Below are 72,089 nucleotides of genomic sequence, written 5' to 3' on the forward strand. Positions count from 1 at the left end.
AGAAGCCAGAGGCTTAAAAGTAAGAAGTAAAGACGGCCTGGTTTGAGCTCCTTTTTCTCTGTAGTAAGTAACTTCGATGGATAGAATACAGTGATTTTCCACAATGCTCACTGACCGAAACGACACAAGCAGGTGGAAATTATTCTCCTAATTGTAAAAATTTTCTGCTCGCTGCAGAGGAGGAGAAAACCCATGTTGTCAGCACACACCACGACTGCAAAACCGTGGGCTGGCAGCTCTTATATCCTCAGAATTCATGGCCACCACGGCAGCGTTGTGGAAAGCCTCTCATAAGTGAGCCGTGTTCTCACATAGCTACCAACCACCTGTGACAAGTGCCAGCCGTCAATAGCTGTCTCCACTGTTATAGGGAAGAGCAGGACAGGCACCAGAGGTACTGTGACCAACACTGGACTAGCTGACCAAGAGGACCACGTTAATTCATGACCACGGCATCCTTCGAAACTAGCCAGAGACGAAAAAACAAAAACAAAACAGAAAGCCCCGCAACAATGGAAGGAATTCAGTCAGAATGTCCAGGCTGGCTTAGGCCCACGGAGAAACCAGAGGCCAGCCGAAGCCCCAAAGGACCCGTTCGGGCCCTTAAGAGAAAGGGAATTGCAGAGGATGCTGCCGAGAGGGGGTGCTTTCTGTCCGAGGCAGCACTTCCCGGCTCTTCTTCATCTGCAGGGCTGTGAGAAAATGATCATTGGCACCCTTTCTCTGGTAAGAGACAATCAGAAGATCCTGCTAGAGATGGGAGCATCCTGAGGGTTTGCCTGTTCCCAAGCCCCTCGATTACACCTGAAAAGACTGAGACCCAGAGAAGTTAACTAACTGCTCAAAGTCATACTGCCAGCTTCTGGGAATGGCCAATACCAGAAGACGGATCGGCTGTGCTGCTTTCTGAGCATTAGTCTTTCCAGGCTTCCTGGCTACTCTGATTTTGTTAGAGCAAGGTTTTTTTGTTTTGTTTTGTTTTGTTTTTTCCAGCTGGCATCCTGAGAACGGGAGAAGAAGAGAATACAGGAGGGGCAAAATCATAGAAACCCCCGGACTGAGAACTCTACTCAATCATTCGGCCGGGCCGCGTTTTCACCGTGGGTCATCCTGTCAGGACCCCTCGACGTGGTGGCTTCACAAAGGTATCGTTCATGTTTCCTACACTCTTTCCAAAGTCCAGGGTCTGAGCGGCTCTGTGTGAGCGTGTTTACTTCCCTGTAAACACCGTGAACGCTCCTGTGAATACCTCCGTTCCAGCCAGAAACTGTCCTGGGATCTGCAAAAAGGTAAAGTGCTGGTTCATATGAGGTAGTGTTAAAATGTAGACATTTCCTCCTTTGTGTTGTTGCTAAATCTAAGCAGCATCCTATTCCCGGAGAGGTCGCGTTCCCAGGATGTTCACTCACTGTTAGAAATTAACTTGTTTTATAAATACTTTATTCTTACAAATATTAGTTTGGTGGGCAGCTGTGGAATTGTGCTAAAAGCTTGAGTTACAAGGACTGAGAGTTTAAGGCTCTGACGGCCACTTATTAGCAAATACTATGCACCTAAAATGGCTATGATTAGGATTAAACAGAATAATCCATGTGCACACATTGTAGAAACTATAGGACATTTGTACAAATGTGAGAGCTTATTACTTTGCTCAAAATGTAATAGACATTTGCATTTCTATGTAGAAATCATGAATGTTTATATAAAGTGTTTTCTATATGATAGATAGCGATTATGTCCAGATTGGAGATGTGTATTGATAAGCTTCCTATCTAATTTTTGTGACCCATTTATTTTAACAAGACATTTTACTTTATAGCAGCCTTGAAATTTGCCTCAGAGAGTCCATGGGCAGGGACTACAGCTATCAGACCCACTGTTTATGGTGCAAAAATCAAACTAAACATTTATAAAAATTTCCACCGAAGATTCCAGCTAATGAAAGCGCCATTCGTGGCTGCTAAAACATGCGCACACATAGGTATTGCCCCATTTATCAGACATGAGAGCTAATTACCTCATACACCACTGTACCTCTTCCACCCTCTGCATTTCAATTCCCAATATTAACACATAGGTGGTCAAGCTGACCATTGAATAGCCGCATGAGCATGAATGCATTAAATAATTTAATGTTGGAAGAGTTTATTAAACTGCCACATTCTAATCAGCATGCGTACCTGCCTTCATTAATTTTGCTCTGGTCCATGGTGTGTCTCTACCGCCAACACGGAGAGCACTAATGTTAATAGGGGCTCTTAACAAACAGGACCAGTTAATCAAGGAAAATTTACTCTGAAGCACATGACCACGCATACTGCGATCTCATTACAGTCAGGTTTAACCCTCACCCTGCCACACCCGTTTAGATGTCTTTCTAATTACTTGTCAATGAAACCGCAGAAAAGAAGGTACCATTACTTCATTAGGGAGAGAGGGATATTTGCATCCACACGCGATTTTGTACATGAGAGGGCTTTCTGCTTGCTACAGTCCCAGGCTGGATCAGTTCAGTTTTGTTAGTTTTAAAGATCACAGTGAAGAGAGCCCTGGTTCCGTCTCCTAAATATTTTTAATTCTCTGAAAATAACTGATGACCAGAAGAGCGTTTCTCTGAATGAACATCCATGCTCTAAACCAGTTCAGGTGAAATTCAGTAGCTGGCAACTTACAGTCATTGCTGTGCAAATGGTGTGGATACAATGTAGGCTATTTTGTTTGACTGTTTAACAGAATGATCTGAGATTTTAGCATTAAGTCTGATAAGACTGGAGCCCCATCATTTAAGGGCATTTGTCTACCTCGCTATCAGCGAACTGGAGAAACACCTACCAGGACGGTCTGGTTTGCATATTTAGAAGAAGTATATGAAATGGAAAAGAAAGTGTGACTGGGTGTTTTGGGTTTTTTTTTACTTCAAGTTGTCGCGGTTCCTGTGTTATTTTTGCGTCGCATAAGTGTGTGTGTTTATATGGTGGATCTCTGGTTTTGTGATCTTGCCATTTGCAGTGAAGAGGTACCACTTCTGAATCAGGGTAAGAAGAGAATTCGGACACCTTGGAAAAGCTGGTGCTGTCATCTATGAGACCTCAAGGAGAGAAGTCACAGCGCTCTTGTCAGATTTTGCCTCGTGACCTTCTCTCTCCTTGAAACCGTAACCCCCCCCCCCAACACCCCAATGGGACTAGCGAAATATCCCAGCCGTCTGCCAAGAATTTCAGTGTGATAACTGAAAGGGCCTTTTAAAATACTTTCCTAAAAGACTCTAATTACTCCATTTTAGATGTTTCTTCCTATGGAAGCTGATAAAGACTATTTCCCTATAGTTTCTTTTATTTTAGGTCAAATTATCTTGCTTTAATGATACAGGCAGTTCCTCGGGGGTCGGCTGTGGGATCGGATGAACTGTGTTTTTATAGAGCCTGGGTTTGGCCAGAGGATACCATTTCCTTCTGCTTCAGGGGGCAATAGTTCCGTATCTGTATGCTGCTTTTTCTTCTGACTCCTGGGCATATAAGGGGTTTTCCAGGTTTCCTTTTCAGAGAGCAGCAGTCGTGTCTGGATTTTATGCCTGTGTGTTACACGGTGATCTTACTGTTGGAGCATCACCGCTATCCAATGATGAGTTGATTGGATACCGTTCTGTTTACAAAGAAGTGTTCATAGGCGCCTCCGACTAAAATGCAGCCTTGCAAGAACATTGAAAATGAGATGCGACACAAAATTCAGTGCACACCCCTTGCCCCTATCTGTCCAGTCCTAGAGGTGACGTCAATTTCCTAATGCCTGTCCCAGGAGCCAGGCAGACGCGGCATTACGTACTGTCCCCGCTGGAAGGAAATACAAGAGGGGCATGCTAGGACCCGTGGCGGCCTGTCCCCAGGGCTCTGACCTTAAAACATTGGGTGGGGGGTCAGTATTCGCCCTTCTCTGTTCAAGTTCCCAAGAAGGCATAAAGTAACATCATATTTGAAGGGAGAAAACATTTTGAGTTTAACCAAGAGAAATATTTTCTCACTTGAATGGTGCACTGTTTTCCAAAATGACTGACAAAGCGTATAAATAACTCCTTTTGGAAACTAGACTTTCATGTGTAGAAAACCTTTGCTTCGCTTTGCTTCTGTGTTGTCACTTGATGTTTGGAGGAAGTCGTGTCTGCGTGTGTGGTTGCCTAGGGGAAGCTGGGAGGTTCGAGGAAAAGTGTTCAAGGGGTTGGGAGCTGTGCGTTGTGTGTCTGCTCAGTCCCTCCTCTGAGGGGAGGGACCGTGAGATTAGCTCATCTCTGAGGATTTTGAGCACATTGATTTTAAATCTATGGAGTAACAGTGTAAGAGAGACACTACAGGACCGAAGATTCCCTTCCAAGTTTCAGAGTCTCCCTGAGCAGTGGGGATGGGAAATGATGGCTTCCTGCCTTCCTTCCTTCCTTTTTAAAAAAAATTCCTGTTCAAAAAGGACAGCCAGGTCCAGGTCCTTTCCCTTCGTCCCCTCCTTGCAAAATGTGCAGATTCCACACCGAGGGCTGATGAGGCCACAGTACCCTGTATGACTCATAAATATAATTTAGTTTGGAAATGTCATATGATAATCCCCCATAAAGCCCTATTCATCCAAGGCCTGAGCTGTCAGGCCGTGATGGTGCTTTGATTATTTTACGCATTATTTACGCAGGGAAGAGCCCAACGGCACATTCCCCACACGCTTTAGGAAAGAAAAAGAGCTCAGTGGGGCATGTGTCCTTTTCACAAATGTGGTTAATTCTGAAAATGTTAAGGGATGGATAGGTGAAACTGGTTGGACAATGTAACATACACATGCTCTCTCCACACACACACACACACACACACACACACACACACACACTACCATTGAACATGACAAGAAAATTCTGATGTCATAAGTGCAAGACATGCGGACAAAATGTGAAGCATTCACTCCCAGTGGTAGTTTTGTCTGGATTCACAGAAGGTGTTCAGCAGCTAAGACAGCACGACTACAAGGTAGAGGAACCTTTGCTTTCATAACCAGAAGCCTGGGTGCAGGAGCCAGGGACGGAGGGAGCGTGCGGGGCAGGTCGGGCGGGGAGCTGGACGCAAGGTGCACACAGCCAGGTCTGCCACGCAGAGAGGGCGGATCCCAACAGAGACGCTGCCCGCGCCCCCGCGCATCTGCTCAGCGCCCACGCGGACGGCTGGGCCCTCAGGTCCGCTGCAGGGACGGAGGTTTCCTGCGGGAGGGCCAATCGGAAGCGAGGAAGAGCGCGGGGAAGCGATTTTTGATCTGCGGCATCTCTGGGTGTTTACCGCGGTAGCCCGACATACCTCTGGCAATTCTTTTGAGACCTAGATAAGAAAAAGGAGATTGTGTGAGAAAGACATTAAAAGAGAAAGGGAGACCTTGAAACCCAGAAATGACAAAAAACAAACTAAAAAAAAACAACCCATTTTCCATTTCCTTTAATTATTTTCCCTGCATCTTCTTTTTCTTCCTCAGTAACTTCAACTTATTACGATCTTTATCTGGGGACCAGATAAGTCCTTTCAGGTAGAGCCGAGCCTCGTCCCTGTCCTCCGTTTATACTTTCCCAGGGTCGCATAACATCCAGACCTGGATGGTGTCCAGGCAGCTCTGGTCCCCAGCAGGAGGTGAACGATGATATAAGGCTCACTTTGCAAGGGACAGACTTTCAAAATTTCTACGGCAGGAATTTCCTGGTAGCTCCGTGAGTTAAGGATCCTGCCTTGTCACTGCTGTGCCTCGGGTTTGATCCCTGTCCCAGGAACTTCCACATGCTCCAGGGCAAGGACAAAAAAATAATTTTTTTTTTCTACAGCAAAACTCGTATAAAGATCCAACCAACAACATTTTTCATTGTGTTCATGTTACGACAGTTGAAAGAACCCAGGTCAGGGCATATATTCATCTGAGATGTGAAGTTTTGCTCAAAAAAATTGGCTTCGAAATACCACCCAGAAAATCGCGGGATGGATTTTTGATAGATGTTGTATTAAACACCGACATGATGTGATACTTTACCAACCTGATTACTCGTTAAAGTTAATATTCACTAAAACTGCACTGCATTTGAAACCTAGCGGTAGGTTTCGATGTTTTCACCTGGTGACATTTTCAACCTGTGCCTGATGCTGGCCCAGAGCTCGGAACACATTGTGAATCAAGTTAAAAAATTCTTTCAAAAGCAAATTCGCAAACGCTTTTGAGAAAAGATTGTCCCCCTCTGAGGTTTAGTGTGGGTCCTGGGTGCATTTTTTACCAGTGTTGTTATGGGAGGGGTGAAGGCCTCCAGATGAAGGGGGTCTCAGGTCTACCAGGTCTGAAAAAGAGCCAGCCGCTTTAAGGCTGGCCTTTTAAGGGATTATTTCCAGAATTCCCGGAAGGAGACCAGGCTGCGTGCTCCATCTCCCGCACCCGCAGCGAGGGGGGCCAGGCTACCCGCCCGCCCGCCCGCCCGAGGGGCCCCACGACCTGGACACGACGCCCTGGCCGCAGGCCGGCTCCGTGGCTCAGGGACCCCGGCACTCCCTGGACAGGTGGTTAGTCCTGGACGAGGCTCCCTGGGCCTTTCTAGACTCTTCGCAGGAGCTCCCGCAAGCTCGCTCGGTTTCCCGGACGGCCGTGCCGGGGCTCGCACAGGGCTCGGCGCGTCTCGAAGATGTTTTTCTCTTGGATGGTCCCGGTTTGCGGGCCAGCCGCCTTCAGGCCACGTCCCCCCGTGTCCGCGCCCTGCGCTTTCCCGGGGGAGCTCCGCTCCTGGCAGGAGGTTTTCTGTTTTCCCCTTTCATTTCGGGCTCCATCTTCACCCTAATAATCCGGGATAAATGAAAGAGCTGCCTAATGGTTATTCACATCAGACCGGCAGAGGAAAAGAGGATAATTGGCCTGAGCCACAAAGAAATCTTCGCCTTGATCCTGAGACAGAAGGTTAAGGAAGGCTGGTGGTTTGTTTTTTTTCACCCCTTGCTTGAGGGAGCTCAAGGTTGGCTGTGTTAAGACTGGCCTTCGCTGCGTTGTGTGAGGGGCTGGCCCCCAACTTTTTCCCGACCTGCACCAAATGCATCATCGTAATTCACAGGTGGGCAGGGTAGAAGGGCAGCACACAGAGTTCCCTGGGGGCCTAGAGCTAAGGATCTGGTGTGGTCACTGCTGCCGTGCAGGTGTGATCCCTGGCCCTGGAGCTGGTGCGTGGCTCAGAGGTGGCCACAAAAAAAAAGGGGGGGACACAGCGCTGTCTACGTAGCACCCTTACTCGCTCGCCTTCCCCTCTTCCTTCTCTACCTCGTCTCTCTTCTGTCCATCTTGCCTTCTACTGGCTTTTGGGCAAAGTTCTAATTGAAATCTTTGCATCTCTCTCTCTCAGGCCTACTTTCTTCTAGAAAAGACTCATTCTTACAAAAATCATGATAGTTTGACAAGCTGAGGGCAATTACCTGATCAATATCAGTCAGAATGAGAAGCCCATGATGGATGCCCCTTTGGATTGAAAGAAAAGCAGCAGAGACAGATTAAATTAAGCTCATCTCATTTGGCCCATCACCAGAAGCTCCTGAAGCAAGGTAATTTGACCTTTAAAAACATGGAGAGACCCTCTGCATCACCCCAGTATGAAGAAAGCTCTCAGACAGGGTAATTAGAAAATTTCAGTAATTGCTGGCTTTGCAAGTAAGAATTTTTTTTCCAAGTCTTTCTGGAGCTCAAACTAGAAATTAAGGGTAAGGCGTGAGCCCAGCTCTTCAGTTCGTGTTGAGCCGGGGGTGGTTGAGTCGGGAGGGTATTCCACGAGACAAAGTGGCCATAGGACAGAATGGAAGCACGTCATTGCTGCCCTTCAGACACCGTAATTCCTAGCCTTTTCAACTTGGCCGGTTAATAAACGTTTTAATTATACTTTTAGCTTGATACTTCTTCTAAAGCCAAATAGTAAATCTCTTTAGATTGTGTTGTCATTGGCTGTTAACATAGCTAACAAAGCCATAAAACTCAGGTATTTAGCCATCATTACTTCTCTGTGGCTTGAATCATCAGAATCCACAACTGCTCTCTCAGAGGAATTAATATACACTCAGGTGGAAACATCACTGCAAGGCGACTCCCGTCCAATGACTCTACACGTTTTTAATGATTCTGCAGTTACAGAAACGACCCATGATTTACACAGCGATCGAAGCCATCTTCCTTCCTTTGTGACATGTCCGAAGGTGTTCTCAACTCTTTCCTCTTCATCTGATTCAAAGATCTGTGGCCCTGAAAACCATAGACCAAACACACCAGGATTAAACATTTTAGGGACCCAGCATGAGACGCTCCATCCAGAGAAGTCCAGAGTCAGAGAGACCCTTAAGAAATCATCTTTTGGGGAGTTCCCTGGTGACCTATCAGGTTAAGGATCTGGCTTTGTCACTGCTGGGGCTTGGGTCACTGCCATGGTGTGGGTTTGATCCTCGGCTCAGGAACGTCAGCATGCTGTGGGCGTGGCTTAAAAAAAAAAGTAGTTGTCTTTGTATTCAGTGTCCTCAAACTTTAGATACATATGAATTATCCAGAAAGCCTGGGAAGCGTCCCCAGGGATGGGCGTTTTTCACAGGTGCCCCCAGGTGAGGCTGTGCTCGTGGTCCAGAAACCACAGGTTAAGAAGCAGTAACTTTTGTTCTCCTTTCTGTTAGCCTCCTGGTGGTGTGGAAGGGGCACCAGCTTAAGGCGATGAGACTCTATCCTGTTTTGCACAGGCCCCCATGGAAATGGACTGAGCCTCATTGAGTCAAATAGCACCGTCCAGGCTTTGACATCCTGCCCCTTCCCTGTGAAGAAGCGCCACCTCTTCCTCCAGCCAGTGTCCCTTTGTTTCTCGGGCCAGTCTGTGGAAATGCATTCTACCTGCAAAAGTGTTCCGAAGGAAAATGATGCGTTTTTGTTTGATTTTTTTTTTACCGTTAAATATGCATGCCTCCCTTATTCACATATGAGAGCAGGCTTTCAGCGCCCCCCTAAGTGTAGGGGGGCTTTCTTCCCGGGAAGAAGAGACATTTGTAAATTGGTTCATTTTGTTCAGAGGTAGAGCCAAAGGGCTTTGAGGTCGTCGCCTCTCCTCTCCTCTCCTCCCTCAAGCCCGCCCCCGGCCTCCTCGTTATTCCTCCCACGGGGCAGGCCCCTCCCCCTCTAGGGCCAGCTGTGTTCTCGGTTTGGGGTGCTCTCCTCCTAGGTACCCCGTGACGTCTCTTCTGGAATTCCGTCTCCTCCCAACCTCCGCCTCTGTGCTCTTCATCATCGCAACAGCATCTGGATATGTGTGTGTCCTCTTTTCCGTGGCACCTGTTTCCGTGTGACATGCTATTTAATCTATTTAAACATCTCCTTGTTATTTTCCGTTACTTGCTAAATATATTAGAAACTCCACAAAGGTTGGAATTTTATTTTTAGGCTAATGCAGACCAGGCAGCTCGGGCCGTGTCTGGGACGTAGTAACGACTTCATCAGTTATGCGGGATGAGAGCATAAATGTCCAGTTACTTAGGGTCGTCTTTTCACGAGTATTTGCGTCACCGTCTAAGACAGGCTGGAGGAGGCCACACTCAAGAAAAGTGGAAACCCATGTATTGTTTAGATTCACCTAAATTCGTATATGATTCAGAAAGTGTATTTGAATAGTAGGTATTCTAAGGGGAGCTTGGATTACACTACAAAGACTTTTAGCTGCTCAGCTGGCTATTTCAGACTCTTTCACATGAATATTGATTACGGTTGTAACTGCGGCTGACGACTCGGAGACACTAGCAAACAACAGGGAAATGGTCGGCTGTGTGAGAGCCATAATTAAAGTTCCCCAGGTTGCATTGGAAATATGGTTAGGGGAGTTCCTGTCCTGGCGCAGCAGAAACGAATCCGACCAGGAACCATGAGGTTGCGGGGTTCGATCCCTGGCCTTGCTCAGTGGGTTAAGGATCTGGTGTTGCCGTGAGCTGTGCTGTAGGTCGCAGACATGGCTCAGATCTGGTGTTGCTGTGACTGTGGTGTAGGCCGGCAGCTGCAGCTCCGATTAGATGCCCTAGCTGGGGAACCTCCATATGCCGCGGGTGTGGCCCTAAAAAGACAAAAGACAAAAAAAAAGAAAAAAAAAGGAAATATGGTTAGGGACTTAATGCTACCTTGGCGTTTTGTACACATTCTATTGGAAGTTATTTTGCCAAATTACAGGAATAGCTATTCTGATAAAGAATTTACGATACGGGATGTATGCTGTGCTTCACAAACATGATCTGCCTGTTTTCTTTGAAAGAAACTGCAGTGTTGGGAGTCACTTCTTGAAAACGGCAGAGACTCCAACGCCAATTTTTTTAAACAAAGACAAAGAAGGAAAAAGTTTATATCTTTTATGTTTATTCATGTATCTAGAAAATCAAGAGAAAAATGTATTGAATTGATTCCTCAAACATTGAAAATAACATAAAGTAAAAATATAATTTTAACTATGTGCACATTTAACAATGACATAAGCAGAGTAATTACCTAAATTTATACTTATATACTTATACTCAGTTTCTTTTACTTTTTTCCTTCTTTTTTGTTTTGCTTTTGAGGGCCTCACCTGTGGCATATGGAAGTTCCCAGGCTAATCAGAGGGGTGGAATCAGAGCCACATCTGTGACCTACGCCACAGGTCACAGCAACGCTGGATCCTTAACCCACTGAGTGAGGCCAGAGACTGCACCTTCATCCTCATGGATACGAGTGGGGTTCGTTGCAGCTTCGCCACAACAGGAGCTCCTCCATCAGTTTCTTCACCGTATCTGTCTTAACCCCGTGTTCCAGCTGGGGGATGGCTAATTTTGCCTGTCAGCTTGACTGGGTCACAGGTCCACTTGATTCAGCCTCACTCTGGGTGTGTCTGTCCAGCTGTTCTGGATGGGCTTCCCATTCGACTTGGCAGACTGTGTGAGGCGATTCCCTTCCCCGTAAGCAAGGGCCTCTTCCAGTCTGGAAGGCCTGACCCCACTGCCCTGCCTAGCTATGTGGAAGCTGGGTGTCTGTCTTCTTCTGCCCCTGACCTGAAGCCACGCCCCTGACCCGAGGCCACGCCCATGGGCTAAGCCACGCCCCTAGTGGGGCTGCTCAGCCTCCTTAATTGCTTGACTCGCTCTCTTTCTTGCTCTCCATTGTATGGGTCCTGTTTCCGTGGAGAATCCTGACTCACAAGATTTTTTTTTTTTTCAGAAGATTGTGTTTTTTTAATATGATCTCTTTATTTTTAATTTTTTATCATAAATTCCCTGTAATATTCTTCCAGGTTGCATTTTAAGGTTAATACATTTGAAATCTTTGACATCTTCAATTAATTTTTCTGTCTATTCTACAATATTTCGACATGAGAAAAATGTTTTCTCTGTAAATGTTAAGGTACCAGGTATATTCTGCAAAATAAAGAATGTTCTCAATTTTTTTATATCGAAATACATAAATATTTCAGGCCAAATATTGTCATAGTTATGATGTTTGACAAGAAATTTTATAAGACAAAACCTCAAATAAGTTTTTTCTATAGTTCTTTGAATGTTTTGCCAGCTATAGATACTGTAAAACCATAGACCTCAATTTTACCCAATTACAGTATATAACATAGATTTAACCAAGAATCATAGGAGTTTTATTATAAGATTCTTCCCTCAAACTGAGCAATTCCCGTGCACAATTATAAATTTTAAAATTAAATCTTGTGCAGTATTCGAGTTTTTCTTGTTTCATTTGTTCAGTTTTTTCCTTGCTGTCGTAAGGATACATTTTCTCATCTTATTTGCACATATTATGTTCATAACTGCAGTTTGTTAAAAATTCAAAAGCTGAAGTCTGTTGGCACTCGATTTGTTTAGTAATTTGATTAAATATTTTCAACTACTTTTGCACAAAATACAACCAGAATTTGGGATCGTTTATAAAAATATGCAATATCTTTATGAGATAAGAAGATTGACTTAATTAGCAGTTCTTCAGAAATGCAAACATTTTAGGCTTTCCCATCATGGCTCAGTGGAAACAAATCTGACTAGCATTCATGAGGACTTGGGTTCTATCCCTGGCCTGATTCAGTGGGTTAAGGATCTGGCTTTGCCATGAGCTGTGGTGTAGATTGCAGGTGCAACTCAGATCCTGCGTTGCTGTGGCTGTGGTGTAGGCCGGCTGTTGTAGCTCCGATTCAACCCCTAGCCTGGGAACCTCCATGTGCCATAAGTGGGGCCCTAAAAAAAAAAATTAAAAAAAAGTGCAAATATTTTAAAAACCCATTTGATGCTAGATGGCGAAGAGACAAAGCTTGTATTGCCATATTGTAGGGGGTTTTTGGTTCTTGTTTTGTTTTTTGTATTCAGCATCAGTGTCATCACATTTTGTTGTTTAGCTACTCTTGTGTGTGTAAGGGGGAGTGTGTGTGTATGTAGCTACAGCTTCTATATTCCTTGGAGGACTGTTCCAACTTATATAGACAGGATTTTAAATTATGTGTACGTCAAACTTAAACCTCATAAATCTGCTTCATAGGCTTCTTAATTTAGTGAGAACTAAGTTTTTACCATAATAATGTGTTTTATGAAATTTCTATTGTTATTATCCATCAAAACAATTGTGGCTGCAGTGTTTTACTTTTAAATTGATTTTACAGTGGCATTCAATAAGTTTAAATATTTCATCTTTAATGGAATGATCTTCCAAAGCTTCACTTTGATTTCATGAATTGTATGGGAAATTTTAACCATTATTTGAATGACCTGATTTTCTTTCTGAAGTATCCGATGACACGGCTAGGAAACTGGTATGACTTCTTCTGCTAATGAATTCAATATATTAATAGCTCTTGCTTCACTTTTTATTCACTAAAAATAAAATGTAAATTGAAAATAGACACAACTAACTTAAAACCACAATCCTTTGATCTAAATGAAAAGTCATGGCTCTTAGAGTGATTTGTAAACATACACATGCTGCCACTGCATTGGTTAAATTATATTCTTTTCTTTCTTTCTTTCTTTCTTTTTTTTTTTGGCCAGGTTGTAAAATAACTACTAACTTTGAAATAGATACTGATGCTTCCTCAGCAGATTTATATGTTCTGGTTTCCACATATTGATATAATTTATTGTCTCCAAAGTAAACAGTAACCACTGATAAGCACTATGAGAATATTAAGAATAAAATAAACATGGGAAGTGAAAAAAATCAGTACTTTCACTTTATTTAACATTCTTCTTGAGCTCATAGCTCTTGAAATACTGTATTTCAAAAATTGAAAAGCTTTATCGAAACTTGATAGTTACATGCCAATACCAAACAATAACCAATTCTCTGTACTGGGGATATTCAGCTTATGTATTACATGCTCTGTAGAAAACTGCGCAGTCTCATTTTCTGAATACCTTTTGTGTACATCTAAACCATAGTTCCCTCATTGTTCCCTGACCCCTGACTGGCAGCTTCGTGCCTTTATGCATCCTGCAGGCTGGGCTGGGGCTCCTGTACACCAGTGGCTGGCAGAGTAGTTACATCTTGTGGTTCTTCCAGCACCACCTGAGACCGCAAGTGCGCTGTCCCTAGCTGTGTGCTTGCAGCCTGCCCACAGAGCCCCTTGAAATAGAAGCCTTAGTTACGCTGCCTTTGGAGATAAGTGTGATGGAATATTTTTGGTCATTTTTCGTGTTTCACCACATGTTAACGTGCAGCCTCGGTTCACTACACACGTTACTCACACACTACAGACCAGACCATGCCAAGAACTGCCTTATTGCAAAGTGGAACCCTATCAAACCTATTCCAGCTCTTTTTAGGGACACAAAATAATCCAACCCAGTGAAACTTCAGATCAGCTGACATTCCTTGGGTCCCAGGAGAAACCAGGCTGTCTGGTCACCCTAGACACAGGGAACAGCCAGTACCCATTTAGGACATGCCAGTAGGTAGGGTTCAGCAGGCACGAGGCAGAAGGACGGGGTGGGGGTGGGGGACCACGGGAAGATGGACCTCTGTGAACCAGTTCGCAGAGAGCCTGTAGCCCATGGAGAATATGTCATGTTTTACTCTACAGAATCCAAGAAGGCTCTGGAAGACGTCGATGTGATTCATGTTGAAAAGGTCATCCAGCTGCTGTGCAGAGAACGGACTGCATAGGATATGAATGGAGGCAGGGAAACCAGCTGGGGTACCATCACTATGGTCAGATAGAAGGGGGGTGGGTTTGGGGACGGGGCTAAAATGTACAGATGTGGTGAGAAGTGGTCTCATTTGGGAACTATCGTAAGAATATGTCTGACAAGATGCACTGATGCACTGAGTGTGGGAGCGAGAGAAAGATACTAGTCACGTCAGCCTCTGGACGGATATTGGTGCCATGTGCAAAGAGAAGCATCATGGGAAGAGCGGCCCGACAGGGAACTAGGAGTTCAGGCCTGTTTGTAAAGTTAAGTTGACCTAACTATTAAGCATCAGCGTGTAAAGTTGAGGGGCTTTTTGGACGCGTGCATTGTGGACTGGTGGGGTGAGATGTATACACAGGATTAGGAGTATGGAGGAGGCATTCACAACCACAGGAGGAGACAGGGTGCTCAGAGAGGGTGTAGCTACAACAGACAGTCGCTGACTGGGACCCAGAGCACGCTCGTGGCCATTTGGTCATTAGATATACTGCCCCAAGAGTAACATTTTATGCAAAAAATGCTTTGTCCTAAGTGTTTCGAAATTAGCACATGCTTCTTTGAAAAAGAGCATCCACACACACAGGCACAACAAAACTCTTTTTGTTCCACATACTCTTCTTAAAGGTTACATTGTAGAAAATGAACCAATGATAAGAGGGATTAGGGTACTTGGGTTCTTTTTAAATTACCTTCTAAAATAAGTCACATTCTTTAATGCTCTCAACCATGCTTGGTGCAGTGTTGCAACCTAATAAAATAAGAGATGATTACCTCTCATTTTCTTCATTTATTTATAAGAAAAATACATTGATAATTAACTGTTATAAAACTCACAGTTCTGAATGGCTAATGAGATGAGAAAATGCCTGGAGATGCATTCTCCATTTGACTTGAAAATCTGACTATCACAAAAGCTATCTTTTCTATTTAAAGTCAAAATATGACTTTCCCTGAACAGACCAATCAGTAATTGCTTTGCATGAAAGGGATTCTGGCAATTTGTTAAGCACCTAAGAACAATTTACCAATGATGCCACAGGACAAGGTATGAGACCAAGGGCCTAAGGGACCAGCAATTAATTCAAAGAGACAGAGAGGTTTCTCAAGCCATTGACCATAGGAAAAGACGTGTTTAAAAAAGACAAGGTGAAGGACTTTGAAATGCAGGGTGGAGAAAGGAGCTATCGGATGGGAGGTTGGCTTACGGAAGTAGCTGGCCTCAAAGATTCTGAGTTGGAGCTCTGATGTTCTGGCTTAGCAAGGATACTTAAATTCCATCTCACTGGCATGGTCATCTTAAGAAGCCTCTCTAATCTGGGAGCGGCAAAGCCAATGAGTCAGCATGACCTTTTGAGATCTTATACCATCAGCATACTCAGTCCTGGATAAAAGCAAAAAAGATAAAAGAAGGAACAGACGAAGGAGAAGTTTGTTTGTTTGTTTGGTCTTTTTAGGGCCACACCTGTGGCATAGGGAGGTTCCCTGGCTAGGGGTCCAGTTGAAGCTGCAGCCTCTGGCCTACGCCAGAGCCACAGCAACTCGGGATCCCAGCTGTGTCTGTGACCTACACCACAGCTCACGGCAACAGCAGATCCTTAACCCACTGAGCAAGGCCAGGGATAGCTGAACCCTCATCCTCGTGGATGTTAGTCGGGTTCGGAACCTGCTGAACCACAACGGGAAGAGTCTTCTTAAAGTCTATCCCACAGTAATGCGCGTTGTGATGAAGAGAACACACCAAAATTTACCAACGACTTTTAACACCTGATCTCCTCTAATTTAATAAATCGGTGGGGTAGGCAGGTTACGTCTAATTACCTTCGGGATGTCCAGTGTGCAGATCAGGAAGATGAGCTTTGGAGAGGTTGGAAATTGCCAAGGTCACACAGGTCGTGGGGGGTGCGTGGTCTGCCCTCTGCTCTGTCTGGCTTCACAATGCCACACTTCAGTGCCATATGGGGTAACGCGACAGGTCCCAGCCAGAGAGGTTTGCAGCTGCTGGTGAGCCACACTAAGACGTGATGCCCCGAGCATCTGGGCGCGGTCTCTCTTTAAGCCTTTCTGTGCCTGGTATTCTTAAGAGGAGGGGCCCCAATAGCAGACTTGACTTTTCTTTAACGTGACGTTTGAATGATCCAGAGTGGGTCCACATTGCATTTGATTGATGACTATCATTAATTATCTCAAATGAATTCTTCTCTCAAAATCAGTTCAATGTATTTGGATAAAACATGGCCCAACTACTATAATCCAAGTCCCAAAGCGTGAGAAGCATGGCTGACCTGTGAAGACCCTGCAGGATCCCGCCTTCTGTGTCATGTCTGGAACACATTCCCAAGAGTCAGGACTTTGGATTCACGATGCTCAGAGTGCTTGTTGTACTCCCCAGGGTAGCCCATTTTCCTTTGAAAATTCCTATAGTCCCCCGTTGTTTCTCCTTCTTAAGACAGTTCTCCCTTAGTCCTCATTGCACCAGAGCTGGGCATTCTGTCAGTTTCTGCTTCTCCTGGGAACTAAAATCAGGCAACAGCACAAAAGCCATGGGCAGTCTCCACCTAGAGGAATGAGACACGAAACTGAATCACAGCTACACATCCTTGTATTATTACTACTGCGAGCTGCTTTCCTGAGTCACCTGCTGAGAATGAACAACATAACAAGGTTGTAGTGATAGTCAAAGTTCAGTTGCCGTGAATCGCTAATTTCTAAATAATATATACCATACAGTTTTTTGATTTATCAACTTTAGATTGTGTCTATTTATGCCAAACTATAACACGTTAGTATTTCGATGCACTTTTACCTCTCAGCTTGATCCGTTATGTTATCTGCACTTTAGCGGCTACATTTATAACTAATATGTATCCTGGCCTCTGTTTATTCTTTATCCATCATTTTACAGAGTATCTACTGATGCCTCACTACATAAGCCAGGAAATTAGTGAGCCTCGCTTTTCGCATCTCTTTCCTCCTTCATTCCCATCCACCCTGCTTCATGGTATCTTACGTAATCAGTAATTATATAATTGTCTGCTTTGCTTTGTCTGTACGTTGACACTAAAAAATGAAAAGAAGTAGGAGTGCCCGTGGTGGCTCAGCACTAACAAACCCGACTAGGATCCGTGAGGATGTGGCTTTGATCCCTGGCCTCGCTCAGTGGGTTAAGGACCCGGCATCGCCGTGAGCTGTGGTGTAGGTCGCAGATGCGGCTTGGATTCTATGTGGCTGTGGCTGTGGCTGTGGTGTAGGCTGGCGGCTATAGCTCTGATGTGACCCCGGGCCTGGGAACCTCCAGAGGCTGTGGGTGTGGCCCTAAAAAAAGAAAAGAAATAAGCATACATAATATCATTGTAATAGAAATATCATTCTCCACGGATCTAAGTGAAGTGATTGGAGCCACAGAGAAGGTTTCTGCCGCTTGAACGAGAGTCTGTTCTAAGCATCATCAGGAGCAAATGGATTCTTCCTTCTGAGCCATGCTTCCTTATGGTGTGTTCCTTATCAGGGCTCTGACTTTCACGGTGTCTGCTTCATCCCATAACTGCTAAAGGCCTTTCTTTTCCTCGTTGAGAAAGGGGAAAGTCAAATGAATTCATTTTGTCCGTTTTTGAATAGCGATTTGTAATGGAACTGGCCTTGCCTATTAAAGCCCTTCTCTGCGTGGAGCTCCCGCAGCCGGCTTCGCTTTTGGCTGCTCTGTGTGGCTGCTACGGGGCTTCAGTTCCATTTCTTACACTTTACAGGATTTCTGTTTTGTTTCGCTGGACTATATCCTCAAGTCTGCGTGAGATTCCAGTAGGATTGATACCTACCTGTGAGCTTTCACTCCTGATTAAAAACATGACGTAAATCTGACTTTCTGTCCTTTTAAAAATAATGTATTTCCTCCCCTTCCCCGGGACTTCTTAGGATTTCTTATTGCTCGTCAGCCCTGAATTTTCATCAAAATCTATTTAAGGCTTTGTTTCCATCTGCCTAATCAATTATGCCTTTGGCTCAGATAAGTCTGTAATTTATTGGATTCTATCTTCCATCTGAGGGAAAGACCCCACTGTTTTCCTCGGAGTTCTAATCAATTATTTTGGTCTGTTCTGGATCGACCGTTCAGGTCTTGGATATCGTCTCATGATTTCTATTCTCTTACCACTTAGTTCTGGGATGTTTTGCTCAGTTCTCTCTTCCAAATCACTCAGATTCATTCTCAACCATGTTTCTTCGTTACGGAATTCTTCCACTGATTTTTTAAATACTTTTAGAAATCTTATTTAATGTTTGAAAAATCTGGCTTCCTGATGGCTTCTCTTTTAGGGTGGTCTAATTTTACTCCGGGATGGAATACCTTCCTATCTCCCAAGATGCCAATTAGATATTCCTTTCCACTGCCTTCTGTTACTTACACCAGCTCTGCTTCCCCGGGGTTATTCGTTCTATTTGTTTACTGTGGGTAGCCCCTCTCTGATGCTGTTGGTTAGGTGGCTGTTAACGTGGGTGAATGGGGACCACGCCATTAGCGTGGACTGCTGGCAGGGTTCGTATTGTCACTCCTCTCCGGGATCTACCAAAGGACTCTTCCTCTTCCCGGAAAGGCTGACGGGGGCTGTGCTTGGGAAGGTCAGGCTTCCCCGGGGAGCGTGTGCGCAGGAAATAGGCAGGCAGGTCCGGCACTCCCAGCAGGGCCACTGAAAGGGAGCAGGAGCCTGTGCCAGCCTGGAGCTGGCTTTCCCCCACCCCCCACCTGCAACTGCACCCATGCTCTGGGCTTGGTACGCATTGAGAGGGACCTCCAGCTCAGGCCGCTTGCTTGAATTCCAGTTTCCCCGCGAGGACTCTTGTTTAGAACTCAGTTCCCAAGTGCTCCGTGAAGGTGGAGACAGATGATGCTTTGCACCCTGTGAGAGGTGGCAGGATGGGCAACCCTGGCCATTTCACAGACATTCCTGCATTTCATTGCCCTGAACACACACCGAAGCCTGCTCGCTGGTCTTCACGCCTGCCGCCTTCGGAAGCAGGTCTTTCTGAGCTTGGGGAGAATGTTTCCCATCTCATCAGACTGTAGTCAGTAGGAGATCAAAGATCAGCTCTTCTTCCCACCATGTATCCAAGCTGACAAGCGTCTGGTGTATGATTGACACTCAACAAATATTTATTGAATGAATGGACTAAAACAAATACATTAATTGACATTGAAATATTCTTTTTGATGTATTTTGTTATTTCAATGATTTTTCTGAAATGTGGATAGGTGTGCATGTCATTAGTTTAAAACCAATGGAATTTGTCATGTCACTAAAATGCTAATTGCAAACATTATGTACAAAGGTTATAATATAATATTATTAACATAAAAGAATCAAAACCCTTACTTTATCTACTGTGATACCACTTGTCAGATATTACTCAGTGTGTGTGTGTGTGTGTGTGTGTGTGTGTGTGTGTGTGTGTGTGCGCATAGGCAGGGCTTGAAAAAATATCACGTAAATGGGAGTTTAATTGAATCTGTTCAATTTCTGGGAATTTGGGTTCACGTTTTCTTCTTATTTCAATTTGTTGTAATATTATTTGTTCTATAATAAAAATATCAAATTAAATGCCAAAGGAAAGAGATGCCACAGTCTTCCTGGGTGATGTAACATGAAAAAGATGTTTCCCCCTGACATTAAGAAAAACCTTCTAATGTTTAATCTAAAAGCTTTTGTTGTCACTTGTTTAAGTTGCCCTCCCACCTGCAGCCTTTACAACTGGCCTTTGCCGTATTGACCCCACCACTCCTTCTGATAATTCAATATTCTCTGCTTAGGTCATCATTACACCTGTTCACTAAAGACATTTTAGATCAATGTTCCTACGTGCGGGGGTAAAATCTGAGGATACAAAGACACCTGCGGGTTTTAGGACCGTGGTCTAGGGATTGTGCCCTGGGATTCAGAGCGGTCCTTACAATCTTCCCTCGTCAGCAACGTGCTGACTTTTAAGAAACTCCCCTCAGCCTTCCCGGAGCCTTTCTCATAGATCTCAGTACCATTAACGAAAGCCTAACTTTTTAATTCCCGAGGAAAAGTGCAAAGCAAAGATAAGAAGAGCAGGGAAACGGAGGGAGAACTAAAGACAGCAGAAAGAAAAGGGAGAAATAAAAGCAATGAAAGAAGTTAGTGGAATGAGTCAGGGCGTCCGGGCAAATTGAGAGGAGCAGTATCTTCCTTGCGTTTGATCAAAGCGCTGAAAGCTCTCCGTTTTCCACACTTGCGTTTTCACCTTGCAAACTATGTGATCTCAGTTCATTTCCATCTTCTTAGGGATGCTTCTGCTTACTTTGTGCAGGCCTTCACTCGTTTCTATATATTGCTTTGTGTCATTTCTGTGGCCACCTATGTGCTACGTGAGGAAGACCGGTACCTTAGTTTTAAAGGAAGAGTAAAAGGTGGTTTTGATTGAGAGGATGAGGGGCTTTTCTAAATATGTTTGCCATTTTATCTCGCGAATTTTATGATGTCTATTTTGCCTCCGCGGACGTGTTATCTCTGACTTAACAAAGTTCTCCATCAATGAGGCTTCCAGAAAATTAAGCTATTGCAATAGACAAGGGATTGATGTGCTTTTAATGGAATTTCCTTATGGATTTATGCCTCTCCTGTAAGCTCAGGTGGTTAAATAGCCCCTCTGTCCGTTCAGCTCCAAATTCGTCCAAAGGAACGCCAGAAGTCTGGGAGGCATTGCTGACAACCGCCTCTCTCCCCACCCCGGTGGCCTGTACATCACAGGGCTCATGGATCCCATTTTCAAAGGGGTCTGGGTTCCTGCCGGCGGGCTCTGTTTCCACCGTCAGCATTCGGATACTTGATCATGTCGCACGTGGATCGCTCACACTGCTTCCTAAATTCACTCCCAGCTGTCTCCCTTGATCCTTTCCATCCCTTTTCCACGTAGCACTAGAAGAGGTGTTTTTACAAACGCGGAGTTCACCACTTGGCTCCTGGGCTTACATCTTTTCTTTCAGTGACCTCCCATTGTTCTCAAAACAAACCCCTAAATCTTTACCGGACTCTCCACGAAGTGGGGTCTCTGTTAATCTGCTCCTTTTTTTTGGGTGAGTAGAGCTCTTTCCTGCTTCAGGTATTTCGTATGCCCTCTTTCCTTCCATTTTTTCCTTGAATAAATGCTCTATGTGGTCCGGTTCTGCTTATCTGCCCTTCCTCAGAGAAGCGTTATCAGACGCTCTCCCCCTTCCATGGATCCCGCTGGTAAATATGTCATAATGAACCCTTTGGCTTGTTATTTGTTTCATGGCTGTTTCTCCCACAAAACCTCATGCCCCGTGAAGGTGCCGATGACTTTTGCTTGTTACTGTATTTTCGTCAACTTGAACAAGGCCCAACTTGAAGGAGTTGCTCCGGAGAATATGTGCTAAGTATATGGGTGGTGAGGGTTCTTGTCCTGGCAGAGGCAGCGAAAGGGCAATTAGCCCTGGTCTCTGAGCCGTAACTCAGTTCAGTCTAACAGAAACTCTTTGGCGTGGCTTTCCCCCCCCCCCCAGTTTTGACTCTTTATCCGGTCAGAACGGTGGTCATCCCGGCCACAAAAGGGTTTTTCTGAAACGAGAAGAAAGCTTGTGGTTCCGGAAACAACCTGGACAAGTCGACTTAGGCTTTCGGCATCAGAATAAGGAGAGATGATCCAATCCAACAAAGTAGCAGGTGCCTGTCCTTGTCTTCTAATTCCGAAGCCAGCGTGCACGGGTCGTGTGTAACACGCATTTGTCAGCGCGCTAACAGTGTTTGCAATTCTATCAGGTGACATGAGGAGGAAGCGCAGGATGGATGGAGTTGTTATATATTTGGTGTCTCGACTGTGCCAGAGCCTTTAAAGTCAGTTTAGTGGTCTATTAATGTGTCCATTATAAACCCAATTTCTTACCTTCGTCATTTTAAATCTCATCTGTCTAATAACTTAGTATATGTTATTAGCCCAAATTCAAACATTTTATACCAACTATAATTCTTAGTTGTTAAACCAGTTTTGACTTATTGCTGCCACATTAAAACCTTAATAGGTGGGATAATTGGCTCCATAACAGTTTGGAGTAACAGAGGCCAGGCACGAGGACTGTGCTGGGATCCCTAAATAGCTGTGAACGGGTCCCTTTGGCCTGCTACTGTACCTCCCCACCCCTGCTGATGTCACACTCCCCCAGGTCCCAGGGCTGGTCCTAACTGGATCCACACAGGAGCCCTTAAACCTGGCATGGCTCTAGGGCAACACCCTCCAGGGTTCCACAGCGAACTCTTTTCCCAGAAGCGTCCAGTCGGTGGTACAAAATGATGGGCTTTGTATGTTCTTGCTTCCGAGGGATAAGCCCGAGGCCGTCCTTAGGGGGAAACCGGTTCTCCAAGACTCTGCCGCCCTGTGGCATCTCGGACTCTCCTGTACGGTTTAACCTTGTGCATGAAAATCCACCCTCCCATCAGTGTGTCTCTCTTCCCTGTTTCTTAGCAGCACCCTGAGCTTAACCCCCTGGGTGGCAGTCCGCTCCCTTGCCCCCACAACAGACTCCTTGGGCACACGCCTGCTTGAATTGAAATCCTGCGGCCAAGCCAGCCAGGCCCGCAGGTGTGGGAGTGCTGCAGGACCAGACATGTGCGCTCCTGGACCCCGAGCCTGTGTATCCTCCTCGCCTCCTGCAAAGGCCCCGGTGCACCCCGCCCGTCTCTGAGTGCCTCTCTCCTCTCTAACGGAGGGGAGCACAGCCTTATGGGGGCCAGTCAAACAGCTTCAGGAAGGCAGGAAGCAGATGGGAAGTAAATGGGTCCAGGTGCTCCGGGATCCAGGTCCTGCTGTCCAGGGCAGAGGCACGACATCTAAACGGCAGCAGAGGGTTCGATTTTTGTTTTTCACATTTTTCATGGGGGCAGGAGAAGTATCAGGTGAAGGCTCAGAGGTTCTCTCCTTAGTGCAGGCGACACACAGACTGGATTCGGGTGAGAGCCGGTTGCTCTCCAGAGTCGAGAGGGCATTTACTGACGCCTCGAACTGGTGCGAAAGGTGGGAGGCAGGTTCTCGGTTTGATTCCTGGCAAAGCACCTCCCGCCTCCTCTGGAACGTGCTTCGCAAGGAGAGTGCCCTTCAAAGACTAATGGGTGTGCAGTCAGAATTAAGCCCTGATCTTGAAGGCAACGCCTGCTGCCTCTCTGACCCTGGACCAGTCACTTTCCACCTCAGAGCCTCTGTTTTCTCAACCCTAAAACAGGGATAATAAAACCTGTCGTGAAGAGCCTTTAGAAGGACATAGAGAGGCTTTAAAATACGGGGCAAACCATTGCTACAACAGGGTCGACGTGCCCCTGGGGTCTGTGGTTCCGTGCCCCAGGCTCCTGGTTGAATAATGAACATCCTGCGTGGCATCAACCCTTGGGCCACTCTCATTTCATAATGTTCACGAACTTCTGCTCAGGAGTCGATTTTGTATTGGCTGTGCCTGTGGATCTGGACCAGAGGTCCAACCCACAGGGCAGCAGGGGCAATGCTGGATCCTTAACCTGCTGAGCCACCAGGGAGCTCCAGAGATACTTTAGATACCGCTCCTGGGTGGTCCCAGGAGGTCCGAGATCCTGCAGCTCCTAGGCCCTGCTCCCCTGTTCTCCCTCATGTCTCAGGAAGCATTCGTCCACTAGGCCAATGCCATTTAGAGGACAGGGAAAATGCACCTAGCAATAGGGCACGCGGTGAGCTCATAAATTCGGGAGAATGAATTTTGCCAAGAAATCAAGAGTCTTAGTAAATGGTGTTCTTGCCAGAATATGCTGCTTTCCAGGAAGCAATTAATGACAGTTATTACTGCGTGCTTCCTCGGGCCAGTTAGTGTTCTGAGGGCTCCCCTTGAACTTGCTAATTGAATCTCGTCCCCTCTCCCAGCGCTGTGAGGGAGATCCCGTCCTCACTGCATTTTGCAGGTGAGGAAAGTACAGCCCACAGAGGCTGACTCGTCCAAGGTCACACTGGAAGAAGGAGAGCCCCGGCAAGCTGACCGAGCCTGACTCTCCAGAGCGTGGGTACTGGAGCGTGAGGAAATTGCTGTCACTTGAAACAAACAGAGGGGACTTGTCCTGGTAGCCTGGACATTCTGGCTAAATATGAATCTGGCCTCATGCAGAGCAGCAAGTCCAATATAGTTTTCCTGATACACTCTCTGCCCTGTAACTTGTCTACAATGGCTGGGGGCGACTAGGAACATACCCGCTGAGGCTTATTACCTGGCAGTTGAAGATTTATAACCTACATATGGTGGTGGTGTGTTTTTCACATTCCCCTGATGTATATTTTCTCAGTGAGACAGCGAGTTTTTCTCAAAGGTTTGTGTACAGCCTTTATGTCTCTTGCATGCCCTTTGTTCGTAAAGCTTTGGGGCTCAGGAAATGGTGGTGATGGGCTCGCAGCAGCTCCGTGCAGTGTTCACAATGATCCTATCTCCAAAATTTATAGAAGGGCGAGTGCCACGTTTCAGCTGCTTAAGGATGTTATTCCAAGTTCTGGGACGCTACCCTCAGCCTGGTTTTATAAGACAGCAAGCCAGGAGACATGCAGTGCCTGTTTACTTATTTATTTTTATTGACGCATAATTGATCTGTAATCAGTGCACGTTTCTTGAGCGCACACCATCAGAAAAGGCCAGTGCCAGGTTGTGGGGTCCGAGGGCAAAGGAGACACTGATCCTCAGGAGCTCACAGTAGAGTGGAGATGAAGTTAAACAAGGTGGCCCTGGAGAGGTGGGACTCTCCCTGGGAGCATGTGCAAAGGCTCCTTGGAGGAAATGGGCTTTAACTGAACTCTGCAAAAAGCAATAGGACTGAGAATACTACATGGAGCAAAGCAGCTCCAGGAATGGTCACCCTTGCAGGTGAGCAGGGGTCGGAGGGTCAGCCTGAGTTGATGCACGATGCGTTGAGTTTCTCCCATTTCTACCTTGGAACTTTGAGGAGAAGAATTTGTTCTTCCGAAAAAGAAAAAAAAAATTCTGTCGGATTTCAGGAAGGAAAAACCGGTCATCTCGTGATTTACTTGGAATGGGGTTGCGAGGACAAAATTGTTAAATGCTTTGTGTGTGTGAAGCGGAATGTTGAATGCTTTAAAAATTATATTAATGAATTCTCACATAAGGTACAAATGAGGAAGCTGAGTCTTGGAAAGGAATACAGGGAACGCTCTCCTCATCATACAGATGGTATAGGTGTCAGAGCAGACATTCAAGCTCAGATCTGTCTGACTCCAAAGTCCATGCGTTACCATAAAACACACATCCTTCTGTCACATTATCTGCGCCTCATTTTGCTGTGGGTTCTTGTCTGTTCTTCTCTGTGAATGCTGCATTTATCAAAAAATTTTAAAAATGCCTAAAATTTCTAGTTTACTTTTATTCAATGTGCATCAAAGTTTCACATGACTGCCTATTTTTCTTTTCTTTTTCGCCCCCAAGTTTTTTTTTTTTTTTTGGTTAACTAAAACTTTTCAACCTTCCGTGATCTCTTTATAATTCCCTTTAGAATGCATAATTGTGCTCGATCAATTTGTTAGAGGCTTTTGAAGTGTTAAAAAAACGGCATGAAAATTATTTTCTTTCAGGTTTTATGTTAATGAACATAGGTGCTATTCAGAGCAAAGTCAGGGTGTCAAGGGAACTTTAGTTAAAGTTATTCATACGTAAACTAAAAAAGGAAACATCTTTAGTAGAGGAAAAATACATTTCATGAGTGAGTACGGCACACAATTCCTCCTTTCAAAAATGTCAGCTCCTATTGAACCTCCATTGTAGATGGCTTACAATTACTTTGTCAATAGAAGGTAGGGTCCTGATGGACGGCGCCTGAGTTCTTGCAGCCAAACTTTCTGCGAGTTACTTAGGCTGAAGCGAAGTGCTTTTACATTCCAGTTTTATTGATGATAGCGGTTTTATATTTATCACCCTGTCATGTCAGTTGACGGTATCAGGCTCTTCCCTGGAAGAATATGGACACGAATGCAGGTGTGTCCTTCGGGCCCCCAAGGGTCACAGATTCCCTCCGCTAACACGGTCAGGGTGCAGGCTGCTTCCCGCGGCTGCTCAGAGGCAGCTTTCCCCACGTCCCACAGCGATCAGCCCTTGGAAAGTGTGTCCTCACGGGCAGGTGTCCGGCTCTCACTAATGGAGCGTTACTATTTTGCAGCCTCCCCTGTAATAGGAAGACATCTACCAGGACCTTGGCAAGTCCAGGACCTGACTGCGACACCGTATTTATAAGAAATTCTGTCAAGAATCAGTAATAGTCTTGGGTCTCCCGTTCTCTCTTTAATAATACTTTGATATGATTTGTCACAAGCTGGCCCAGAGTATCCACCAGATTTTATTACTTACCTTGCAGCGCAGTGTCTTATCTTTGAGTCATGAGATCAGCCATGGGGAGACCTTTAAAAAGCTATGTTCTCTACTGTTTGGTTATTACAGAAAGTCTCTATTACTCAATAATACCTTTTATAGGGTGTGCTGTCACACAGATGTTTAACCCCAGTGTAGATGGACGGGGTGCCGGAGGCCATGCCAGTGACACAGACATTGTTTCTCATGATTGGATGCCCGATGCCTCCACGGCTGCAAAACCGAGCTCTGCAAAAAAGCACAGTGAAACCGAAACCCACCAGCACCCCTGGAACGAGAAAGGTTGGCTTATTTTCCCAGCCTGACGTTTCTGACTGCATCTCAAACTCACTGTCCATTTTGACCGAGATTTTGTTAAGAGTCCAGAGTGCTAGGGTTTTACTACCTGAAAGCAGCAGGAATTTGGAGGCCAATTTAGATTCCTTTCTTGTGTGCGATCCGCTGCTCCTCGGGTTTCAGTGTACATCTCAATAAACACCATCCGGCTACATCAGTAGCACGCTGGAAAGCAATAGCTCCAAATCTACTTTGGGCTTCAGACTGTTGCAGATAATGCCTGTTGGTAAAAGCTGGTGTCATTACATGTTGTATTTACAAGACTGTATGTTGTCAGCCTAGGGTTTCGTCTCTCCAGTCTGTTTTTCTTCTTGGGAGGAAAAGAGCAGCAATTGTACTAATACTCGCTGTAGCCCAAACACCCCCCCCCCATATCCTTAAACACACTCACAGCAGACACCCGCGTAAACCAAGATTTCAAAACCGTAATCATTTTGAATTTTGAAATTAGAGGAAATGAGGGAGAAACACTCCTTGGAAAACTATTATTTTAGATCTTTCATCCGTCTCCAAATTGGTACTAATTTTCAATGCAGATTTAAGAAAATTGCCGGTATGTGCGCAAACATTTCATTTTAAAAGTTTTCTGTTCTCTCCTGCGCTGCTGCATTGTTGTCCGGGGGTGGGGGGTGTTCTTAGGAGGCCAGCTGCTTCTCCCGGGGTTCAGAGCCGGGCTGACGAGGCCCGGGGCTGGCCGGGACCACGCCGTCCCTGCCCGGAAGACGTCGTGGCTCTGTCCCCGCACCTTGTCCGGCACAGGCAGAGGCAGCGAAGCCAGGCCCACGGTGGCCCCGCGGCGGGTGAGCCGGGGACCCGCTGCTCTGCGCGCTGGTCTCTCGCGCTTGGCTGTGCGGCCTCGGGACACGTCCTGACCCCGAGGCGAAGCCCCACTGAGCAGGGACAGGTCTCTGCCCCTGGCACCGCCCTCCTCGCCAGCCTTCCCAGCACTGGGAAGGGGCGAATGGGTGGGGATCCGCCTTGGATTTGGCCTGAGAACCCCTGGTTTACCAGCGGGACTGTGGCCCAGGCAGGAGGAAGGCGTCTGCAGGCGCCGACCGCGTCGTGTGCGGGACCGCGCCCGGCTCCCCGCGACCCCGAGGGCCAGAGGTGCCGCTGTCTGGCGCCGCGCAGGGGGGAGCCCGCGGCCTGGCCTCCAGAGGAAGGGGGGCCGACTCTTATATAAAAGTCCCACGTTCTCTGCCAAACACCATGCCAGCGCATGGGCAGCCTGTGCAGCCAGCCTCTCCCTGTCACCACGGACCGCTGTCCCTTGGAGATTGTCCCGCTGTCCCGCGCCTGCTCTCTAGCCCCTGCCCAGCTTCCCTGCCCTGCCCTCTCCTCCTCCGCAAACCCGACCTCCTGCCTCCATCTCTGTGAATCCTTCTCCAGTAAGCTCGGGCAGGCTTTTGGCGTCTTTGGTAAATGTTGTATTTCGCAGTATTTCTAGATTCGCCTGCCGTTGTAAGATGGAACGCAGAGAGCGGTTCTATACTCTTCAGCCAGTTGCCCTCTGTGGTTGGACTGGCTTTACTGGTATGCAGTGTCCCAAAGTGGATTTTGGGGGGAATCGTTTTATTCAAAAATATGGGCAGGTGACCTACAGCACGCCGGGCCCTTTGAGATGCGGAGATACAGCGGTGAGTCACAGTGACAAGCATCTCTGTGCCGTGGGTCGGGTCCTTATTTGTGTGAAGTCCATTGCACTTGCGATGTGTTTCTGGCGGGAACTTTCATCGTCTCCATGGATCCTAAGCTCCCTGAGCGCAGAGAGCCCATCATCCATCCTTCTGTTTCCACATTCAAGGCCTAGAGCTGCAACCTTTTCACCAGAGCCCGTAGAACTTCCACTTACGGCGCAGGGAGGAATCTGGAGAGATCAGCTGGCCTGTGCGCCTACGAAAAGATCTGTAACAGAGGTGACATGGTTTCTCTCTTCACACACGTGAAGGGCCTGGCACTGAACACGGACACGTGAACAATTTGAGCACCTCAGTTCCTTTCGCCGGCCCGTCGGGCTTCAACGCCTCTCGCTCCGAAAGCTCCCACGGCCGGTCCCCGTGCTCCTGATGTGTCAGCTCAGTGTCTCCAGGGTGGTACTGGCCTTGTTCTCCCGGGACGCACAGAGGAAGGTCTGCGTCACAGAGGAGCTTCTGCGCATCCCGAGGACAAGGCTCCTCGTGCGAACGGCAGGCTTGCTTCACGTGCACATCACCCGTGGCTGCAGCCACAGCAGGCTTCCTTTGCGACCGCCGTTCAGCTCTCCCCTGGGCAGGGGGCCTAGGAATGTGTTCTTTTCTCTCTCTTACCCGTGAAGGTTCTGCGAGGGGAGGCCTTCGGCAGATCCGGGGTTGATTCAGTCTGGGGCAGAGATGAGCAAACAAACTTAGGACGTTTTGTGAAGGTGGACTGGCTTCCAGAATTGGTCACCAGCAAGTTCAAATCTATGGAAAACAAATTCCCGCCATGGAATGTGACTGTTCTTCTGGCCCCATAGATTCCTCTTGAGTAATACACCAAGAGGAATGAGTTCCACTATGAACTCACACAAATCGTGCCAAAAAATCTTGATTACAGAATTGAATTTCCCAGAACCACATAATTGTTTGAATCAAGTTATTTTCTTCCTCCCCAATTACAAGTCTCTCTCTCTTTTTTTTTTCTTTTTGTCTTTTTAGGGCTGCACCTGCAGCATGTGGAGGTTCCCAGGCTAGGGGTCTAATTGGAGCTGTAGCCGTCGGCCTACACCACAGCCACAGCAATGCTGGATCTGAGCCGTGTCTGCAACCTACACCACAGCTCATGGCAACGCCGAATCCTTAACCCACTGAGTGAGGCCAGGGATCGAACCAGCAACCTCACGGTTCCTAGTTAGATTTGTTTCCGCTGCGCCACTATGGGAACTCCCCACTTACAAGTCTGTTGTCTCCTCATTATATAGCAATTGTTAACAAAGAATGGAAAGTTTAAACCTCACTGAAGAAAACTGTAGTCAGTTTTCTGTGTAAGAGGATTTCTGGAAATCCCAGGATACTTGGTAAATTGATTCCAAAATATGACCATTGTCCTGATAGGATGTTCAGGAGGAGATTGCAATTTTGATCTCAGCACCTTCAGAATGTGGACTTGACACAATAATCCATTTGCTGCCTTAAAATGACAGAATGGATCCTTGTAGCAAACGATCCATTGGAAAGATGAGAACTAAAGTTCTCCCTGAATTTGAAAAGATTCCTTTATTCAATGTATCACGTGTTGAGAGGATTGAGTCGCTGGCCCCAGGTGAAGCCGACAAGGCTGCTGGCAAAGTGAATCATGTGGACTTTTATGTCTGGCTCTGCTGGTGCTGCTCAAAGTGCATGTTTCTAAGATTTTGTGTTTTAGGAATCACAATTTCATTGCAAGTGAGGTGATCTAGATTTGGCAATAAAACAGTTTCATGACCATTAGGGCAGAGAGGAAATTTTAATATAGCGAAATGGACTTAGCCCATGATTCGCTTGGGCGTAACTTCAGAAGACACCCAACCTGAACTAGCCACAATCTTCCACCCTTAATGCCTTCACTCTCTGCCCGTCATTCGGGGAAGTGAGTACGGAATCCATCAGAAAGTAGACTGCTCTGTGCTGAAGGTCCACTGGGACCTCGCAGGTTGTTTGCATCTGCTCTCTTTGGGTGAAATTAGGAAGGAATAAGCCACCTCTGTCATGATTGCTGGGGGAGTGCATGTTGTTAATTAACTCAGTCCATGAGTCAGATGCAAAATCTTGCTTTTTGCAATTTTCATGGAAAACAACAAAGGATTGGTGCTCATTAACAAATTATTTGGCTCTCATAGATTCTGGAAAGATTTGGGGAAGAATTTCCAGAACAATAAGCAAAAAATAAAAAAAAAATAGGCTGAGGTATTTTTAGCAAATTCTTTCGGTTGCTATTTAGAAGACAATAATTCTAGCATTCCAGATCATTATTAGAGAAGATGTAGTGGGAATGATAAAACATTTTTATTCATTAAGTTATCATAATTTTGTCTTAGGAGGAATTTTAATATTTCTGCCAGGTCCTAGAGGGAAGATAGTGGAAGAATAATAAAATGCTTCCAAAAGTTAGATTTAGAATTTACTGGGATTATTGCCCATTTAAGTAGAAACTAAAGTCTTTTAAGAAGGAGGCAGAAGGCAGGCTACCTGCGGTTAATGTAGATAAGATGGATGAAGTGGTCTGAACAGGTGGCCTCGTGTGGAGTTGGTGGAGCGGTGATGGTGACGTCGTAGAGACGGACTTCGTGATGGGATGCGATGCACCCGAGAGGGAGGTGAACCTGGGAGGGCGGTGCTGTACCTCCTACGCTGGAACAGCAGGGACTTGGTACCGGAAGCACAACTTGAATTGCCGCGTTGCTTATTTTCACTCTAAAAAATTGTAGGTGAGTCAGAATTTAGCATCAGGCTTTTTGGTGGGTGCCCTCTTCATGCCTTGCGACAAACATCCTCTACTTCCAGATTCTTTGTCAAGCAATTGGTTATGACTAAGCTCATGGACTGAATTTTCTATCTTTTTTAATTAATTGTACTTTTTTGTGTACAAACACTGTGCTAAGTACCTCCTACACATTTCTTCCTTCCAGAATCCAAATGTTGGCAATGTTATTTTTGCCCTAATTTTTTAAGTGTTGGAACAGAAAGCGAGAAAGAGCCCAAGGTCCTGTCATAAATAGGACTGGCCACCTACATCTCCTTTAAAACATGGTTGTGTTAGATTGTTCTTCATGGATAGCTAAACTTAACCCTAACCCATATGCTGACCCACTACAATTCCAAAGAGCAGGGAAATTAGGGCAATTTTACGTGTTAGGCGATTTATATGTGATAATGTTACGGCAGATACCCAGCAGCCCTGCGCTGCAGCAGCGTGTCAGCTCTGGCGACAGCCCCGTGGCTGTAGCGTACCGGCTCCGGCAGCTTTGCGGCTGCAGTGGATCAGCTCTTTTACCAGGCGAGAAACCAAGCGAGCACTCGGAGAGGTGGAGAACTCAGGTTTATTTCGCCGGCGGGCTCAGACGAGATCGCTCTCCAGAGTCTGAGCCCGGAGGAAGGGCTTCCCGAGGCTTTTATGGGCTACGTCTTCCGGGTCCAAGCTTGGCTGGTTGGACTGGAGTGACGCCAGGCAAGGGAGTAGATGCGGAAACAAATTTACAGAAGCAGATGCATGGGGGAGGACTGGTTGGGACAGTTGGCTAGACTTTGCTTAGTCATCATGGCCGGGGTCTCTCCTTTCTACATTTTATTGGGGCATTTTCTCCTACAATAACTCATGTAGTTCTGAAACCTAGAAAAGGTATTATGTACCCAAGTCACAGGTGTGAAGGAAGCATCTCAAAGAAGTTAACTCACCTGGAGTTCCCGTCGTGGCGCAGTGGTTAACGAATCCGACTAGGAACCATGAGGTTGCGGGTTCGGTCCCTGCCCTTGCTCAGTGGGTTAGGGATCCGGCGTTGCCGTGAGCTGTGGTGTAGGTTGCAGACGCGGCTCGGATCCTGCATTGCTGTGGCTCTGGTGTAGGCCAGAGGCTACAGCTCCAATTGGACCCCTAGCCTGGGAACCTCCATATGCCACGGGAGCAGCCCTAGAAAAGGCAAAAAGACAAAAAAAAAAAAAAAGAAGTTAACTCACCTGAATGATGAAGACTTTGGAATCCAGGAAGGTTGTCTAGCCTCACACAAGTAGTCAACATAGGTCAACCACAGGTCTTTCTGTTTCCAAATTCCATGCTTTTAATTATACTATATTGCCATAGAATATAAAAATCAAATTTAAAAGGCCCCTGTCTTTAATATCACGTAATTACTCCGGTTGGTTGGGAAAAGAAGAGAAGTGAAGCGATAAACCCGTAGCTGCCCGTGGAAGGGCGGTCGGTGCTCACTACTTGTTAGAAGAAGAATGGATAAATAACCTTTTTACTAGTCCTACTGCAAACATCTGACCTAAAACAACTACAACAATAATAGGACCTTTAAAGAAAAATCAAAACCACCAAAACAAAACAAAAAAATATCCATTAGGAAGGCCCAGAGACTGCAAATTCGGGGAGGAAGTGAAAAATCTCATACTGAATAGTGAGACCACCCCCATATCAGCCCGAGTGCAAAATGCCAGCAGCAGAGGGGGAATCCGAGGATGCTTTCCTAGTGAAATTAAAAGAGTATAGGCCGACAGATGACAGCAGTTGGATGGCCCAGTGAAAAAGCTAACTGGTCAGTCTTTGGTGCTACAGAAGCTCATATCAGTTCACAGTTGCACTAACTTATGGCTTTTCATCAACTCTTTAATGCCTACCTGTGAAGAGAGAGCTAAAGATGATCAGATAATTTAATAAAAAGAAACAAACAAAAGAAGTGATAGAAAATCTGGACAGTGGATAGAATGACTGTCTTTGGGGAGATAGAGAAGATAATTTACTAATGAATCAACAATAGAATGCTATGAAAAATGGAACAATCTGAGATGAGTAAAGCATTCTTAAAATTAATGTATGAGAGCCAAATTTTAATAAAAGTGTTAGAAGATATAGTCAGAAAATATCCCAGAAAGAACAAAAATAGGAAGAGATGAACAGATGAAATGTTGTGGAACACTTTATGAACCAAAAATGAAGTCTAACATTACTTAATAGGCATTCTAGAAAGAGTGAACAGAGAAAATAATGACAGGAAGTTATTTTTAAAAGAAGACAGGAAAATTTCAAGAAATCAAAGACTGTAAAAGCTAAAAGCCCCTCCGTGCTTCTAGAAAAATGATTGAACAAAAAAACCACACCAAAATGAATTGTAATGAAATTTTGGAATACTGTCTACAAAGAGAGGGCATTAAACTTCTAGACAACAATGTTGAAAGATCAAAGAGAAGGAAAATAGCTTTAAAGTTTGGAAGGGAGAAAGATTTCTAAATTCGAAATTCCTCTTTTCTCTGGAAGCTCCTAGAGGCTGGTGCTCCAGCAAAGCATGGCGGTGAAAACCAGATCCAACATGGCAGAAAGGGCAAGGCATTTCCTGGGATGACTCAAGAGGAAATCCAGGAGGCAGCTCCATGTGGCAGGTCTAGATGTTGCCAGTGCACACTGAAACCAGAAATGTAGAACCCCCAGGGAGTCAGGTAGGAAAATGGATTTGTTAGATCTGAATGGGTGGGAAAACGGATGAAGAGCCACGCTTTGGGGTATGAGTCAGTAATTCAGTAGAGATTAAAAGAAGCCAAACAGAAGAAGAAATGAGGCAGCTATGGATTTTAGAAAGTGATAAGCTGTCCAACGAATAAATGAAAGCAGTCAACTACTTGTCTCACAGTAACAACCATAAAGATTGTAACCCCAAGTTGATAAAACCCTATTGCGGGGATCGGGGAAGGGAGAAAGAAGCTATGTGTGGGTGTGCACGGTGTGTTTGTAAAGAGCCAGAATCTTCCTTGACCATTATAATATAGCAATGGATAATATTTAAAATGGATAACTCACAATAGAGCTGAAGAGCAGTGGACAAAGCTAAAAGCATTGACCAATGTGTTTCCCTTGGTGGCATGTGAGCTGGGGAACAAGCAGAGGAAATAATCTTTAAAAAATTACACATATTATTCATTACAATATGAAGCTAATATATTCTAATAGTATTCATTATAGTATGAATATAGTGCTTCATGGCACTTTTCTTTTTAAAACATTTGTAAAAATTTCCCATCATTGCTCCTTAACCACCTCTGGCTCCTGAGTTTCATCTTCAGCTTTGCACTGCCTCCTTGCTCTCTCTCCAAAGTTGTTCCTTCAATAATGTGGAATTACGCCGCCAAAATCAAGTCTTATACACACTCGGAGTTCTTAGAAAGGTAAGAATTCATTCCCCCTGTGGTGCTTCCTTTTCAATTCTGAGCACAGCAAAGACATGTTACATAACTCGGAGTTTCAACAAACACCTGGAAATCAGGCTGTACATACTGCTCAGAGGAGACCAGACACGAAGAGATTGGTAGTGACAAGTGTTGTCACTTCTCTCTCTGACAGCAGGCAAGTGGCACAGTGTATATACAGGGTCTGAGTCCATGCTCTCAAGATGGAAAAAAAAAAAAAAAAGGAAAGTCAAGTGAAAAATAACATTTCAGAAAGAGCTAGCTGGGAAAAGAATGGCAAATTACACATGATTTAGCTCTGCTCGTAGCTTTTATAAAGACCCAAGAAGTATGAACTGAGCAGTTGAGCCCTAATTAAGTCTCCCCTTGATCATGTGTGCTGCACACCCAATGCTCAGGCTGCATTTTAAAAAGGCATCATATCATCCTCTAATTCATCTGCTCTTTTTTTTGCCTTGCATTTTTTAAAAATTTTCTTTTGTTTTCCTTGACTAAAAGGAGGTTAAAGCAAGTCATTAAGAATGAAAAAAAATAATTACACAATGAAAAAATAGCTCAGATGAATTTTAATTTGAGCCTAATTTAATGGGATTTGAACCCAGCACACTGGAAATATATGGCAGTCACTTTAGCCATTAAATTGCATGGCCTTTGCTTAAACTTGGTGGGAATTTAGAGAGATTATTTTGGCTGCTTGAAGACACCATGTTTTTTCCATTAATGCCAGGGAAATATATTGAGCGACTAAAATATTACTAATAAAAATAAATGTGAAAGTTGTAAATTTCAAACAATGTAAGACCCATAGTTCATACCTGAATTTTCAAATGTGTATGTGACATTTCATTAAGCTTAAAGCTGAAGACACAGTGTATTATGTCTGACCTCTTTAAAAAAGGAACCTAAATATTTCCACAGTTTGTCATCCTGCAGAATCGAACAATAAGGCGGCAGAGAATGCGATAGGGTCCGTTCCAAGCCGAGACAAAGCCCTTGAACAAGCTCCCTGGTCCCATGCCAGGCCTGAGGCATCAGCCTGCCTTTTGGGCATCCCCAGTCCGCCCCCCACCCCACCCCCCCGCCCCGCAGGGGGTTGTTTTTCATCCACGAAATGGGAGCAGTGAATTATGCCAATTTCGATAGGAGATTATGAGGGAGATGAGTTAAAATCAACACCTACCTCAGACTCTCCCAGGAAGGGCAATGGAGGTTAAGGGTGAGGCCGCATCCCAAAGGGATTTGAACTCACCATCTCAGAAGCAAGGGATCCCACATCGAACCACTAGGCTGCATGGCCTGGAGAACTACCCCTGCGGTTTCAGCGGGGCTCCGTCAGCCACTGGAGGGAGCCAGTGTGACTCCCACCGTCCAATGTGCCCAACTGGTAGGGAGAGAGAATTTTCAAATGGCTTGTAAAGATGACAGAATTTGAACAAAATCCCTTTTATTTATTTATGCCAAAATCTGTGTGAATGGAAAATGCCATTGCAATCATGCTTTATTTATGGCGCGGCTTTTTCTTTGGGGGAAAACCAGAGAGGAATGAAGAAGCAAGCGGGCCGATGCTCTCCTCGCCTGAGCCTTGGTCCCCCTGGCAGGTGAGTGACACGGAGCGCGTGGACACCAGAGCAAGCCTCGGCACGTGCCAGCCAGGTGTGGGCACACTCCGTGACTCGGCTTGCCTGGTCGGATCTGGGCAGGTTTGAAAGGGCCCTGCTTGTCATTTCGTGCAGCTGGAAACCCTGCCCGGGCCTCTCCTTGAATAGGAGGCTGTGCAATATGTAAAATTCCTGAAGACAATTTTATTTATAGCTGTTGCAAACAATGTTTATACAAAGTTTATTAAATATGTCACCCACATTGATTTATCCCAACCAATCTCTTCAATCACTAATATTTATGTGATGGGTTCAGTTGCAACAATTATTTTATATGCTGTAGAGTGTGTTATAACTAGGGATTCACCCTGGCAATTATATGAAAGATAAAATGCTTCCTGAAGACCTCAGGGCAGACCAGGAAGTATATTATTGGACACAAGGTGGTTTTAACTGAATGCCACAGCACTAAATTTAGAGCAGGAAATGTAGAGCGTCTTATGCTTAAAAAAACGAGAGCGAGTTTTGCGTCCTTCCTGAATTTTTCTTATTATGGGGACGGCAGTAAGAGCCTCTGCATTTCCTCTCCCGCATCCAAACCCTGGGGCTGGAAGCACTTGCCTTGTCAGCTCTTCGGATTTCTGTCCTCAGCAGCAGCATTTATCTAGGGCCCCAAGCGGGCGGAAGACGTTACCTGGCATTTCCAAACACCCACCGAGGAAACTCAACACATGTTAAGTCGCCTCAAAGGAACTGGCATCTGATGTGAGGGGGGAGCACTGGTAACAAAGAAACTAGAATTTTCTAAAGAGCCCAAGGTACCTATTGAGGCGAGGAACTCGACAAAACCAAAAGGAGTAATTTGAAACCACAATTGAATGCAACGTCTTCTGTTTCCTAAGAGAGAATAAAACGTCCTTTGTTTGGCAAAGTTGACTTGACGGATCCACTTGGGTTTGGCGAGTAAGGCCTCAGGGCGTGGTGTGAAAGTGGGCAGTAAAACAAAGGGGCAACTGAACCCTTCTGCAAAAGACGCCAGTGGCCACGAGGGGCTGAGGTTGAGCGCAGGAAGAGGAGGGGGAGAGTGTGGGCTCTGGGGAGAGAAGGGAGGGGGACAGCAAGAGAATGAGACCACGGAGAAGTTCTCTGTTCTCCGAGGCTGGGACACGTGTCAAGTTCAGGCTGGAGACCTGCTGTGCTGCCGTGTAGGCCTCTGGCCTGTCGCCCAGTCAGTGTGCTTGCTGGAAGCAGCAGTGCAAAACCAGAGGTAACCAGAAGTACTCTATCAACACCCACCCTAACTCCCAGGATCTCTGGAGAGATTGGGAGGAGTCCTCACTGACAGACGAGGGCCCCTTTTAAGTGAACACCGGGGACAGCATGAACCCTGACCCAAGGGTCGTGCACCATTTCACCAGGCAATGAATGGGCTGCTCCAGGACTGCAGTGGCAGTCCGCTTCTATGCCTTTTTCCCCCTACTGTTATTTTTTTTTTCAAAGGTATTTCTTTCTCTGCCAGGAGAGATTTTTTTCCTACTAACCAAGTCTTGCTCTTTAGTTGCCATTGGATTTTTGGTTTTTAGGCTGCTTTGTTCCGTGGCCTTTTCTAGCAATTACCAGCACAGGCAGCGGAGACTTGGGGACCCGTGGGTCTGGGAATCCTTGCTTTGTGTAACGCTGCACCCTCAGGGAGAGCCTGTGGAACTTCTAGAAACTTTGTGGTCACCTCTTTTTAGGACATCAGTTATCCATGAGCTACATGAAGGAGTCGGGTGAGTAACAATTCGTTGAGTGATTTCAGCCCCGGAGCATACGCTGGACCAAAGACTTGAGACAGACCTTTGTCTGCACTGAATGCGCCTCTTCGAGAGGCGGGAGTGAATGATCGTTCATCGGAGAGAACTGATCTTTTGTCCAATGTATCGTTTAATGCAAAGAAGAAAGATTTGACTTCAAATTGATTGTAAGAATGTGGGCTTTGACTTACATGTCCGTAAAACAGGCTTATCTGTTAGAAAAAGTTTGCAGAGCCTGAGAAATTAGAAACTCTCGTGGCGACTGCTAAAGGAACGTTTGTGAGCTGATTATTAAGTTGGTATCCAGAGATAACTACAGAACCGGTTTAAAGGCTTGGTCGTTTTCCGTGGTAGGCTGCGCTGCTCTTCTTGGGTACTCTTCCTTGGGGATCTTGGTTTACGACTCTTGACAAAGAATGCGCGTTCAGTAGAGCCCCACAGAGCTAAATATAGGACCATGTGGCCGACAGAATAAGGTCCCCCAAATTTCTGTGTCCTTCGAGAGCACCATGTGAATGTTTGGGACCTCCTTTATGTCTTTCCTCCAAATCCCAAGTGCCACTGAATTGCCAGCTCCCATTGCTCTCTGATGGCCACGATTCCCTGATAGATGAAATGATGATGGGATTTCCTTGGAATCATAGGGCGTAAGCCGTGCTATCATTCAATGGCTTCCAGATGCTGAGCAACGATGGTCCATGCGCAAGGAGTTACCTCGGCTTATCTCCCCTTGCTTTGTCCCAGTTTTGTGTGGCGCTTATTTCCAGAAGAAATAGTAACCTCGCCTTCTACAGCAGCCGAATTCTGAGATCTTTGGACAATATTCCAAGAAAGGAGTCTGTAATTCTTCCTACTGACGTGGGAGCGGTCAGCGACTTCTGCCAAGCTCCCAGAAAAAGTCAAGAACCATGGTCCTTCTGAAGTTCTTTCTCGCCTAAGCATGGAAGGAATATCCAGGGGTCGAGAGAGCACTCCTGCTTCCCATGACCACAGGTAGGAGAAGCGGACAGGTGCCAACAACAGATCCTTGAGCGAAGCAGGCAGCATTCCGTCTGCCACCTCCCTTGGCGTCCGTGTGGCTGCCACGCAGGCAATCTTGGCGTCCGAGCCACAGACCTATACAAAACTAATTGTTCATGTGATTTTCTTTCTGAGCCACTGCAGATGTCCCTTTCTGTAACAATTTAATTAACACTTTAAAATAATGATGCATTAATTAATGCCAAATTACAATGAAAATCCTGGAGAATTACACTTTATATCAACATTAATGCAAAATGAGTTCCTCCTGGATAATTTTTCTTACAATGAATACAAAAAGAGATAATACTAATTAGGCCATCAATTTAAATTTACCATAATTTCAATCCATGTCATTTATCGGTTTCCCAGCACAAAACAATTCCAGTCTGCCACACGTTGATGCTGCAGTAGGGCTGTCTGCACACATAGCAGCTAGACCTGGGCCAGCTCTGGGGTGTCATGAGATGGGCCTGAAACTTGTATCTTGGTTATTGAAAATTGTGTGTGTGGGGGTGTGTGTGTGTGTGTGTGTGAGAGAGAGAGAGAGAGAGAGAGAGAGAGAGGGAGAGGGAGAGGGAGAGGGAGAGGGAGAGGGAGAGGGAGAGGGAGACGGAGAGGGAGACGGAGAGGGAGACGGAGAGGGAGACGGAGAGGGAGAGAGATGCAACTCTTCAATACAACAAAATGCCCTGACTTGAACTAAGTTACATCCTCCACCTGCTAACACGCCTGGCATAAGTCACCAGGCTGCCTATCAAGCTGCATACAGTTCAGTGTATTTTTCACTCTCGGGGTCAGGACCCAGGAGTTAGAAGACCTGTCAAATCTCCAGGGCCCTTTGTTCCCGAGCAGACCCAAAGCGCCTCTTCCCATGTTCCAAGGAGCCGCGACCGCACCTGTTCCGTTGCGCCTTCGTCACTTCCGCCGAGATGCTCGTGTCAGAGCGAGGACGAGAGGGAGGCGCCCACGCGGTCGCACTGCTCACTCCGGGGGAGGACACGGCCGTGCCGCTGTCACCGTGTCTGCTTTCTCACCCCGTGACCGGCTCCTTCGTTCTGCCTGTTGAGACTCACTTGTATCTAGAACGTTCAGAATCTATAGGGCATTTTGCTCCTGAGTCAGAACGCCCTTGACTAAGTATTTGCGGAGACCCTTAGGTCTTTTATTCTTCTGGAAGTCTTTCAACAGAAAAGAGCTTCTTGGGGCACATCCCTTCAGGGCTTGATCTTAAATACTTTCTTATGGCAAGGACCGCAAGAGGATGGATTTCCACCTCTCGTAGTTGGGAATCCTGACATGTAATTTGCTAAAATGCCATGAAAAGTATATTCAGTAAAATGGCCAATTACAGTGACGAGGTGGATATGGAAATTCACTGAGAAAACAGAGACTCTTCCAACAGTAAGAATCTCTCACTGCGGGAGGGAAGCATCAGGCCGTGGCTGTGCTCTCTAGGCCTCTGGGGCATTTTCCTGGATCTGTTGCTCACTCCTCCGAGCAATTTGAGTCATCCCCAGGCCCGTCTTGAAGACTTCTTTTCCCTCGTATTAGATGACAAGAAAAATTTGGCTTTGATCATTTGGTTTTCCCATGTTCTAAGTCAGCAGTGGAAATTTCTGCTGGCCCAGGTGTTCTCAAAGAAAGTAGGCAATGGGCCTAAATGAAGTCTGGCAGAAAGAAATTAATTTTAAAAAATCAATAAGCTCTGCCTTTGTTTTTATTCAGCTGTAGGGGAATACATCTCAGTGACATTTACCTTGGACTACGTCTCCATGCCTGAAATAACAAGAGCATGTCAGAGCGAATCGGGGGCATGGTGATCCATTCCACCTCCTCCGCCTGGTTGACTGCCAGGTGCTGGAGGATGAAGACAGTTGAAAAGGACCTTGCAGGGCTCCTTGGTCTCCTGCAGCATCCTTCAACCAAGGCATCTCCCAGAGGCATCAGAACGATGGAATTCAACACGTGCTCCCTGGCTGCACCTGTAGGGTTTTTCATGACGGCGGTAAACTCCACCAAGCTAGTTCATCCCATATGCCATTAATTATATGCTCGAGTTTACTCATAAATAGCACATCTTCCTAGCTTAGCCCAGTACCCAAGTCATGTTTGTTTGTTTGTTTGCTTCTGCCAGTCCTTATTTTCTCTCCTTACTCCATTCTCCTATGAGGAAATACTAGTAAAAGACTATGCAGATTGAGGAGCATTCTGAAAGGGACCTGTTATACAAAGATATGGATGTGTCACGCTGCTGGGAGATGACTATTTTCAAGTCTGTTTTTCTAATGGTCTCTCAAGAAGGTTATTTTACAAAGAACCTATGTAGGTTATTTCTCAGTTGACATAATTTAATCCTTCTAGTTTTAGGTTTATTTTGAAATAATGGAACGGTGAAGGTGCTGTCTCTCAAATAATGGATTACATTAGATTATAAATAGTGACTTTACAGAGAAAAAAATGAGCCTCCTCATTAAATAATTTTCCTGATTTTCTTCACCCACATGCATCAAAATACAGAACCAGCAGGAACCATTAGATCCTAGTGGTTAAGTCTCAGCCTCATGGGTTGGAACCTCTTTGCCCCAAGACTTCTTCTTAGGGGTTTCTGCTTTGCTACTCTGATCGCCAACTCTGGAATTAGACTGGAATTCAAATCCCAGCTCCACCCCCAGCAAGCTACCCATCTTTCTAAGCCTCTGTTCTCTCATCTACAAAGTGGAGGTGATAATGCAAGTGGTTTTGAAGACTGAACAAAGTGCTTAAACAGGGTTCTCCACATTGAGTTCAGGTTCTGTTGGTTGAAAATTCATTCATTGGTTCTGCGAACATTGATTGATCACCTAACGTAATGCCAGTCACAAGCCTCTGGCAATAAGAAGATGGTCAAGATAAATTCTCTATCCCAAAGAACTTCACAGTTGGGATACCCATCCAGGTCCAAAAGTTGATAATTAAAATACACTGTGCTATAATGGAGGGACGGACAAGATACTAAAAACTAGCAACAACAACAAAAAAGGAGAGACTAACTTTGGGGAGTTTGGGGAGGGACCACCATAGTAGCTGAGGTTTGAATTTGAGCTTAGCAAAGAATAAAGGCAGCACCATTTTCAGAGACAAAGACTGATGCAGGGAAAATGTGGGCTCATCATGTGACAAGCTATCTCGTGGTTAGATGCGAATATGACATACACGGGTTCCTAACAGCCTGTGTGAGGACAGAAAGCTGTTTAAGCAAGATCGGATGTAAACTACCCCAAATACATATTTTCCTACTTATAACTCTGGGAACTTCGGCAAACATACCAAAGCACTTAAATGTTTAGGTACACTGCCACAGCATTCCTGTTTCTAAGGTTTTATTCTAAGGGAATTGGTATGGAACAATAATAAAGATTTTGACCTGAGCTTCTGGTTCTCACCAAGATGGCAACCTAGAGTGACTGTCAGATCTCCCTGCCTCGAGTCTATCCTAGAGACAGTAAGAAAAAATGAGAAGCGGACTCCAGGAACAAACAATACCGCAAAGCTGTGAGAAACCAATGGAAAAGCCTGTTGACTTTGCAGTGTATGGTCAGAGCTTGGATGCTGGGAGGGGTGCGTGACTACAGCTGGAGACACAGGGTGCAACTGGCTGTGGCAGCGAACACATCACCTGGGCAAGGAAGGTTCACATTTTGTTCTCACCTTTCCTTTCACTGCCTTGGGACCATTTTGTTAGAGAGCCTCAGTGTGGGGATAGGAGAGAGCCAGCATAGCAGGACACCCTGAGGGCATGAACAGGTGGGGTGAATAGGTTTCTAGCCATCAGCTGTCTGCAGCCACCCACTGGTCGCTCCTCCCGTGTGAGCTCTGCCTCCTACCACAGTTGCGTGGCAACAGGGCTTTTCCCAGAGGGGCTGTCTGGTGGGATTGCTGCGAAGGGAGTGTTCAGCAGTGAGTCCATGCTGGCTCAGGTCCTGCTCTGGGCTCATCTCCCCATCTCCTCACGTTGGCCTGGGCTGACCAGACTAGGGCTTTGGGCCTTGGCTCTTCCTCTGCTTACTCCCCCGGACAGAGCAGCTGGCACTTACCAGGAAACAGGGACCCGTGGACCAGACAAGGAGCCTCCCGAGGCACTGAGCCTCTGAACAGAGCACACACCAAACTGGACCACATTTTCTAAAAGTAAAATTTCAGAATAGATGGCAGGATAATCTGAAACAAAGATTTCTGATCGGGAAATAGAACCAGGCTAAAAGCTCCGAATGAGACTCTCTCAAAAGGCACGAGGTAGAAGTGCAGAGAGGTAGAGCAGAGAAATAGAAGCGCCTTATCTAGATACAGGGCATCTCAGGAGAGAAGAAGAAAAAACACATGTGGGATGAAGTCATTGAAGAAACACTGAAGAAAAATGTCCCAGGGTTTTGAGAAATGAAAGACCTTAGAATGAAGATGCCTTATAAGCACCCAACAAGAGAAATAAAGAAGCCCTGACATAGGCAATATCAAAGACAAGAGTCAACTCCAAGAGCTTCAAAAAGAAGGACAGTTCACGTTCAGGAAAAGAAGGGTGAGATAGATATCAGCAACACTGGGTGCAAAAAACAATAAAGCAATATGTTTTATGCATTAAAATAAAACATTTCATTGCAAAGATGTTTCTTGTGGCGTTGCTTGTAATAGCAAAACTTTGGAGGTCACCTGAAAGCCCATATGCAGTGGCACACCAGGCAATCCCTTAAAAAGGAGGTTGCAGGAAAATGCTTTAAAAATTAAGAAGGCTTTGTCCATAAATATATTACTCTGGGAATAAAACAGAGTATACACATGTATAGGATTATTCTGTTTTTTTTTTTTAATGGAAAGATTGAAAGACGATATGCAGGAATCTTAGTTTTTATTTCTGAGGATTAGGAAGGACTACCGGTAATATTATTTGCTTTTTAAAAATCATCTACATTTTCTCAAATGAGATTTTACAACTTTTTTAAAGAGAAAAAAGTGATACTTAACTATTGATTTCACACTGCCAGAACTCCAACTCCGAATACTAACTGGGAGTGGTTTTAGACGCTTGGAAACTGCTACAATACTTCCGGTGAGATGTGACAAGCTTGAATCAAGATAATGGCAAAGAGGATGGATCCAGGGCTCTGCTGGATTGACACTGAGGAAAAATGAACAGGAACTGGTCAACAATTGGATAGGGTACCTGTCAAGGATGACTGAAGTTTCCAGTTTCTCTCATATTTTACTTACCAACTCCTAAATTTAGGCTTGAAAGAACTATTCTATATGCCCTTCTAAAGAAATGTGATACAAAAGCAGGTATTTACACTCTGTTTCCAGCAGCTCCTTTTATGAAAAGCACTTTTGAAGCGGATTTGTATGTACACCTCCCTCGTGAGCCACAGACATTTTATTTTCAAGAAAAACATTCTCTACAAACTCTTTCCCCACCTGTGTCATTAAGCAAAAGCAATTGCTTTATGCACCACTACCCTCTGCCTGAGTTCTTTTGAATGCAGGTTCAAAGGCGCATTCCATGAATATATCTCTTTCCCATGTGTGTTGAAACCTGCTGGCAAAATATGTGTTATTTCATACCTCTATAGGAAAATGGGCCACATACATGCATAGACAGTTTGCAACAGAACCAAAACAAATGACAGATACCATAAGAAAAAATGGTAAATTACCTTAGTAACGAACATTAAACCTAGTTTCAAACAGCAGAAAAAAATCTCCTAAAAAGATAATGCACAAAGCTGACAGGATGTCAGTGAGATGAAAATTTTCATACATGCTTAGTGCACTTTCTGGAAAAATTCATCACTACAGGGGAAGAACATTAAAATCAATTTTTCTTCCAATCCAGGAATCCCATTTCTAGAAACTTATATTAAGGAAATAATTAGGGCTATGGTTAAGGATTAAATACGTCATGTTCAAGTCAGGATAATGGCCAAATGAGTTGTATATCTACTAAAAGTACACTTTATAAACAAATTTAACAATACAAGGTAATAGTCATGCTACCTAAGTGAAAATCCATATATGCCATAGAATTTTGATTTTTAAAGGGTCTATTTGTGCATTTAAAAAGGGGAGGGGGTGTTGGAAAAGAAAGATCCAAAATATCAGCATTAATTACCTCTGAATAGTGGGATTATTGGTAATTGTTACTGTCATTATGGTTTCTTAAGCTTCTAAAGGGAGGCATGAAGATTTTTAAAACGAGAGGCAATTATTAAAAGGAATTTATTTCTAATATATTTTCAGTGATGTTGGGCCTTCTTTCAGGTTCACTTGATACTTTTCTTTTTGCATATGTTACATCTATCTATCTAGAGAGACAACCTGCACAGATATAAAAGTCAGTTCAGTGATTTTGGAAAATTGTCTCATGACCATAGAACTAGGGTGTTGTCTGGGAACTGCTCCTCATTTAGTCAACATTTACTGCAAGGCGTAAATCCATCAAAGGGTGGACTGGGCAGAGAACTAATATAGTGCAAACCCTCTTTTTTGCAAGTGGGCTTTGTGAAAATTGACTTTCATTGTGAGACACTGGGAAGCCATCGAAGGCTTCCAAGTGCAGGAGTGAGATAACTAGATAATTTTGATAATAATACGGATGGTTGACTGGCCACTTAATAGATGAGGGGAGGTCATCCAGATAGAAGGCTGTTTTAATAACCCAGGGATGAAGTGATAAAACCCGAACTGGGTAACTGGTAGTGGGATGGGAGAATGGGTGAGGTTTGGGAATGTATTTAAGAAGTAAAATTGACATAGATTCAGACCAATTGTGGTGGAAAGAAGAGAGAAGTGTTAGTTGTACCAGGAGTTTTCTAGGTGTTTGCCTGCGATGAGCTATCAAATGCTGTCTACCGTTGAGTTACACAGTGGGCTTTTCATAAATATCAACTCATCAGTCGATTAGGCTACATTTATGTTTTCTTCAGAGGGAACTGAGTTTAGATTAAGCTTTTAGCTTCATATAGTTTTGAGAAATATAACAGGAGATCTGTGACTCAGGTACATAGGACACATGCACTAAATTTTAAAGATGCATTAACCCAGCTTAGCTGGGTCATGTCAATATGTTCTGTGCCATTTTTCTCTAGGCATCAATTTCATAGCAACGACAGCAAAAGCAACTCCTAGAGAAACAGGACCATTTTTAAGTTTTCTATTTTATATCAATTAGAAACTCATTTGAAATGTTTCAGTGTAAAGGTGGACGATATTTCTGGTCTAGTCACCAGTTTTAATTAGTTGTTTTTAAACCGATCTGTTTTCTTCCCTCTATGGGCCACTGACCTCCGCTGAGATGTGGGTCTGTACTTCACTAAGACTCAATCAATAGGCATATTCAGAGAGTGCGCTTTCTTGTAGGCATGTCCTGTTGACATCATCATGCATGTCAGAATGACCTTAGGAAAAAGGAAATTAATTAGCAGGGGATGTATGAGTGCATTCTTTTGTTTTACTGGAGTTGTTATGCATTCAGCTAACTCACCATTAGAACAATCTCAGAATTATTAGACACCAGCCATCAACCCTATGCTTCAAGTCCTTGTTTGAGTATCCCACAAAGAGGCCATTTTCCTTGTAAATATGTTGTGAAACTTACCTTTTATTAAGTTGAACTTTTTCTCCTTGGAGCTTTTATGTGTGTTGATCCCAGTACAGGAAGCTGGTTCCTGTCTTGTGAACCCGCCTTTTAACTGCTAAGGTCCTTAGTGTTTTCTTTCTTCACTTCCTTCACTTGCTCTTAATATGTTTTAATCCATAGATTATCCTGATTGGATAATCTGTTTTGAATGTGCATTAGTTTTGTCTCTCTTTTTTTTGTCTTTTTTTTTTTTTTTTTTGCCTTTTCTAGGGCCGCTCCCGCAGCATATGGAGGTTCCCAGGCTAGGGGTCCAATCGGAGCTGTAGCCACCGGCCTACGCCAGGGCCACAGCAACGGCGGGATCTGAGCCGTGCTGTCTGCAACCTACAACACAGCTCACGGCAACGCCGGATCGTTAACCCGCTGAGCAAGGGCAGGGACCGAACCCGCAACCTCATGGTTCCTAGTCGGATTCGTTAACCACTGCGCCACGACGGGAACTCCTTGTCTCTCTTTTTTTTTAAAATTTAGCTCGATAAGGTTTCTGATTGGAGTTGGGCCGCATTTACAGTTAATATTAGTTTTGTGTATTTCGACTTACCATTTAGACCTTTTAGCTTCAACTCTTTTTCTCCACCGCAGTTGTCCTCATGTTCACGTAATTCTGTGACTTTGGTTTGTTTCGAAATTACCGGTAAGTTTTTATCTATCTACCTATCTTCCTGTCATCTGTCTGTCTATCCATCCAAGTACAATTACTTTGCAATGTTTTGTTAGTTTCTGGTATACAGTAAAGTGATTCTGTTGTATATTCTTTTTCAGATTCTTTGCTACCGTAGATTATTACAGAATGTTGAATGCAGTTCCCTGTGCTATGCGGCAGGGCCTCCTTGTTTCTCTCTTTTATATAAAGTAGAGCCTCTCTGTTGGTCCCAAAGTCCTAATCGATCCCTCACCTGCCCTTTCCCCTTTGGCAACCATAAGTTCGGTTTCAATTTCTGTGAATCTGTTTCTCTTTTGTAAATAAGTTCATTTATATAATTTTTTAGATTCTTCATACAAGTAATGTCGCATATTTCTGCACTTAGTATGAAAACCTCTAGGTCCATCTGTGTAGCTGCACTTAGTATGAAAACCTCTAGGTCCATCTGTGTAGCTGCAAATGTCATTAGCTCCTTCTTTTTAATGAATGAGATGCATGTATCTTTTCAAATTTGAGTTTTCCCTGAAAATTAGCAGTAAATTTTTTAACTGCCTTTTTAATTTCCTGAATTCTAATCATGATAAAAGTTTTAGTTTTCTAAAGCACTCCTTTAAGCGATTTTTATAAACTCTTAATTTCTTAGACTTTGCAAAACTTGAGATTTGTTATCTTTTGTTCATTTTGTCTGTATACAAAAGGCAGCCTATTATTAGTGTAATTTTAAGTTCATAAAAAGTTTTTAAAGTTATATTGCTTTTTGGAAAAAAATAGCATTTGTTGCAGAGGAGAAACTGAGACCAACTTGGTTTGGATTGTTTGCTGAATATATAGTTGGGTCCCTACCAATCCACACACCACCATCAATCAGAGCTTGGATTTTTTTTAATTAATTAAAATTAGGCATTTCATTCAGTAGATATTTATTACATTTTTACTATCTATAAGAAAATATTTTTGGTGGTGGTGAATATAGCAGTAGATCAAAAGTTAAAAAAAAAATTTCCAGCTTTCCTGAAGGTTAACATCTAATAGAGGAACAAAAAGACAATTTATAAGATAGGTAAATATATGTAATACTTTTGATGGTGATAAGTGCCAAGGATATGCTTAGTAAATTTAAGTATCTTGCCAAGATATTTCTAAATTTAAGTCTCTTTTGATTACTCTGCCTTTAATGCCACTTTTTATTTTAGCCCTAAAGTCTTATAAAATCTGGAAACTGTATTATTATACTCTCTAATTTTGAATTTCTGTTCTCTTTTTCTTCATTTTATGAATTTTTTCAAATATGTCCTTGAATTATTTATTTTATTTTCTGCACTAATCAGTGTCTTCCAGATTCCAAGTTGATTTAATTGGATTGTATTCCTTCTCATATCTTAAAGCCATCTTTTTAAATAAGAGAAATTCATTCATTCATCCATTCAAAAGATATTTAAATTTATTTTGCGCCAGGCACTAGAGAATGCTAAGGTGAAAGTACTCAAAGTAATATACTCTTATGTTGACAACAGACAGCAAAAAAAAAAAAAAAAAAAAAATTAAAGCAATTTTCCTTTTTATGATGGTCTGAATTTAATTATAGGAAAATTTCTTTTTTATTGGTTACTTGCTGACATTTTATGTTTACTCGATTTTGAATCAAAATATTTCTATTTAGTCTATGGTTTGAAAACAGTCCAAGTGTAAGGACTGGGCTCAGTTCTTCACAACGGGCAAAGACCCGGCTGACTACCCAATTGCTCCTTTACGGCAGAGAGCAGTTGCGTTCTTCGAAAGCAGAGTGTCTGCTTTTGGTTAAATTATTTATTCATTTATTTGTTCATTTATTTTACGTGTTTACTTGTTCATCCAACCAGTTTTTCCAGTGGATTCTAATTTGAGTAAAAAGAGAAAGAGCCTCTAAAGGCTTATTGAGGTGCTTGTGGGCATTTGAAGAGCATGGGACGTAGGAACCGGTGGATCCTGGAGCATTTTGTGTGCATTTTTATCTTTAAAAATGGACATTTGCATAGAGGAAGTTTGTGATGCTGGCGCATTAGGAAGAGCAACCTGCATCTGTGGCTTAAATGGTCTAAATGATGGAAGTGAGAAAAATGGAGAAGATGCTGAATAAAAACCGGTTCTTAGTCCTGATCGATCTTTGAAAATACTTCTTTCGGACCCGAATACTGGTTCCCATCTCGTAATGGAATTACATTGAATATAAATATTTTTCAGATATTTTCCTGGTAATGTTAAGATTCCATGCTTACTGGTCCTTCAAATTTCTAAATGAGAAAGTTCCCATAGTTTCAGTTATGGAACGCCACACTATTTCCATCATTTTAACGTGCAAAATATCTAATACAAAGTCAGATTGAGAGTTTTATAGTGAATGTTAAACTTTGCTATATGTTTGAAAATAACATCTTACTATGCTTGTTTTATCACATTTATAATCATTTGTCTTCCCTTTAGCTACTTATCAACTCCTCCTATTTTTTTTATAAGAATTGCGTATTTTTTTCCTCCTTAAATGCTCTAGCAGCCGTATCGTTAACTAGAGTTCAATATTTCTGCAGTTTTTAGTGTAAAACTTTTATAAAATGTAATGCGTGAGTCCTGTTGTACTTCGGTGGGTTTTGGCAAATGCTGTGTATCTCAGGCCAGCCTCTGTCAAGGTCTAGAGTATCGCCATTGCAGAGTTCTGTCGTGGACTTCCAAGTCGATTTCTCCCCTGAGCCCTCAGAGCCAAAACCTCTTCTTTCTTTCTTTCATCATCAGTTAGTTTGCTTGTTGAGAACTCCAATTAAATATAACCATACAGTATGTATTCTTTTGTGTAAGACTTACCTTACTCGGAATAATGTATTTGATATTCATCCATATCGTGTGTTTCAATAGTTTGTTCCTGTTCATTGCTAGTATTCCGTTGTATAAATATATTACAACTGATTTGTTTTCTCATTTATGGCCATCTGTTTCCAATTTTTGACTATTTTGAATAAAGCTACAATTTGATTCAATAATATTCTTAAGCATTTTTGAGTATTTTGGTGTAATATTTTTACGTCTATGTCCATGAAGGATATCTGTCTATAATTTTGTGGTAGTGTTTTTATGAAATATCAGTATTAGGATTATTCTGGCTTCTTAAAATGAGTTAGCACATGTTCCCTCTTTAATTTTTTTAAGGCTTTGTATAAATTTGGGGCTATTTTTGCTTTTATGTTGGGAAGGGGACTCTTTTGATGACAGATTTAATTAATGTGTTAAATGTAGGACAGTTCAGATTTTTAATTTCATTTAATGTCAGTTTTGGTAAAAGCTGTTTCTCTCTGCCTGCAGCACTTATTTATTTCATCCACAATTTCAATGACGTTTTGGTGTAAAGTTGATCATAATATTGCTTTATTATCCTTTAAATATCTGTAGGATATGTACTGAAAACAATACATCTGTGCCTCTTATTGGTAGTTTGTGTTCTTTATTTTTGATGGGTCCTTCTGAGGCTTATTATTTTGTTGATCTTCTAAAAAGAAAAAAAGAAAGGAGACAAGTTTTGGCCTTACTAATTTCTCTATTGCTTGTCTGCTTTTTATTTCATTAATATGTACTGTTATCTGATCATGTCTTTCATTTAACTTACTTTGCCTGCAGTTTCCTCTTCTTTTCATAGCTTCCTAAGGTGGACCTTTACACCATTGAGTTTATACTTTCCTCTTTTCTAATGTAAGCAGTTAAAGCTATAAATGTACTCCTAAATGTTGCTTTAGCTGTATCCCGCCCATATTGATATGTTCAATTCTAATTAGTATTCAATATGACATATTGCCTGATTTCCCCTGTTATTTCTTCTTTGGCATCTGGATTATTTAGACGTCTGTTGTTTAAATTCCAAATATTTTGTTTTATTCTCCTAGTTACATTATTTTTTTATGGCTTTCTAATTTAATTCCATAATGGTCAGAGACTATATTTGTACAATTTTAATTCTGTTAAATATATATATATATGTATATTTTTTGCCTGTGTCATGGTGTAGTACGTAGTCTATCATATTGAATGTTTATTTTGCACTTGGAAAAAATGTTTATTCTCTGGTTGTTGAGTATGATGTTGTATGAATATTTATTAGATTGAGATGTTGAAGATGTTGTTCTAAATCATCTCTATCTTACTGAATTTTTGTCTAATTGTTCTATCAATTACTAAGAGAGCATTGCTAAAATTTCCAGCATTGTTTTTGCAATTGTCTCTTTCTCCCTTTAAATGTGTTTATTTCAGCTTCATGTATTTTAAGTCCTGTTAGTAGGATTGCACACATTAATGATTATGTTTCCTAGATAATTTGATACTTTTATCATTATAAAATTTTCCTCTTTGTTCCTGGTGTATTTTTTTGTCTTGAAGTTATTTTATCTAAAATCAGATTAACAACTCCAGCCTGGTTATCTTACTATTTATATGGTATATCTTTACCATCTATTTCCTTTCAGTCTGTCTGTATCTTCACATTTAACGTGTTTCTTAAAGATAGGAAATAGTTACCTTGATTTTTTAAAATTCATTTTGATAATTTCTGACTTTTAACATGAGAGCTTAGTCATTCATATTTAATATACTTGTTGATAGAGCTGGATTTAATTTTCCTATTTTTAATGTGTTTTTTATTTGTCCCTTCTATGATTTATTCCTGTGTCCCTGTATTTCTCTCCTCTTTTGGATTTTTGAGTATTTTCAAAATTGCAATTTAATTTATCTATTGACTTTCTATGTTTAATAACTCTTTGCATTATTTTTAGTAGTTGCTTTGGGAATTATTATTATGTTTATTATTATTATTATTCTTTTGTCTTTTGTCCTTTTAGGGCTGCACCACGGCATATGGAGGTTTCAGGGTAGGGGTCTAATCGGAGCTGTTGGTGCCGGCCTACACCACAGCCACAGCAACGCCAGATCCAAGCCGTGTCTGCAACCTACACCACAGCTCACGGCAATGCCGGATCCTTAACCTGATGAGCTAGGCCAGGGATCAAACCCGCAACCTCATGGTTCCTAGTTGGATTCGTTTCTGCTGAGCCACAATGGGAACTCCCTGCTTTAGGAAGTAAAATATGCATCTTTAAGTTTTCACAGTGAACTTAGAGCTAACATTGTGCTATTTCACATAAAATGCAGAACCTTGTAACTGTGTGTAGATTTCTATAATATCCCTCACTTTATGTTCTCATGGACATAATATTTCATTTCCATATACATTATAAACTCCATGAGACAATGTTGTAATTTTGGCTTTAAATCATCATGTGAATTTTAATTTAGGGGACAAGAGAATAGTCATTTATCTTTACTTCATATTCGCTGTTTTCAATATTCGTCATTCTTCCTGAGGATATGAGTTTCCAACTGGTATAATTTTTCTTCAGCCTTAGAACTGCTTTTGGCAGTTCTTCTAATTTAGGTCTGCAGGAAACAAATTCTCTCACTTTTTATCTGAAGATATATTTTCCATACATTCTAGGATACTATTTCTAGATATAGAATACTTGGTTGACAGTTTTTATTTGATATTTTGCTTTCATCATCTTAATGATATTTTCCAGCTATTTTATGGGTTCCAAGATTTTTTGGTAAGTAAATGGCAAAATGATTTATTTTTTTCCCTCTGTAAGTAGTGTGTCATTTTTCACTACTTTAAAATTTTTTCTAGTTTTCTTTGGTTTTGTGCAGTTTTATTTTAATATACCTAAGTATGTTTCTCTCCACATTTTTCCTGCTCAGAAATTTGAGATTCTTAAATCTTTTAATTTGTGTCTTTCTCCACATTTTGAAAAAAAAAATCCAGCTGTTATTTCTTCAAAATATATATTATTTTCCATTCTTTCTATTCTTCTGAGACTCTGATTACATGTATAAACAGATCTTTTGGTATTGTAATATCAAAAAAGCATTGTTAATTTATATTTCAATCTTTATTTTTTCTATTTCATAGATTGGATAATTCCTGTTGGATCTGTCTTCAAGTTCACTGAATATTTCTTCTGTCCTCTCCTTTCTCCTGTTAAACTCATTCTGTACATTTTATATATCAGATATTTATAAAGCAGTTATTTTCAGGGAGTTCCCATTGTGGCTCAGCAGTAATGAGCCCAACTAGTATCCATGAGGTTGTGGGTTTGATTCCTGGCCTTGCTCAGTGGTTTAAGGATCTGATTTTGCTCTGAGCTGTGGTGCAGGTTGCAGATGCAGCTCAGCTCTGACATTGCTGTGGCTGTGATGTAGGCCAGCAGCTGTAGCTCTGATTCAACCCCTAGCCTGGGAACTTCTATATGCCACAGATGTGGCCCTAAAAAGAAAAAAAAAAGAAATCAGTTATTTTCAGCTCTAGAATTTCCCTTTTTTGCATAGCCCATATTTCTCTAATGAGATTTCCTATGTTTCCATTCATTGCAACCATATTTATACTTATTACTTTAAATGTGATTAAAAGCATACTGTTTTAAAATCTCTGTCAGTTCCATAACTAAATCATTTTTAGGTTGGTCCATGTTGATTTGATTGTCTTTTGTCTAGAGGATTTGCCAAATATTTGTTTCTTTTTTCTTTTTTTTGCCACTTCTTGGGCTGCTCCCTTGGCATATGGAGGTTCCCAGGCTAGGGGTCTAATCGGAGCTGTAGCTGCTGGCCTACGCCAGAGCCACAGCAACACACGATCTGAGATGTATCTGCAGCCTACACCACAACTCATGGCAACACCGGATCCTTAACCCACTGAGCAAGGCCAAGGATCAAACCCACAACCTCCTGGTTCCTAGTCAGATTCGTTAACCACTGAGCCACGACGGGAACTCCCAAATATTTGTTTCTTTTTATCTTGAGAATACTTTATTGGATTCTGACATTGTGAATTGACATGTTGCAGAAACTCTGGAGTCTCTTTTATTCCTCTGACGAATGTTGATATTTTTATTTTAATGGGTAATTAAATTGATTGATTGTAATGAAAATAGAAATGTTTTTCTTTGGCAACAACCTATCAATTAAGTTTGCGTGTTTGTTTTTTCTTTATCTGTGCTGCTGCGGGTTTGCTTTATGCATGCATGGTTCAAGACTCAGGGTGGAAATAGGGGCCAAGTTTATCACAGAACTTGGGACCTCTCTACGGTACCAACTTTCTTCTTTCCATTATGTTCCCCTCACTCTTCAGCAGCTATGGCTTCCCTGACCTCTATTCTCTTGAACTTCAGGGCAGAAAAAATTTGACTTTTCTATTGAACTTCAGTTTATTCTCAGACAAAAATCCATAAAATTTCTCAGGCAGAAAATTTAATGCATCTGAGTCACTTTTGCTGAGTATATGGTTCACTCTGAAATCTGTTTACTTTTGTTCACATTTTTTCAAGTTGTTGGCTTCTGTATTTGTGTAGAGTTTTGGTTGATATGTTTGGGAATGTCAGTTTGATGAGAGTTTGATTAGGCTTTCAGGAATGATAACTCTCTTCAAACTATTTTGATCTTATATGTGATCAATTAAAAAAGTGACAGGCTTAAATTCCAGTATTTTTTAACAACGGCTTTATTGAGATGATTTACATACCACAAAATTTTAAAGTTTAAAATCCAGGGTTTTTAGTGTATTCACTGAGTTAAGCAAGAATCACCACCGTCCAATTTTAGAAAATTTTCATAAAAAAAACCCTGTATCCACTAACAGCCTTTCTCCATTCATCTTCCCTCTGGTCCTTAGCAACCACTAAACTACCTTCTAACTATATGGACTTAGTTTTCATGATTTATGTATATTTCATTTAAATGGAATCATAGAATATGAGTTCTTTTGTGACTGACTTCTTTCACTTAGCATAGTGTTTTTAAACTTTATCCATGTTGCATACTTATAGTATTTTATGCCTTTTTAATGACAAATGATATTCCATTTTATAGATTTGCCACTTTTTGTCTATCCATTCATCGGTTGATGAGCATTTGAGCTGTTTGCAGTTTTGGGCTATTATGAATAATACTGCTGTGAACATCCTATACAAATGTTTGTGTCAATATGTGTTTTTATTTCTCTTGATATATATCTAAGAATGGGATGACTGGATCATATAGTAATTCTATTTTCAATTTTTGGGGAAACTGGGAACCTCTTCTTAAAGGATACGCCAATTTACATTACCACCAGAAATGTGCTAGGGTTGATGAAGAAGGACTTAGGTTTGTCAGTTTTCTATTTGTTTTCCATATGCCTTTCTTGGGTCTGTTTTTTCCCTCTGTTTTTCATTACTACCTTCTTTTGTATTAACAAGGTTTTTCTAGTGTATATTTAACATTTTTGTTGTTTCTTTTATGAATATCATGAGTTTTTAAAGTTATTTTCGTAGTAACTTCCCAAGGACGTGTAAATAACATTGTGTTTATAATAACCTAGTTTCTGTTAGTCCCAACTTAACTTGAATAGTGTACAAAAAATTTTGTTCTAATATAGCCCATTGCTTTTCCACTCTTTTATGCTATTATTGGCATACAAATTACATCTTTATACATTTTAAGTCCATAAACACCGTTTTATAAATATTGTTTTACATAGTTGCTTTTCAGATGAGATAGAATAAATTAGTTACAAACAAAAATATATTTGTATTTCATATATATTTACCTATGTAGTTACCTAAGCTGGTGCTCTTTATGTATTTATGTGGAGAAAAATGACTATCTGGTGCCCTTTTATTTCAACCTGAAGAGTTCCCTTTAGTATTTCTTGTAGGGTAGGTCCAGTAGTAATTCATTTTTTCAGGTTTTTTTTTTTTTGTCTTTAAATTCTTAAATTTGCCTTCATTTTTGAATGATTGTTTTCTAGGTTTATGGTCCTTTTCTTTCAGCCCTTTGAGATACCATCTCACAGCATCCTGGCTTTCTTGATTTCTGATATTAAGTCAGTTGTTATTCTTATTGAAGTTTCCTTATACATGTTGAGTTTATTTGTTTACTCTCTCTGTTTTTGCTTTCAAGTTTCTCTTTTTGTCTTTTGACAGTATGACTACAGTGTGTCTAGGTGTTGCTTTCTTTTGGTTTATCCTACTAGAGGCGGTTCAAGATTCTTAGATATGTAGGTTAATGTTTACCAAATTTAGAAGGTTTTCAGCCATTCTTTCTTGAAATATTCTTTCGGCCTTTCCTGCCTCTTTCCTCTTCTTCTGGGACTCACATGATGCATATGTTGATATACTTGATGGTATCTCTCAGGTTTCTGAATTTCTGGTCATTTCCCTTCATGTATTTATTTTTCTCTGTTCTGCAGACTGGATAATTCCATTTGACCTCTCTTCAAGTGTGGTTATATTTCTTCTGCCAGGTCTTATCTGATGTTATTCCCCTCTAGTGAATGTTTCATTTTAATTATAATACTTTTAAACTCTGATATTTCCATTTTGTTTCATTTTATAATTTTAACCTCTTTTTTAGTATTTTCTGTTTGCTATGACATTATCATACTTTCCTTTAGTTTTTAAAATGTAATTTTATTTCCTTAGTTGAGCATATTTGTGTTATCTTATTTAAATTTTTCATCTTGTAAGTCCAGTATCTGTACTCTACAGAAATAGTTTCTATTGCCTGTTTTCTTTCTTATGTATTGAGCATACTTTCCTGTTTCTTCATGTGTCTTGTAATTTTTTTTTTTGTCTTTTTGCTATTTCTTGGGCCGCTCCTGCAGCATATGGAGGTTCCCAGGCTAGGGGTCTAATCGGAGCTGTAGCCACTGGCCTATGCCAGAGCCACAGCAACGCAGGATCCGAGCCGCGTCTGCAACCTACACCACAGTTCACGGCAACGCCAGATCGTTAACCCACTGAGCAAGGGCAGGAATCGAACCCGCAACCTCATGGTTCCTTGTCGGATTCGTTCACCACTGTGCCACGACGGGAACTCCATCATGTGTCTTGTAATTTTTTGTTGAAATTGGATATTTTAAATAATATAGCATGGTAACTCTGGGAATTCCTCTTCACCCAGATTTTGTTGTTTTTGTTGCTATTTATTTTTTTGGTGAATTTCCTGGGAAATTCTGTAACACCTTATTCTTTTTTATGTGCATCCACTAAAGTCTTATCTCTGCTTAGTTGTCTTAGTGGCCAAATAGTGATTGGATAGAGATGTTATTAAATTCCCTGAACAAGTAAGCCTCTTGCTTTTGTTGAAGGACCCAGTGTGTGTGTTGGCATGGACTTTCAATTCTGGAGTTGTTTATTTATTTATATTTATATTTATATTTATTTTTATTTTTTTAATTGTTATTTCCCCAATACAATTTTTTTTCCTACTCTACATACATGTATACATTCTTTTTTCTCACATTGTCATGTTCCATCATAAGTAACTAGACATAGTTCCCAGTGGAGTTATTTAAAATTGTGTCTTAGCCTTCAGCTCCTGCTTTCACAGAGCCTTAAAGTCGGCCGTGAAGAGAGATTAGAGTCAAGTTTTTCTGTGGCATATGCCATGCACTGCACATGCAGATGGCCGAAACATGTTAGATGTTTTCAAAACCCCTTATGAAGTGCTCATTGTCCTCATTTTCCTTTTAACTTTTTGGTCATTTAATTACCCCAACTGGCATTGCTGCCCTAGGCAGCTATGATGTTAAATAATTGCCTCTGACAATTTTTGGCAAAGGCCCTGTAGACAAAAATTTATTCACCCAGTGAGCTATAAGTAAGTTCAAATAAAGACAAATCCTGAGAATGAGCTTTTCCAGAGAGCCCAAGATAGGTCAGAAACTGACATTTCCTTGGGGATGGAATTTTAGGGGAGTTCCAAACCCATTCTCTGCACTTCCATGGCAGCTAGACTGCTGTTTTTCATTTGCAGTGGTTCCAAAGTGGATAGTTACTGTTAAACTGGGAGGAAAAAGGTGAGCACAGGGCAAGTTAGAATGCTACAGAACTCAATATTCTTTTTCTTTTTCCATTTTATTTTATTTATTATTTTTATTTTTTAAATGATTTTTATTTTTCCCATTATAGTTGGTTTACAGTGTTCTGTCTATTTCTACTGCACAGCAAAGTGACCCAGTCACTTTATATTCTTTTTCTCACATTACCCTCCATCATGTTCCATCACAAGGGATTAGATATGTTTCCCAGCACTATTCAGCAGTCTCTCACTGCTTATCCACTCCAAATGCAATAGTTTGCATCTATTAACCCCAGATTCCCAGTCCATCCCAATCCCTCCCCCTCCCCTTGGCCACCACACGTCTGTTCTCCAAGTCCATGAGAACTCAAGATTCTTATTGAGATTCAACCATTTTTCTTAAATAAACTCTTCTTGGATTCTTGCAAGTCTTTGGTTAATTCCAGCAGCTCTTAAAAAGGATGATTTGACGATTGTTTATCAGTGTTTTCATTGCTCTTGTGGAAGGGTAGATTTTTATAGGTCCTCACTTTGCCAGCACCGCTTCCCGAAAAGCAGAATAATTTATTTAATTAATAAATATTTCCATGTACTAAAATACTGATTAAATGTCACACATTATTTGAAAACAGAAATTTAAAACAAATTTAATGAACAGTAACTACAAATAAAAATCTAATATTCCACATTGTATCTTAATAGACTATCTTCCCGGGATACAGGTGTCCTATATAAAAATTTGGGGAGGGAGACTTTTATCAAATTTATCTTCTGGTGCGATTGAGAGTGCAAAAATTTTGTCAGGGTTGGTAAGTTCTACTTATAATAAATAGTGGTAATATATGTAATTATCAGTATATTTTAAAAGCTTTTAATTTAAGTTTTACAGTGTGTGGGCCAAAGCCAGCCTGCTGGGGCCAAGTCCAGCCAAGCCGATCTGCTTAAACTGCTTTCATGCTGCAAAGGCCGATGTGGGTAGTTGCAACAGAAACTGTATGGTCCAGAGAGACCACAGGGGTTACTATCTGGCCCTTTGCATAATTTTCTTTTTTTTTTCCTTTGGAGTAGAGCAAGATTCATGGTTTACATTGGACTCTAGTCGTTCTCAAACTCTGGGATATAGCCAAACCATTAACGAAATTTGATAACAAATATAGATTTCCTGGTTGTACCCTAGGGATCATAACATCAGTGAATGACTTGCTCCTGATTTTCAGTTGAGCCTGGTGGAGGAGGAGCCCTAGAAGACTGGAAGAAGGGAGAATGGTGAGGGGAAAATGCTCATTTCCCTTAGGTCTTCCCTCCAGGCTCCTCATGCTTAGATGGTTCTCTCCCTTCATCCTTCTGTGTGTCAGTGTTCTCATAATCAGCCCCTCTTCCCACACCTTCAGGAGTAGAGGGCGTAGATGAGTACTTATTGTTCTGTGGGATATGTAACAATCCTTTGCAGTTTCCTTAATCCCTGTCCACACTTCTCTTAATAATTCTTTTGTTCAAGTCTCCTAAATTATAGTGACTTTAGGGTACCTTTCCTTTCAACGTAGGGATCTAACCATCTAACCCAAACTCCAAGTCTTCTTACTCTCCTTTTTTTTTAGATTAAAACTTCAGCCTGTCTTTTCTCTACACTGAACTCCTGCTTTTAAAAAAAAAATCTATCCCTTTCAATTTTTTTGTTATCTTGAATTTTAAAACTGTACCTTCTATTTCTTTCATCAAGTTGCTAATAAAATTATGAACAGTTTAGGGTTAAGAATAATACCTGCAGAGGGTTACTGGAACACTCCTCCCTGGTTGCTCTGATCCATTTATTACACCAGTTTCTAATCTGTTACTTAAAAAGCCTCTGGTCCTCATATTCTTGGAGGTACAAGATCTCAGTGGTTACACAAGTCTAGCTTCTCTCTGTTTGCCGATCTTCAGCCTCTGCCAGTGGCAGACCAAGATTCAGATATACTTGACAAATGGCAACCCACGTATTTCCGACTTTTCAAACTCGACTTCTCTTTGATTACGACGCTTGATGTCCTTGGGACATTCACCCGTTCACAGCTGATCCCCTCTGTCAGTGTGGAGGTTCATCAGAGTTTTAACAATAAACATTTCTTGAATTTCCCTTTGTGGCCAGACTGCATCACACCGTGCACCTGAAGCTAGATAACTGAGATCAACCTGAAGGGCCTGGCAAAACAGGTTCCTTTGACGATAGCATGCTGCGTATTATTTACATGACATCATACATGTATATCTTCTGTTTGGAAAGTTCTCCATTACTTTATTGTGGGAAAGCATAAGAAAAGACAGTTTTTCAAAATTGCCCCATATGTACTTTGCTCATAATTGCTTTTTGAATGGAATTCCCCATCAGGAATCTATCATTAAATATCCTCCAGGCAACATAACACAGGTGATCAGAAATTAACTGCTTACAGTACTGTGCAAGTATGAAGATATCGTTCTTATTGGTATAATTATTTTCAGCTCCTAAGCATAATATTTTCATGAATCAAAATCAATTTTAAGACTCTGTCTTTTTAGGAGAAGGAAATTGACAGTAGGAAATGGAGAAAAATATGTACACAGATTTCAAATTTCAATTCTGATTCCACAGGAGGGCCAGGACACATGTGCGGACTCATCCCACGGCTTGTGTTTTCTGAAAGAGTTGAGGCCTCTTGGTAGCTAATGAAGAAAGGGCTGAAGAGGGCAGAATCATTAGTCCCCCCAGTGGTTCCTCTGTCTTCACTCTTGATGCCAAAATGGGGTTATATAAAAAAATGAAAACAGTTGAATTATGGAACAACTTTTTTCCTTGAATAATAAGTACTACTAATAAATGCTGAATGGCCAAAAAGCCCCAAAACATAGGCAAATATGCCTAATAAATAGTTATTTATATTGCAGCTTATGATTTCTTCAGTGGCCTCACCTGATACAGTCCATGAACCTGGCCTCATCAAATGCTCAGGATCATCTTCAGAGAAGCTTTTACAGAACTTACGTCTTGTATGGTTGCAAGACGTGCATTTGGGGAACCTCTTGAACAGTTCTGCAGAGTACCTCCAATTCCCTGAGTCTTGGGCAAGCTGGCCTCTTTGGGCTGTGGCTCTGACCTTGGATGTGACAGTTTCCTTCACCTCGTTAGAAATGGATGATAGTTCACGAGACTTGGTCCACCAAAATGTCTATTTCTTTGAATTTTTGAGCCAGCTTCACAACTGTGCTATGGGAAACAGCAGCTCTTTCAAGATGATACGTATTAAAGGGCCCTGCTAGCCATTGTTATGAGCAGACCATTCATCCACGGAGCGGCATCAGCTCAATGCACTCGTCGTTCAGCAATCTGTAGAAAACATAAAATTATAATGTTCATGTTTCCCAATTGTATAGACACCCTGTGTATCCTAGGGATTCCTCAAAAATTTTTATTTGATTTCATGACAAATCTAGGGGTTGGCTTCTGCTACTACTTCCATTTTGCAGAGGGACACATGCAGGCAGAGGGGGATGAAGTCACTGGTACAATATCCCAGAGCTGGTAAATGGACATTGTGGGTCTTGGATTCGGGGAAGGAGAATAAATAAAAGAGTTTAAAATGCGTGAGGAAATATTATGCTAACTGGTAGAACACAAATATTTTGCTGTATGTTTGCATAACATGACCAAGTATTAATATAACCTGCTCTTTGGCTTGCACAGTAGATGTCAGACTTTTAAGGAATGCCAGAATGATATCCTGAGTGTTGTCCTAATAAGCATCCTTCACCATAGAAGTGCTATGTGGCCTTTGACAAATGTTTAGCATCTCTGTGCCTTCGGAAGATGGAGATGATTATTTTAGCCATCTACCAGGTGAGTTGCTATTTGAGAATTTGAATATAATTTGTTTTTTGATTTCCTTGGAAGAAAGTCATACTATAAAAACAAATTTGGGCTATTATAATGACAAGTGTGTGAGTGTACATTAATTTCCCCCTTATGTTCTTATTGCCAGCAGATGGAGGTCGAAATTGAATTGCTGCTGACTGTTGTCCCTTGTTATGGCCTGTGGAGATATGACAGTTGAGGAAGAACTTAGAGGAATGCCAAGTAGCAGAGCATGAAAGAGTAGGTGGGACCCACTGCCTTGGACACTTTATGGCTGAGAGCATTTGGCAAGAAAAAAGCTGCAGCCTCTATATTAGCCCTGCAAATAGATCTCAACATCAACCATGCCCCCACCCTCACCTCCGTTTAATTTGCCCCATAATGGATGTATTTACCAAGATCTGTTCTTCTCATTTCCGGCTACCTCCCTGGACCCCTCATAAAATACCCAGATAATGAAATAGATCACCCTCCAGAGTTTCCTTGTTTGGTTGAAAAATTGGGCACAGGAAGTAGAGACCAGGCACATGACATGTCTTGTCTGTCCTACTTTTGATTCCTTTGGGCTTGTCCTGTTTTGCGGTCAGTTTGACCAGGGATTTTCACCTAGAGTCTCTGGATGATCTTGCAGAGGTGCCTGACCCCAGGGACTAGAAGCACAGTATCTGGGCAGGGTACGGCACTCTTTTTCTTTTTCTTTTCCTTTTTCCATCAGGAGAGAGTCTATAGCTTTCACAAGATTCTCGAAGGTGCTTAAGACTTCAAAAAAGCTTATGAATTCCTGCTTTGGATCTTTGGTTTATGGGGCAGTGAAACTTTGTGTGTTTGCTTTAACGACCGAGACACAGCATTTTATGGGAACGAGAACAAGGGAGTGGTGGAGAAAAACAGCTTGGAGGGCATTATTACCTTTCCCAATCTTCATTTCTTGTCATGAATTATTAATCATGAGGTAACACTTCATCTGATGCTTTGCAAACTCTCCCCCTGGTAAGAACAGCCTAATTGAATTGGAGGAAGTGGAGCAAGAAGAACTAAACGTGGTCTTTGATGGTTTCACCAAAAGCAATTATCCACGCTGCAGCCTTCTCCACCTGTTTGAAAACCCAAGGCCCACTAATCCTTGTGCCACAAGGGAACACATGGGAGGGGAGAGGCAAAATTAAAATTGTTGAGCTTCAAGCACGTCTTCCTTGAGAGTGTCCCAGTTTGGCTCGGGGTGTGTGCTGGGGCAGGAGAGGATGAGCGTCTGGCCAGGGGTCTCATCCACGGGGAAGGAGGGTGTGAGCCAGGTCAGCCTCTCTGGGTTGCATTTTGGCAACGTCACAAAAACTGTAATGCAGGCATACTAGTGGCTAATCCCACTTTTAGGGGGTTTATTTCAGCAGTGTGTATGTCTCAATATTTGAAGCCGTTTGTATATATCATAGACAAGGAAGGTATCATTAGACATCACGATTAAATGCATTGTACGTGAAACTGTGCTGATGCTGTGTGTGAAATGTTTGAAAGGGGCAACACAACAATACGCATGTAGGCGGAATAGAGGGTCGCATCCATATCGGTGAGCAAGGTCTCGCTGTCGGGTTGGGGCGCGGGGTTGCATCGCATAAGCGCATAGGAACATCTGGGATGTTAGGATTGATCGGATTGCAGGCCGTTTACCTTTTCTTGACCTTTGCTTGTCTTTATGTTCATTTTGGTTTTTGCAATAAGCATGTACTTTTTTCTTTTTTTGGCGTTCAGTGTACAAGTTTAGGCCATAGCTTCCTTTGAGGGCACACGCTCCAGGGTGAAAATAGGTTGTCCTGTGGCAAAGGACCAACTCCTACCACCTCGGAAGTTGGGTTCCACACATCTGAGACAGAAGCAGCCAGCGGCGCTTGGAGTGGCGCCCGTGGTCCCCCAGGCCAGGGGACAGGCCAGTCCAGGCCGTGCCCGTGGTCTGCCTCGCACCCTTCTGTCCACCCCGAGGTCAAACCAAGAGGGTCTCGGCCGTGTTAAATAGCCTGTGGAAAAGCTCCTAGAGACATCTGCGGAGAAAAGGGAGAAACAAATTAGCTGGGATGCCAGCAGCGCTTCCTGCTTCGTGCTGCGTCCGTGCTGGCTTCTCTTAGCTCCCGAGGCCGAGTCTGCTGGCAGCATTTCCCAAACGAGGCTGGCATCACCTGCCTGCCTTGCACACAGAATGCCAGCTTGCTGGCTCTTCATTTCCACGGCCTCCCCAACACCTCGCACGACACTCCACCTCTAAGCACAGAGTGAAGAAATGAACGTAGGAATGAAGAGCATCAAGGAACTGAAGCCTTCGCCGTCGTGGATTCCTCCAAATGCGGTGAAATCCGTGATGGCGAAACAGCTATTTCTCCAAAGAAAAGCAGAGTGGAACAGGTGTCCCCAGGGGGTCAGGAAGGAGGACTCCGCCTAGGGCAAGGGGGGGTTCGGGGGGCCGGGACCGGGAGAGGCTGCTGCGGGGAGCGAGCGGAAATGAGAAGGCAGAGGCGGGCCGCGGCGGTCACATTCTGCCATCAAAATGGCATTACTGTGGGGCTGGAGGAACAAAGCTTGTTTGGTTTGCAGGGAAGTGGATTCTTGAATGGGTGAAAATTAAATCTGCAGGATGATTTGAAATGGAGCCGGGGCCCCGGACGATGTCAGCCACATAAACAGGCAGGGCCGGTGCAATGATTTCCCTTCACCCCCCCTGGCTTCCTGGCCCGGGCTGATTATTATTAAGCATTTATGTGGCATTTCCTATGTACAAGTGCTTTACAATCATTTATTATTTATTCCTCACAACGTGAGAAAGCCACAAATCAAGGGCAGGGATAAAGTTAATACAATTTTATTAAACAAGAGGGGTGTGCCTGTAGCAGCAGCTCAGCTGCAACAGAGAGTGTGACCTCACAGGCAAGAAGAAACATGGCAGTTACTTTTTTTCTTTCTGTGTGGCCATTTGCACTTTTAATCAGTTTTAAGCCAGGTGACCCTGCCCACCTGGGAGACCTCCCGGGAGCCGGGCAACCTGGTGTGCCAGCTGGAGGGAGAACCTGCCCCAGAACCTGTCCCTTTGGTCACAGCTTTGCCTCCTCCCCCACGTCTCCATCCTTCCTCTGCTTTCCGGATGGAACTTCCTGTGTCTCTCTTTGCTTTCCTTCCTACCCCCCTCTCTTCTTTCTTTCTTTTTCTATTTCTTTCTCTCTCATCCTTGCCTTTTTTCCTTTCCTCCTCCTTCTCATCCCTTCCTCTGACTCCTCTGCATTTTTCTCGGCTTCTGTCTCCCCACCTCCCCCCCCAGCACGGAGGCACAGGGACACGTGGGCACTACACGTATCCAGAGAAGCAGAATCTAATTGTGGGAGGGAAGGTCATTTTTGTCTCCAAGACAGCGCTCCTTCCCTGCCTTCTTCTGAGACCTGACACGTGGAAAATTTTAACTCGATTTGTACGGGAGAATAATGCCAGCGTTAATCCAAGTTGCTTGGAAGGTCATTTAAAAACCATTCTAGGTTGTTTTACTCCCACGGCTAGTGTTCTTCAGGCACTTCTCATAAATGCTAATGAATAATTCACCTTGGTGGTATAGACAAACACAGGCTGGTGTGTTATTTGGAAATCATTCAAACTGACTAATTAGTCACTTCCTTTCGATTTTATGTAACAAAGGAAAAGAAGTTTGAGATGTTTGGGGAATCATACATCATTACATTGCTAAAAATGTTAATAATTCATACTAATTTTGGCAAGAGTCCTCACATTTGGTGAAAAAGTCTACATGGTGGCAACATTTAAAATACATATAAATGTATATTCCATTGTAGGTAGCATTTGATTAGACGGTGAACCAAAATATCTTAGCTGGAGGGCTCGCTGGTCCAATATTGAGGAATAGATAAGAATCATTTGTTACTAACATGCGTATGAGAAACAAAGAGCAGTAGATGCCCACCCTTCCTAAGATCTCTTTAAATACTCTTAATCATTCGTGACCAGCTGGTATGCCTGGGGTACTAGGCTCTCCGTGCCAGGGACAGAGCAGGCTCTAGGGAAAAGGTGCTTGCGTTCAGGGGATTTAGACTCTAGTGGGGATGCTTTACGAAGCTAGAGAAAGATAGTTGTTTGACGGATGCTAGATGAGTGAACTGATAGCTGGCAGATAGGTAGACGAAAACGGATGGATGTCGCATCATGACAAGTGCTGGGCAGAAAACAGAAGGTGGCTGGGTTTGTTTGGGAGTATGTCCGTGCTATTTTAAGAGGGGTCAGGAAAAGCCTGTGGGGAAGGCGACACTCGAGCAGAGGCCAAATATCGAGGCGCCTGCTACGTTAAGATGAGAGCATTCCTAGAAAGCGGATGGGCAAAGGTGGAAGAGCCCCGAGCGGGGGACGAGCTCAGTGTGTTGCCCTCCCATGTCTGCAGCTGAGCGACAGAAGAAGCAGGGGTAGGAGGAAAGGGCGGAGTCTGGCCAGGGACCGAACTGCGTGCTTTCTTTTGGTCATCAGACTCTTCCTCGGGCACAAGGCAGACTCTCATCCCAGTGGCTGACTCGTCAGACCTGTTCATTCCTGGGCAGAGCGGGATGTTTGCTGAGGTGGGGCCAGTGCATTTCTTCTTTGCACTCGTTCCCTTGTAGATCTGTACCCTTCCCTATTTAGGCCAGGAGACGTGTCTCCAAGGTACCGATAAAGGTAAACCTCAGAACAAAGTGAAATTTTTTTTTTTTTGGTTTTTCACTTCAGTGAGAAGCAGAACATAACTGAAATAATATATACTAAAGCACATTCTTGATTTTCTTTACAAGATTCTATTAAGAGCTTCCTAGGAGGGAGAGGGAAGATGTCTGGATTCCATTTGCCCCTTTCCAACCCAGACCAAATCTGGGAAAAGGAAGATAGATGCCTAACTGGAGCAGGTGCCATCTTTGGAGGGGCAGGCACTTTGCCAAAGCTCTTCTCTCTGCTTTACTTCTTCACGGGAAAGCGAGGGCTCGGCCAATTCAAACCGGTCCCATCTCTAAGAGTCCTGATGCTCACCAGCCAGTGGCCTGAGTTATAACACCAAGATGTAGAGGGAGATGTGAGTCAAAAGACCTTTTGAGGAGTTCCCATCATGGCGCAGTGGAAACAAATCCATTTAGGAACCATAAGGTTGTGGGTTCGATCCCTGGCCTCGCTCAGTGGGTTAAGGATCCGGCGTTGCCATGAGCTGCGGTGTAGGTCGAAGATGCGGCTCAGATCTGGTTTTGCTGTGGCTCTGGCGTAGGCCAGTGGCTACAGCTCTGATTAGACCCCTAGCCTGGGAACCTCCACATGCTGCGGGTGCGGCCCTAAAAGGACAAAAAAAAAAAAAAAAAAGACCTTTTGAACTCAGATAGGGCTTGAGCTGATAATGTTGGGTGTTGTCCTGAGCTTTTGATTTTAGCGGCGCGACCACACACATCTGCGACTAAGTCCGTGGTGGCATTTGGAACATAGCTTCTCCACATGCTTTTTCTTTTCTTTAACCTCCGCCTGTCTCCTTTTCTCTCCTTTCTCCTCCTCGTTCTTCTTTTCCGTTGCATTTTAAGTGTAGGCTTCAGTGAACCATCTTGTACAATGAGAAATGTAACGTATGGGTCAGAGCTTTGCGTGTCTGCAAGCTCCCAGTTTTGCGAGGGTCACCTCGTCCTCGTCCTTGTCCTACCGGCAACGGGGCACTTGGCCTCTCTTCTGCTCACACCTCCAAATAACCTGGACATAATGCTCATCTCCCCCTGGGCATTGCTGCTTCTGCTAATGTCTTAATCACTGCTCTATATTACCACCTGCATACATTCTAGGTCCCATGTCACATCACGCTTCTTGACGTTGATGTCATCTCTTAACGTTCTGAAATACTACCTGCTGAAGGCTAGTACCTAGTAGATTTTATTGAGCATTTGGAGTTAATAGATTTGAGATGGGATCATGGAATGACTGAAAGGTGGATCGAGTATGATGTGGCACAGCCAGGTTGTAAAACAAAATTAGATGCCCTTTTTCCTTAAGAGCCTCAGTCCTAACCAACTCTGGAAAAGTTCTATCTGTTTTCTCAACCCAGTTTTATTCCCTTGTTAGGTTAAAGATACTCTTCTGCTTTCACACCCTTCCTCCAAGCATGACTGTCCCTCTCTCCAAAGGCAGAGCAGCTTAACCATTTGGCTTATTCTGAATTAAAACAGGGAGGACCCTAAGAACTATATGTACTAGTCCTTGTCCTCCAGAGAAACAGAGCCAATAAGATGTGCATAACAATAGCAAGAGATGCTTTTTGAGGAAAGCATCATGTGATGTGGGGACTTGGTGAGTCCAAAATCTGGTAGGGTGCGTGGTGGCAGTAGGCTGAAGACTCGGAGAGAGTTGCAGTTCAAGTTCAAAGGCAGTCTGCTGGAGAACAAGGAAGCTTCATTGGCGTCTCAAGGCCATGTGCTCAGGCAAGAATCCACTCTAGCTCCGGGAAGGTCAGCCTTTTGTTATATTCAGCTGCGTAGATGGAGCTCACCCACATTGTAGAGGGAAATCTTTACTCAAATCGACTGATTTAAATGTGAATATTATCCAAAAATGCCTTTATGAAAACATCCAAAATAATGTTTCATCAGATACCTTGGCCCCGTGGCTCAGCTGCTACACAAAACTAATCATCACACTGTCCAAAGCCTAAAGACACATGAGAGTGTTTTGCCAAACAAAGAGGGCTCGCTCACGTGTATGCGTTTCTACAACCAGCTCTTAAACTTATGCCTCTCCTCCTCGGGACAGAAGATTCCTTGTCACCACGTCTTAGTTTCCTCTCATTTGTCAAGACAAACCAGGCGCCTAAAAGGTGTAGGGATGTGTGTGCGTGCGTGTGTGTGTGCATGCGTGTGTGCGCACGCGTGTGTGCGTGTGTGTGTGTGTGTGTGTGGACGCACGCTCTGTGCACAGAATGAGCTCAAGCAGAAAGGTTCCGTCCTTCACCATGTCAGTCTGAACAAACACCTTGAAAAGTTTTGATTATTTTTAATCCATTGACCACCCCTCGATTTCGATGTGAAGATCTTGCTAAAAGAAACCTGCCGTTTCCTTCCCCTTTGGCCTCATTCCTCCAAAGCGAGCTGATGTGGGCACCGTGCAAACATCGACTTTTATGCTACGACAAGGATTTTCATGGCCAATGAAAAGGACTGAACACTGGGAAGTTTCATAATTTCAAGAAGTATTCTAAAGGCTGGCCTAGAATTTGTTTTCAAAGTCATATGCCCGGCTGAAGAAATATGAAAAACTAAAAAAAGGTGAAGGTAAATCCCAGTCTGAAATTTCAGAGTGGCTCCTCTGCAGTCTAGCAGGTTCCTCCCGGAGGGAGCGGGAGGGCAACGTGTGTCCCCCTCTCCTTGGCCCCATGTCCGCATTATATGCAGACTTCTCGGATGGAAGTTGGGTTGATAATACAAGTTCTGGTAATTCTCTTATTCTTATTTTTAAGGCCGAAACTCTTATTTGCTTGTATGTCTGTCTGACTACCTCTTACTACCAGTGGGTTTCATTTTTTATTTTGTATTTTTTAATTATGGGTTTTTTATTAAAGTAGAGTTGCTATGAGCTTCATTTTTAAAATAGGCATTCACATATGCACACACAAGTCTGAATTCACAAAATATAAATTGAGGAAGTGATTTCTTCTTTGTAGAACCACCAAGCAAATGTACTATCGCTGAAAGGAGAGTGCTTCTTGCTATGAGGGGAGCGGGTGTCGAAGGGAAAGCAGAGAAACACACTGGAAGCTTCCTTGTTCTGGCTTTGCCCCTTAGGACAACCTCCTACAAATACAGCTTGCAAATTACTGTAATAGGAGGAGATTGTAGATTTATCTATCCAGGAAAAACAATTCTCAAAGTGGCTTTTAATAGCTGCATATTGAGTTCACCTAAACTACATCTCAGTACATGCTCATCTAATAAACCATCACCCCCGTAAACCCCTTGCCCAGGTTTCCTTTGGAGGAAGGAATCATTGCTGCCTGTATTATTTGTACATCTGCTAGTGCTGGCCAAATGGTGTTGGTTATATTGTGAGGTTCTTAAGCCAGAATTATCCTCAACATTGTACCCAAGAACCTAAGACATCGTCTGGGTCAGAGTTTTGTTTGACCGGTGTACATATCGACCTTCTAGTTTGTAGAGTTTGTTCATATGCTTTGGCGAAAAATGTCAGGTTCTTCCATACGGCACGGAGTAGGCAGTGCTGATTTTAGGTTTCCACTGTATCCTCTTTCTCCCCGTCAAATTCAGTTTGAATCAGCTGATGTATGATCAAATTAAATATGATGTTCTTCATTTACAGAATAAATTAAAATTAATTTTTTCTTAATGTTTAAAATTATATGTGCTTCACTGAGATAAGTAAGACATCTGAGAGATTAGGATCCTAGACCTGTCAAATAATTAGTGTTAGAATCATTGAAATATTTTGTTATTATTTTAATATGTTTCAAATTAGAAATTAAAGGGAAAAAGTGCATATGAAGAAGTAATGAGATTAAAAGAATCCTGTAATCAAAATTGCAGCGTCTTTATTCTGCTATCTGTGTAAAGGACTGGAGAAAATGTGGGCATAATTATAAGAACAAGAGGTTTATAATAGATTCTAAAATCATAGGGTTGGCAGTTGCTTCCCAAGATCCCTCTGTTATGAGCACATTGAGCAAAATCTGGCTTTGATTTGCCTTTGGAGCACAAAGGTACAAAATGATTATATTTCTGAGTCATCGGGCGGAGGGGTCTAGAAAGTCGGATTGACCCATACTCCTCCCTCGTGACTGCCATCAGATAACCAGTTTTGCAAATCTTCGTTAAATTCACTATTTTTTGGTAGCCGTGGGCGTTTTGGCAAGAGAGGATCCACGTGTAAGGTAGGGTTCGTCGCTGGGGCATTGCTGACGGAGTGATGTTCGGACATGTGCGGCTTTACCTGGCTGGCGCTTCCGCTTGGTGGATGGGAATGGACGGCATCGGACCGTGCGCTTCCCGTTTCCTGTTGTGCTGAAAGAACAGCTATGGAAGAGACGTGCTTCCGTCTCGTGTAATAATTAAACGGAAAAGAACTTCTTTCGGGTTCTTTTGAAATCTCAGCAAAGGGAATACCCCATGTGTTTCTTTTCCTTCTTTGTCTGATTCTCTGTCATGGAAATGATGAAAGGAATGCCTTAAGAAGACGACTCTGAAACTTCTGACATTTTACAGCAAATGTGAAAGCTGAGTAGTCGCAGGATTAGTTCCTTGAGAATGCATAGTTACAATTTAAAAAGCTAGAGAAGCTTTTGAGGAGAACTGACCTGAAGCACTAGAAGCATATAAAATTCTAGAAAAGGCTTAAACTGCAAATTCGAATGATTAAGAAAGAAATACCAGATCAAATTCTGTAGGTAACATGAGGCCTGGAATGGATGAAAAATAGTTAAGATTTACTAAGAAAGATACCAAACCTCTTTTGCATGCCATAGTCTTTAAAAAGCTTCCTTTAAAGGTATGTGCTTTACTGCTTATCATTTTCTTTATTCTGATATTTTAATGGATTTGTAACATTTATGAAAAATACAGTCTGTATGTTTATAGCAGGTGTAATGAACCATGGCACACACAGAGTCTTTGGTAGCTGTGTGTTTTGGCCAGGGGTCAGCACCATTGCTAGCATGAATAGCCACATATGATCATAAGAAAACACGGAAGAGAGTAAAAATGGTTCCCGAACGCCGGTGCTAAAACCCAAACCCTTAAGCAGGC

Source organism: Phacochoerus africanus, chromosome 6 (assembly GCF_016906955.1).
Source record: "Phacochoerus africanus isolate WHEZ1 chromosome 6, ROS_Pafr_v1, whole genome shotgun sequence".
NCBI classification, from domain to species: domain Eukaryota; kingdom Metazoa; phylum Chordata; class Mammalia; order Artiodactyla; family Suidae; genus Phacochoerus; species Phacochoerus africanus.